This window comes from Tamandua tetradactyla, chromosome 15, assembly GCF_023851605.1.
Source record: "Tamandua tetradactyla isolate mTamTet1 chromosome 15, mTamTet1.pri, whole genome shotgun sequence".
NCBI lineage: Eukaryota > Metazoa > Chordata > Mammalia > Pilosa > Myrmecophagidae > Tamandua > Tamandua tetradactyla.
The window spans coordinates 84980880-85052968 of record NC_135341.1 but is presented as its reverse complement, the minus strand read 5'-3'; the positions used below and the strand labels follow the sequence as shown (position 1 = coordinate 85052968).

At 37.5% G+C, this 72089-nt stretch overlaps 1 protein-coding gene and 1 long non-coding RNA gene across 3 annotated transcripts; one reads left to right on the top strand and one right to left on the bottom strand.

Annotated features, from left to right (window-relative positions):
* Positions 1-12274: 12274 nt before the first annotated feature.
* On the bottom strand, positions 12275-65385 carry SLC25A36 (solute carrier family 25 member 36). The gene is made up of 7 exons (XM_077130264.1): positions 65164-65385; positions 45227-45391; positions 44143-44220; positions 38923-39023; positions 30973-31039; positions 22358-22647; positions 12275-20455 (listed from the first exon to the last, which is right to left on the bottom strand). Exons 1-7 carry the CDS (start codon positions 65202-65204, stop codon positions 20262-20264), a joined length of 936 nt encoding a protein of 311 aa, XP_076986379.1. The 5' UTR covers positions 65205-65385; the 3' UTR covers positions 12275-20261.
* LOC143657662 (uncharacterized) lies at positions 23011-45360 on the top strand. 2 transcript variants are annotated; one of them, XR_013162939.1, is made up of 3 exons: positions 23011-23185; positions 30773-30862; positions 45019-45360. It is a non-coding gene; the product is annotated as an uncharacterized LOC143657662 (long non-coding RNA). The 2 variants fall into 2 exon arrangements; XR_013162938.1 differs by having other exon boundaries at positions 23011-23218.
* Positions 65386-72089: the final 6704 nt, after the last annotated feature.

Here is a 72089-nt window from a genome sequence, read left to right as displayed (position 1 = left end):
GCACCCTGGTTCCTTTTGGTGGAAAATGGAGCTTAAAAGAATGCCAACATTTAAGAGCACTTCCCTCTGGACGTGAAGCAGACAAGCCGTGTGCACAATCACTGGGCAGACCTTTTCTGCTGCGGCCAGGGGCAGCAGATGCCGCAAAGCCACTTCACTGCACCCAGGAGTCTGGCCTCTGGCTGGCCCTGCCGGAAACGATGGTGGAAGGAAGCTCAGAAAGCCAAGCCCAGCTGTCTCTGCATCCTCCTTGCTGAGCAGCTGGCCAAGGGCACACAGGTGTGAGGCGGGGGCTGCTCTGCAGCCTGCGTCCCTTCCCCACCCAGCTGCGGTCTGAGACGCAGGGACACAGAGGTCTGGGAGGCCAGGCCTTCCTCGCAGGGACCCCGTGGGCGATTCCCAGGTGGGCAGTGTGACTTCGTGGGACGACAGGCGGCAAACGTTGCCCACGACTTTAGGAGGCTCCTTACAACCACTTCTCATTTAAACTTTACGACGACCCCAGGAGGTAGGCACTGCTTCTATCCCTGTTGCACAAATGAGGAAAACGAGGCTCCAAGAAGCTCAGCCATGGGCTGAGGCCACCACACGGGGAGCAGGTGGGCAGGCTGCGTTGCAACCAGGTCTCGCGCAGTCACAGTCTCGGCTCTTCCCTGACCGTAGGGCCCCCAGCCTGGGGCGGGAGGCACTCCCAGGGTGTGGGAGGAACTTCCAGGCCGTCAGTCCTGTAAGCAGCAGCAGCAGCAACTGAAATTGCTAAATGCCTCTCTAATACTCATTCTCTTTTTCTTATGACCAGAACTCTGATTTTTCTTGGAGATTGGTCTACTAAGCCAGAAGACCCCATGTCCGCCCCCCCCCCCCCCCGCCCCGTGCAGTTAGGGATGGCCAAGAGCTCAGGACAGAGGTGGGCAGATGGTACCCCTGGGGACACTCCCTACGGTGGACAGCGGCCTGAGGGCCCCCTTGCCATGCCCCTCCCTGGCTTTTCTTCCTTCTGTTTAGACTCCGGACCTGACGGCCAGGGTTCCAGGTCACCCTGGACAGTGGCCAGCCTTGGACACGGAAGCCCAGACCTCAGGCTTCGCTGGGCACAGGTGGCCGTGGAGCCACAGTGTCCATCGGGCTGCATTTATGGGGGACAGAGAAACAGACCTCTGCCCTGCTAAGCCACTTACAGGGCAGGTAGGGGGTTTGCTCAGAGCAGACGCACCTAATCTAAACAGAACACATAACGGCAGCAAAAGCAGAAACAGTTCAGAATTTGGGAACTTCCAGGGTCCCGCTTTTTCTCTTTGCATGGGCAGGCTCCAGGAATCGAACCCGGGTCTCAGGTATGGCAGGTGAGAACTCTGCCACTGAGCCACGTGGCCCACCCCAGCATCCGGGTTTTAGACGCTCTCAGCTTTCTGGATACAACTCCCTCTTGGATGACAAACATTTTTTAAAGTCCCCTTTATCATCCTGAAATGAAATTCACAAGTAATATACCCAAACCAGTATAATACCCTACTTTTAATGTAAAGGAGAGAGTAAAAAACAAAAAAGATAATTTATATATAATATTCATATTCTAACATGTAGATGCCCGGGCACATTTACACCAGCAGAGATTCGGGCGTGTCTCGGTGTACACATGGGTGCCGGGACACCTGTACACCAACCACTGCACGTCTGACAGCTTCAAACGCAGGCTGGCAACAACGGTGCTCGGCGGCTGAAGCAGGGGAGACGGGCTGACCCCGCTGTGAGCTTCTGAAGCGGCGAGCGACTCTCGGGGAGTTTCCGTCAAAATGAAGCAGCGCCCAGGCTGGCTTTGCTTTACCCAGTGGGCGCATCTCTGGGAGGCACCGCACGTTGAAACCGCACAAACACGCTTTGGGCTTATAAAGCACAGAGCGCCCAGGCTTAGCAAATGGAGAACACGTGGCTCACCATCTTGGATTGCGCAGGGGGCAGGACGGCCGCGGGGTCCGGGGCTGTCCCGGCCCTCCCCGTCCAGCAGCCCCTCCCCCTGGCGCCGCGGAAGGCCCCGGGGGCCCCGGTGGTGCACGCGGCTCGGCTGCAGCTTTCAGGGCCGGCGCAGAAAGGCCCGCGGGGGAAGGAGCGCTTTCCCCGTGTGCTCCCGGCTCCCCGGGGGGCTCGGGGCAGGCGCGGCGGGGGCCCCACGGTCTCCATCCGCCGGACGCCGAAGCCGGGACCTGGGACGCGGCCGGCGCGGGAGGAGCAGGGCCGAGAGCCCCTCAGCCCTCAGCGGGGGTCCGCCGTCCTGAGGATGTAACAAACAGTAAGGACGCAGAGCCGCCGGGGCGCGGGCCACTTGGACAGAGCTGCACGGTCGTCTCCTAGGACACTTACCATTGGGCGATTTGAGCCTTGGATAACGTGAAATTACAGTCCGGGTAATGCTTTGCTTGTATCATAAGAATGGACAGGAAACGCCTTCGTGGCCTGAATCACCACCTGAGCAGCTCCCCTGGGCGCACAGCTCTCCAGCAGGGCCTTGGCTAACCGACAGCTGCTAGAAGGACCTTATTACAGGAGTTCCCAGGGACAGTGACATGAGAGGACTTTGCAAAATGCACGAAAAGCCACAGTTCTACAAAAATCTGACCGTTTTCATCTCGCAGCAGTAACTGTTTTGCAGAACTTCAGTTGTGCTGAACTTCCAATGTGACTTCTCTGCTTCCCTCTGTCCGCACCAGATCAACACGCAGCTTTTGACGTAGATCCTGTCATTGTTTTCACATGCATTTTCCCTTTAAAATAAAGAAAAGTACTTTGCACAATTCTCGTTTTAAAATGCCAAGTTTTTCCTTCTGTCTTTTTTTTTTCTTCTTGAAACTGCAAAGCACTGAGGTTGGCAAACATTTCTCCGAGAATGGGTCAGAAAGCTCGGGTTTGAATGAAACTGATTGCTCTCCTCTGACCGTACAGAAGAGAGGCCACCAAGCTGCTGCGCTCACCGGCCCCCCACTGTGTACCCGGCCCCCTCGCAGTGTCTTACTGCATTTAAGCCCAAAGGATCCCCTTTGGGTCAGGTATCGGAAGTTCGCATTTTATAAAGGGAAAAAATAAGAGAACGTGACTTGATCAGGTGCCCAGAGCAGGTGGCCGGATGCAGGATTTGAACTAGGAAGTCAAGGTGATTCCATCAGGTCCCCCCTCAACTGTTTGAACAACTGCGCCCTCCTCTACCGGCCTCATGCAGGAACAGGGCGTTCTCTGCCCCATCGCCTGCTGTTCTCTGTGGGGTGCCCTGAGCTCAGCCTCCTGCCCTTGGAATCTATCTCAAGTCCCAAATCTGAAACTCCAGGAGTGCAATGGTAAGTGCCAGCCCTGCCCAGGCGCAGCTCTCTCTCCTGCCGGAACTGTCCCACCCACAAACATAACTGTGCAACCTTTCACCACATACAGCGAAGAGCTGTGGAAGGAAGTTCAAACTCCAGCAAGCTCTGCCAGAATTTCTCTGTAACTCAGCAAATATTTGCTGAATGTGATAAATGAATCAACAAGAAAGCTGATGAGTAGATTTTGTGCTTCCTGAGACTGAGAATACATTCGGAGTGAGCGAACACTAAAGAAGGGCTGGAACAGGCCCCTAGAGGCAGTCACCTCCTCTTCTCCCCACCTGCTTCAAAGTGAAACCCTCGGGAAGCACAGAGGAAATTGCACCAATAAACACAATTTTACTTTAAATCCTTGATTTCCTGCATGACATAGCAAAGTATTTACTCCAATGCCCATTCAAGTCAGCATGAAATCCCTCCAAAGAAAAGGTGGTGGGCCTAGAGGAAGATGATAGAGGGTGCTTTATCATAATTGCAATTAGATCAGAACCAAATTGTTTTAAAGATACACTGTCAATATTCCACAGAGTATTTCCTGATGAAATACTCTATGGGGTAGAAAATCTGGGAGCACCCAGCTGCTGTTTTCAACTTCATAATCTCATTCGGGCTAAATTACACCATTAAATCATAAAATTAATATGCAGCCCAAATTTAGATATACACAAGTGGACTAAATAATGTGTTAAAGGACAAGTATCAAATGGTGAATCTCTTTATTCAAATTACATTAAATTTATGCTTTATCATCATAGAAGACTATAAAACCAGTCTTTTCTTCTTTCCATGTTTTAATGTCTGTAATTTATCAGATCCTTAGGCATCTCAGAAATTCTCCTGACAATGCTAACATACTACACTTTCGGGGTGCCCCGCTGAGGATGGCACTGTCTCCAGGTCCTGGGGTGCTCAGAGCCAGCTCCTTGGCCCAGCAGGGAGGCCCACTGCAGAACCCCGATAGAACCCTGCCCCTGCCAGCCAGCAGTCACGGGACGTGCCCCAGGGTTTCTGAGGGGCCAGGATGTCTTATTTCCACATGAGTCTTAAGAAAATTCTATTCCTAAAGGAAGCCTTTTCAACCAGGAACGTGTTTAGATGGGGAGAGACACTGATGTGGATATTTTTCACCTAAATTGAAAATTGGGTTGCACCGACAATTTTTTTCTATTTGTTTCATAACCAGAACGATCATCTCTTTAAATGCCTTGCAGCATCACTTCTGTGATGTTCTTTCCAAAATTGCACCTGGAACCCAGATCCTTATATCTTTTTGCTTGGTCACATAGTGTGTGCTTGCAACTGCCTTGCCACAAATTGGCTGATCTCGAGCGTGACAACTACATTCCAGGCAGGGCAATGTGAAAAAGTAAAGGGAATAAGACATGGTCCATGTGTGGATAAACACTGGACACATCATGTCCATCCACGTGTCAAAACGGTGGAAGCCATTGTACTAACTGGTGTAATATATCACGCATTTCAAAAATACTTTAAGGACAGAATTTGGTGGCTATTGCCCTTTATTGAAGTTCCAGAGAAATGTTAATAAAAGACTGAGAGTGATTAACAGGCAATTGAAAGCCAAGTGTGAATGCCGAAATGCTACCTTATATCATCTCATCTAGTAGGAGGACAGATAATACTGAGGGCCACCACTGGGATTTAAACTTTAGAGGACTCAAGCTCCAAAGAAGATTAACCCCCCAACCTGGCAGGTCTGAGCTGTGTTTGGGAGACGGGACCCTTCACATGTGATAGAGACATCTGGATCTTTATTTCCTTCCCTAGAGCTGGTAATGAGCACAGTAACAAATAACCACCGTGGCAGAGATGGAAGTCTCCATGGCCCCAACAGCAAGGGCTCTCTTGTCAAAGCTGATCTAGCTACTGTTCCCATCGGGTATCCATCCTTCCAGCAACAGAGACCAATGCTGAGCACCATCCTTGAAGGGACCAAGCAGCCATTAAGTGGGAAGTTGAATATATTGGGATGGGCCAGCAATTTATTCTGACAACAACAGACACATATTTCAGGCATGGACTTGCCTTTCCTGCTTGCAGAACCTCAGTGGTTGCCACTATCTGAGAATTTACAAGGAGTTTGATGCACTGACACATCAGTAGAACAGAGGGTCCACTTTACGATAAAGGAGGTGTAGGAATGGGCCCATGGCCAGGGATTCACTGGCTGTATCATGTACTGCACCACTCGAAGGTGGTAGCCTATTGCAAAGGTCTGCTTAAGGCATAACTGAGCTCCAGTTCATAGTTGATACTAAGTTATGAAGGAGCACCATCCTTTAGGATGTTGTATGGTGCCGAGTCCCCGAGAGGAAGAACATATGGGGTCAAGAATCAAAGGGTGACCCCATTAACATCATCCCCACGCAGGAGGGTTTTCTTCCTGCACCTCTGAGTTATGCAAATTAGAGATACTGGTCCCCAAAGGGAGAACACGTCTACCAGCATATGTAGCCAGGGCCTCTTTGAATGATAAGCTGCAGCTGCCACCTGGGCACTTCAAGCTCTTTGTGCCCAGGGACCCACAGGCAAGAAGAGAAGTCACCATTCTGGTGAGGCGAATGGACTCTAATCTTTGGGAGAAAGGGCTGGTGTTACACAGTGAGGGGAGGGGAAATGTGAGGGGGGCCCAGCCCAGATGAGCCACTTGGTACTCCCTTGTCCAGTTTTGACGGTCACTGGACAAGTATAGCAAAACTGTCCTGCAAAGGGCACAATCACCAGAGGCTCAGATGCTTCAGAGATGAGAGGCTGAGTCACGCCACCCTGTGAGCCACTGACACAGCATGAGTGTGACCTAGAGTGAGGGAACCTAGAATGTCTCTGAGAAGAGAAACACGGAGCAGTAATTGCACTCCAAGACCAGCAGCAGGGCTGGGGGTTAGAATTCACTAACCTTCCTCTTCCAAGTTTCTCCAGGAAGAGAGGTCACTGGGGTTCTGGAGCTGCTTTCAGAACATCTGTGAAGAGGTGGGTCTGAGTGGTGCAGGGAGGAGACTGCGATGGACAGGCAACTAGAACGCAGATTCCCCTCCCAAGAAAGTATCCGTTTCATCTGGTTGGTGCATGCATTGGCATCAAGTTTTTCATAATTTGTTTATTATCCTTTCAGTATCTGTAGTATTTGAATGATGTTGCTATTTTATTTCCAATATTGCTGTTTTGTTTCTTTTTTTCTTGATCTGTCCAGCTAGAGTTTTATTAATTTTATTGATCTTTCAAAACAACCAGGTTTGGTGTTCTAGATTCTTTTTTATACTGTTTTTCATTCTCTGTTTTATTGCTTTCCAGTCTTACTTTATTTTCTTCTTTATACTTATTCAACTTTCTCCTCCTTTTCTAGCTTCTTAAGGCAGAAGCTTAGTTCATGGATTTTACACTTTTTTTTTCTATTTTAACCATTAAAGCTATTCATTTCCCTCCACAGTACATCTTTAACTTCATCCCACAAATTTTGATGTGGCATATTCATTATTATTTGGTTCAAAATATTTTCAAATTTATCTTGTAATTTATTCTTTGACCTAGAGGTTATTTAGAAGTGTGTTGTTTACATTCCAAATTATTTGAATGATACTTCACATTTCTTTCACCATTGAGTTCTATTTAATTCCATTTTAACAGAGAACATACACTGAATGATTTAAATCATTTTAAGTGCATTGAGACTTTTTTTAATGGACCAATATATGGTCTCAGTGAATGTACAGTGAACACTTAAAATTATTATTTTTTTTTGCTGTTATTGACTGGAGTATTCTATAAATGCCAATTAGGTCAAGTTTGTTGATAGTGTTGTATAAATCTTGTGTATCCTCACTAATTTTTGTCTTTGTGTTTTATAAATTATTGAGAAAGAAGTGTTGGAGTCTCCAGCAAGTCATAGATTTTTCTAATGCTACTTTCAGTTGTAATTTTTTGCCCCTGTTATCGGGAACATTCAAGTTTAAGATTGTTATGCCTTCTTGATCAAATAATCTGTTTATCACTCTGAAATTTCTTTCTCTTTCCCTACTAGTATTCCTTATTCTGAAGTTTACTTTGTGTTCTGTTTGCTGATGCTGCCAGAATGCAATATGCCAGAAATGGATTGGCTTCTATAAGGGGGATTTATTAATACAAGTTACAGTTCTAAGGCCGTGAAAATATCCAAATTAAGGCACCAACAACAGTAAACCTTTACTCAAGAAAGGCCAATCGTGCCCAGGGTTTCTCTGTCACATGGGAAGGCATGTGGCAACATCTGCTGTCCTCTCCAGGCTTCTGGTTTCAAATAGCTCTCTCAGTTTCAGGTGTCTCCTGGGGCATTGCCTTCTGCATTTCCAAACATTTGTCACTTGGTCTCCTCTCTCAGCTCTCTGTATTGGCTCTTTGATACTCTTCACACAGGGCTCCAGTAAAAAGATGAAGATCCACTTTGAATTGGGTGGGGTCACATGTCCATGTAAACAACCTAATCATAAGGTCCCACCTAACAATAGGTCTGCCCCCGCAAGAGTAGATTAAAAGAATATGTCTGGAAAGGCCACCATGGCTCAGCAGACAGAGTTCTCGCCTGTCATGCTAGAGACCTGGGTTCAATTCCCAGTGTCTGCCCAAGCAAAAGCAAACAAACAAATAAACAAAAAAACAACAAAGACTATGGCTTTTCTGGGGTACATAGTTTCAAACCAGCACACTTTGTGTGATATTAATATAGCCATTCCAACTCTCTTATGTTTAATGTTTGCATGGCATTTCTTGTTCTATCTTTTCACTTTTCAGCTATCTGTGTTTTTACATTTAAAACGGGTTTCTTAATCTAACTAAACTGAAGAGGGTGGAGAAGAAAAGAACTAACCTAAGGAACTTTGGAAAACCATATAAGACAATACATTGCACACCAATATTCTACTCTAGTTGGTAAATTTTCTTTTCATAGGGAAATGGATTAGCAATTCTGAAACTGTGTTTTGTGTATTCTGGGATTCATCATGGTTAATGAGAGCCAGATTTCTCATTTTCAGAAAAATAAGTTACAAATAAAGAAAAGGAGACTGATAGAATGAACACTGTGGTGCTGGTTTAGAATACAGGATGTTATTATGATCTCATGGAGATGGTGGATATAGATACAAATAGATATATAGGTATTCGTGTGTGTGTATTTATGTATCCTATTTCTGTTGCTGAGAGGACCTAAAAAATGATACCCCATTAACAATGTGCACACCACCCTAACAGTGTGCCCAAATATTGTTTCTAAATATCATCTACCAGTGAAAGGAACCAGGATTCCTTGGAGAAATGGCTGATTCCAGAGCTGGGATACAGAGAACACAAGATGAATGTGAAACATCTTGTGGTACCAGAAGGTAAGAAAGTCCACCAAAATGATCGAGTTATCGAGGGATATTCTACAAAACAAGTGGCCAGTGCTCTTCAAAAGCAGTAATGCCATGAGTGACAAAGAAATACATGCAAACGAGTTTCCTGGCTGCTAAAACAAATACCATGCACTGGGGTGGCTTAGGCAGTGGGAATTTATTGGTTCATGGTTTTAAGTTAGGAGAAGTCTGAAATCGAGGCACCAGCAATGTGATGCTGTCTCCCAGAAGACTGAGGCATTCTAGGGCTTCCTGCCAGCAATGCTTGGTCCTTGGATTTCCTGTCATGGCAATGCATATGGTGGTCTCTCTTGGCTTCTCTGGGTTCTGTTGACTTCTGGCTTCTTCCCGTGGCTTTTTCTCTGTGTGCCTGAATTTCATTCTGCTTATAAAGGACTCTAAAAATAGGATTAAGACCCACGTTGATTCATCTGAGCCACACCTAAACTGAAGGAACCGCATCAAAATGTCCTATATACAAAGGGTTCATGCTCACAGGAATGTATTAAGATTAAGAGTGTTTTTCTGGGGTACATAACTCCAAGAAATGTGGGATCCTAGATTGAAGACAACTGGTAAAATCTGTGTAAGTTCTATAAATTAGTAAACAGTGCTATATCAATGTTAACTTCCTAGTTTTGACAATAGTATAATTATAATAAAAGATGTTAACAAGCAGGGAAGGTGAATGTGTGAAATGAGAATTCTCTGTTCTATGTTTGCAACCTTTTTGTAAGTCTAATGTTATTCTAAAATTAAAAGGTTTTAAAAAAATAAAAACAAACAGTGCATACTTGGACTGTTTGCACTGTTACCCATTCTGACATCTGCCTTTTGAATCAATTGTTCAGACCATTTACTGTACTTATCGATGTGGTTAGGCTTAAATCTACTATCTTATTTGTTTTCTGCTTGTCTCAGTTTTTCCCCATCTTTTCCTAACTTCTTTTGGATTGAATATTCTTTAGTATTATTTCATCTCCACTACTGGCTTATTAGCTATATGTCTTGTTTTTTGTTTGTTTTTTAGCAATTGCCTTAGTGTTTACAGGGTCTAAAATATCAATAATAGTTTTACATAGAGTCTGTTTTTGGTTTTGATTTTCTATTTTATTAATTTTAATTCATCAATTTCTGCTCTCATTATCATCTTTTAAAATTTATGTAAAAGAGAGTTTATTCTACTGTCTTTTTCTAATTTACTGGATAGGATGCTGTCACAGAGCTCTTTCCAAAAATCTGTGTCCTCGTCTTCCTGGGCCAGTAGCCCAGCCTTCCTTGCAGCTAGGTGTGGTCATGTGACTGGATTCTAAAATGTGAGCAGAAGTTATATACTTCTCCATGCTCTTTCCCCTTTTCAGCTGACTTGGATAGAGATAATCCAAAGTTCAGTGACATTGAGAGTGTGATGCTCAAACCAACAGCAGCAGCACCTGGGAACCTGTTAGAAATGCCAATTCTTGGGCCACACCCTTAACTCTCAACTCTGTTTTAACAAGCTTACAGGTGACTTGGAGCCATACATGCTGACGTGTGAGATCCATAGCCCCAGTGTAACCTTTGGTTATCTTGCCATTAATTTTCAGCTTAAGTGCATTGTCTGTTTTAAATTTGTTAACGTCCACTTTGTCTGATAGTAACATAATACTATATACTTTCTTTTGGGTAGCATTTGCATGTTATATCCTTTGTCATTCTTTTACTTTGAATTATAACATGTCCTGATGTTTCTGTCTTGTTTCTCACAAGTAGCCATAGTTTATTTGCTGTTGTTGTTTTTTAAACCCTGTCTGACAATCTTTATATTTTAACTGGAACATTTGATCCATTTCCAGTTAATGTAACCACTAGAAATTTTTGATTTTTATTTTTTATTTGGATTTAAAATGATCATATTATTTTATGCTGCTTGTTTTTCCTTTCTGAGCTTTTGATTTCCTGTTTTCCCCTTTTACTAGTATGGAAGTTATACTGCAGATTTTCTTAATTATCCTAGACATTAAAATATACGTACTTAAGTTATCAAAATTTAAAAGTACTCAAAATCTTCATCCTCTTCCTGGACAATACAAGAGTCATAGGGCACTTTAACTCATATTTATCTACCTCCCTACTTTTTTTTTTGTATGCTGTATAGCAAGGTCACATTTCATTATTTTTCCATGTGAGTATCCCGTTATTGCAGCACCTTTTGTTGAATTTTGTTTGTTTGTATTTTTTTTTGGGGGGGGGGGGGGAAGTGCATGGACCGGGAATCGAACCCAGCTCGTCCACATGGTAGGCTGCCTCCTTTTTAATAAAATTGTAATATACTATGTTAAATCTTTTCCTTTTTTAAACCCCACGATTATTACTTTTATATGATTTACCCTTTGCATCTGTTTACCTAATTTCCTGCTTTTATTGTTTAAAAAATTTTTTTCCTGGCATCTTAGGTCTTCCATCTGGATTCGTATTTCTTCTGCCTAAAGTACAGTTGGTTCTTGTTACTTGCAGTAGTTATGTCACACTTTTTCTAAAATTGTTTTATTCCATTCTTCTATTCCTGAAAGACATATTTGCTGGGTGTAAAATTCTAGTTTGGCAGTTATTTCCTTTCAGTACATTGAAAGAAACTGATCCATTGCCTTCTAGCTTGTTATTCATGTTGAAGTTAGCTGTACGGCTAGTTGCCATTCTTTGAAGGTTATCTATCATAGCAAAAACTCTGGATGCTTTTAAGATTTTATCTTTGTCTTTTGGTTTTCTATGATACTGTGTCTCGGTATGAATTTCATTTTTATTCACTCTGCTTGGGATTACCTGGGGTTTTATGGAGTAGGGTTTTAGATCAGTTCTAGAAAATTCTTAGCCATATAGCTTCAAATGATCTCTATTACTCATGTGTTTCTCTGAGACACCAATATAACACAAATAGACTTCTTGTATATCTCCTATGACCTGCCCCTCTGATTTTCTTCTTTTTGCCTCTTTGCTGCATACTGCATTTCTTCTGCTCCCTCTTAGGCTAACAATTCTCTTCAGCTTTATCCAATTGTATTTTAAATTCTAATGTACTTTTCATTTCTAGACATCAAACTGGGTTTTCAAATGTGCTCTACCACGGTTTAGTTTCCTTTGCCCTAGAGATATTTTCAAGTGTGTCTTTCACTTTTTTTAATGCAGTAAATCGTATTTACTTTACAATCTGTATTTGATCATTCCAGAATTTGTGGCCTTTCCTTGGGAGGTTATCATTTCTGCTCTTTTTATTTCTGCTTCTTTGTCACCAGTGCTGCATTGTCTTCTTTTCTTGATTATTCTTGGCTATGTGCTGCTTATAGTTCTCAAAGAAGTTACTGATGTGGTTTCTCCAAGATCTAGTGTGAGGAACCTTTTTGCCCCAGAAATGAATGGGATTTGCTTCTGTGATGCACCTGGAATTTTATAGGTGTGAAACTAATTTAAATTCCTGACTAAGGGTGTTTCCCACTCCCCCCTCCCCCCCAATACACACACACACACACACACACACACACACACACACACATATTCAAGTTACACAAATTTGGACTTAATTCTGCTCAGGAGTAGATACTTGATTTGGTTACATAAGCTTCTCATCCTTTCTTCTTTTTGGTTCTGCTCAGCACCAAGTGTACTTTCTCTGCAGTCCCATAGGAGTGGGAGAAGCATCCAAATTTACTCATGTAGCCCCAACTTCATGGGGTGAGGTGGGTCTGATCATTGACGTCTGTTCTCTTCATCCTGAAAGGGTATCAAAACTATGGTTCAATTTTGCTGCTTTACCTTCTAGATCAGCAGATGCTTTCAGGCCTAAGTGGCTCGGAGGTGCTGTTAACTTTCCGGGTTAGATTCTGGCCTTGTCACTCCTCATTTTATGTAAACTCTTGGGTTTTTAAAACATTTTACCTAGCATTTTAATTGTGCTCATTAGGAAGCTTGACCCTAAAACCTCGTCCCTCATGCAGGCAGCAGAAATCAAGATTTTCACTTTGCTTTGATGATCTTTGGTTTCACAATATTTATAGGGATATTTCATCTTAGTTTATACTGCTTCATAGAACTGTGGATTCATGTTTATCAACTCTGGGGGTTTTCCAATTTCCTTTTAGGTTTTTGCTTCTTCTCCATTCCATTTACTTTGGAACTCCAATCAGAAATTATTGACATTCTTAGTCCATCCTCTGTCTCCTAACTTTTCTTTCCTACAGTCCTCATCTCCCTTTGCTGCCTTGGGTAAATTATTGACTACATCTTTAACTAAATCACTTCAGTTACTTCTAGCCTTAAAACTTATCCATTGAGCTCTTTATTTCCACCAAAATATTTTTCACTTTTGCTGTTAATTTTAAGTCTGTTTATTCCTGATAGTTTCTAGTTGTATGCTCACTTCTTAATTACAGCTATCCTGTATTTTATATCTGACAACTCTAACATCCTCAGCCTTTGAAGTGTAAGTCTATTTCCACTTTTCTCATAGTGGCTGGCCTGTTGAGTTTGCAAACAAATATCCAAGAAAACATGGTCATTTCAAGAGTGAAAACCAAATTCTTGTTTTGTATGGATACATCTGATAAAACTATTAAAAATCTTATAAAACTATAAAAGCTTAGCTAGCCTTAACAACCAATAAAACATCTACAACTTTCTATATCCACCCATTTTGTCCTATGTTCCTGTTTCTCATTCTGCAACACTCGGTTATTTTACTTTAGGGGGAAAAAGTACTTTTTCCTTAACAAAAACACTTCCTGCATATTTTACATGTTTAAAATTACTAAAAAAAACCTTGAAATCAATCTTCAAGCCAACATCTTACAAGAGATACAAGAACATCCTACATGAAATAATTCTTGTATTTTTTTTTCAGATAGTCACTTCTAAAACCTTTTATTTCTTAAAACATGGTAAGCATGCTTTGAACTGTAGTGGTAGTTTTTATCTGGTGATTTTATGGATTTCACTGTGTAGATTTTACTCATATTTCCTTTAATTTTGCATCAGATTATAACAATGTAGTTAATGAATTTTTCTTACGTACACATCTGTACGTATGTTTTGATGGTCATTCCTGTTATTGCACGTATCAACAATTCATGGCTTTGGCTTTTGTTTATCCTACAATTTATCTTCTCTTGATAAGCTTTATTTTATTAATAAAGTTACTATGAACATCTGAGTTTATCTCTTTGGAAGACACTACGTAAAAATTCTGGGTTATAAGGACATAGATTAACCTTTCTTAGAAACTGCAGTTCTCCAAAGCTGCTGTACCATTTTTCACCTAACCAGCAATGAATGAGATTCCAGTTGTTTTCACATCCGTGGCATTACTCTCTTGGCCACTGCACTTGTTTAGGATAGTACTTGGTTTTTAGTTCTAATTTGTATTTCTAATCACGTTAAACATCTTCCTTTTTTTTTTTTTTTTTGTGAAGTTCTGTTCCAGTCTTTGTCTATTTCTTTTGTAACAAATATCCCACTATATTCATGCATTTGTAAATATTTTCCTTCTCTCAGTATGTAGCTGCATTTTTACTTTTAATAGTGACATTTAAAATTTTGATTTGATCTTTTTAAATGTTTAGTGCTTTTTGTGAACTCTAATCCTTGCCTTACCTCAAGGCTGCAAAGATATTCTGCTTTTTTCTTCTCAAAGTTTTGCAGTTTTAACTTTTACGTTTAGTCTGTTATCCATCTTTTGTGTATGGTGGGGTAAAAGGTCCACTTTTGTTTATACTGATGTCCACGTGGTCTAGCACCACACTGACTGGGGGAAGGGGCAAGAAAACCAAAACCCAAAATCAGCATACAACTTGTGAAGTTATAGATCAATAACTTAAACCAAGTCACTAGGACACCTTAGGAAATTTACACAACGGAGACCAATCATATTGGAGAATGTTCAAAGTGAAGTTTTCAATTACTGAAGGAAATGGACTATTTATCCTTGACAATGGCTCAAAGAGGGATTATGAGGCATTCTAGAAGGAGCAGGAGACTGGGAAACTAGGGATCTAGTGCTAAACTTCATTAGGTTAGATATATGACCTTTGAATCAGACTTGATTTAGGATCCTAGTCTACCACTAGTCTAATTATCTCAAGCAAGTCACTTTTAAACTAAATTCTCAAGAGAGAGGAATCAAAGAAAATGGGTAGTTTTGTCTGACCTGGGCTACTAAAACCCAAGTTGATCTTTGCTTCAACAAGAAACCTTCCCATAGCAGTCTGTCAATTTCTATCCTTGTTTGAAAGATGAGTGAAAATGCTATTTTTCTCCATGCAACCTTTCCAGATCTATGAAAGAATTGATCTGTTTAGAGAACATCTTCAGGCATCACTGAGGCTCAAAGATAGTGTAATTGAGAGTACCTTTTATAGGACATACTGAACCTAATATTTGTTAAGTCTGACTCTCCATATGTCATTTAATCATGCTTTGAGGGGAAAAAATCCAATGGTTCCCAGCTGGCCTTGAGCTGTAACCTAAGCTCTATCAGTCAACTTTTAAGGCAGTTCATATTGTTCCAGTTTAGATACTCAGCTCCATTTCTCATTACTCCCTGGTAGGTTTCATTCTGAGCCAATTCCCATAGTCTTCATGTTATCCCACCTGCATGAAATGCCTTTATCCTTCTGGGCAGATGCTTTCAACCTATGGCTAAAGCATAACTCAATCCCCATCTCCATTAAGCTACTCCAAAATACTTCAATCTTTAAATGAAGAGACATTGTTTTCTAATGTTCCCAGAGTCACCCCCAGTGTTGATAAATAACCTAATGTAATAATAATAAAAACATGAGACTTAAGATTCATAATACCCAAGTTAAAAGTGCAACTGTGATTATTATCTTTCTAAAATCCATTGGTCTCTTAACCCAATTTATACAGGCTGTTGAGAAAATCACATGAAATCACTGTGTAAACATAGCCCTCTGGATACAAATTACTGAATGGACTACACATATATTAAAGTAGAGTAGCTCTCTGGTCTGTGCATTAGCTCTTGGTACACACACACACACACAAACACAGCTTCAACTTGGGGCATTCTTGAGCTATCCCCTACCAACCACAATTATTATTTTGCCAATCTCTTTATTCATAATTTCAATCTTCAGTGGAAAAAGTGCTATTAGTAGACAATTTTAGCTTTATGTTAATTTTGAAGACTGGAACACGACAAATCTGAACCTGCTTCCTTCACCTACAGGACTGGGTGATGTGTGATGTTAATTACAATTTAAGAAGACATAAAACAATAAAACAAAATAGACAAAATGTAAACTGGGTAGTCATTACCTAAGACTTTTATCTGTCACTTGTATTTCAACCTATTGCATGTGGATTCATTTGGTTATTCTAACAAGCTTCCCAGCTTTGTACTTTTAATTTTATCATTTTTAACTTTCCTAAAAGCTGAAATTAAAACAAAACAAAAACATTTTGAATCTGTTAATGTTAAACTAAAAAAACTATACAACATAAGGAGGTACTAACCAAATAACCTAAGATAAAAGCTCCAATTTCTCAAACTTGTTTTGCAAATTGGATTTTTGATAAATCAAAAGCACTGGACTTAAAGATGAATAAACCTGTGAAAAATATTATGCAAGAACAGATTTTCTTCTAAACTATCAGAGAGAGTGCTTGAACTTTTAATTCCTAGAGTTACCACCAGATGTGGCAGATGAGAATGGGCTCTAAAAAAGGTTTGCTGAGTGAATGAACACTTCACTTGCAAAGTGCAAATACACAGTTTTGTTCTACACATAATTCTGACAAAATGTGATTATATTCTCACTGTGCAAAACATTAAAATACATTAAAAAACAATTGCATAAGCACATTTTAATTTTTTGAATTTTAACAATTCAAATAAGTCAGCTAGTTAACATAAATATAGAGTAAATGCACATTATTTACAGCCATGTACATCAATGCAAGAATAGCAAACCTCTCATGAACAGTCAAAAGACATCAAAAGACATGTATTTGACTCTAGCAGTTCATATGTCATAATTTCATTGTTCACATATGCAGGGGTACACATTCAAAAAATTTATTAACACAAAAATGAAATGAAACTAGAATTTTCAATTTCTAAAATAAGTAGCATAAAAGGCAGTGTATAGATTAGTAAGAAATATATGGGCATGATGGAGAAGAGATTCGCATGGGCAGAAAGTACATTGTACTAAATGCTTTTATACATTAAAAACCCTTCCAAGTTACATCATTGAGAAATACCTATATTCTTAGGAATGTTAAAGTCATGATCAATATTGAAGAGGAACAGCCTGAACTATTTTATTTCTCAGCCCCAAAGGGTGCCCTCCCTGTCCTAACGGTCTGGGGAGAAGAGCACATGAACAGCCTAGCACTGGGCAGGAGCAAGGTGACAGAGGAAGGGACAGACTGGTTTCTTGCATGTAAACCCTTCAAAGTCAAAGCAACATTTTTAGTAATTTAAAAACAAATCTAAAAATGCTGAAATGTTTACACTCCAGTAAAAGGGTTAATATTCATTTTTTAAAAATTCATTTCTTTTTTGGGTGCATGGTCCAGGAATCAAACCTGGGTCTCCTGCATGAAAGGTGAGCATTCTACCACTGAACCACCAGTGCACCCTTAAATATTCATTATTTTTAACAACTCAAACTGCTCATCCTAATAGTGCTGCTTCATAATGTGCATTAGGTTTTGAGGAGACAGCAGGCAGAATTAAATAATCTAATGACAGTCTATGATGGTTTAGAAGTTACAAATCTATTACTTGTGGGGCCCATCTAGTAAGGTTGGGTCCACAAAGATACACACATGAGAATTAAGAAAAAGCTTTGGTGAAGCAGTTTTATTGTTGGTAATTCTCAGATTTGGACTTTGAAACTTAGGAAACTGTTCTGATGAGCCAACAGGGCCCAGGGTTCTGCCCGCTATTCTATTAGAGTAGTACAAGATGTTCTCACGGTATCGATGGCATGAATCTGAATAGATTCTACTCAATTTTCTGAGAGTATTCTATTACAGAAACAGAGAACAATATAAAGTGTGCTGACTACTTCTTTACCATAAATAAAAGTTATCCAATTGAAAACAAATGAAAAAAAAAACAGTAAAAAAAACAAAAACAAAAAAAACACCCAACACTTTGGATATGCATTTTTCTTCTTAAACATTTGAATAAAAAAAACTCCAAAGAAATACTTCAGAGGTAAATTTTATATACAACTTTTATACTGTTAAAAAAAATTATCTCTGTCATACATAAAGTAAACTATGCAGATTGTCCTTTGGGGAAAACAAAACAAACTTCATTTCTCCTCTCCAGCTGTTGCACAAAGAAACAAAATCTAAGACTGTAAGAATTTCTTTCTCTTCCAATACATACATACAACTCAATTTTAAAAGCTTAATATACTGCACTAAAGGTCGACGTAACTTTTACTTTGGGATCAGAACACATGTTCACCCTTGAAGGACACTTGTTATGGATTTGCTTTGAGTATGTAAGATGTTTCTCAGCTGCTGTTTTCATATGATTCTTATTTATTTTTGGGTTACTGAGATATTAAGATTAGGGAGAGTCTCTGTCCTACACTCAACATAACTAAAGTTTATGATCTTCACAAGGCAAATGGCACTGTGTTCTTAGGCGGTTTAAGTGGTTCCTAAAAAGGCAAACACTATATATTGAAACTTCCTCTACAGACTCAAATTAGAAACTCTTGTTTTTGCTTTTTGGAATGTTCCTCTCAAAAGCTGTCAAAGCTGAAATTCACCAGAAAAGGTATTAGTAATCCCAAAGGTAAAGAAACTGAATTTGCCTTTGGTTTCCAAAGAGGTTGGAATATTCTAAATTCCAATCAAAGAAAGCACCTCAAAAACATCCAGTTACTGTTGATTTTAAGGAAGTTAAGAAGGTGGGAGAACTTGAGGGAACTATGTTTCATTGGTGACAGCAGAAAGTTTTTAATGATATTCTGCAATCTCCAATTATGCTGAGGGCACTACAGTATACAGAGAATACATTTAAAAAAAAACAAACAAAAGACTTGAACATCCAGTTGTCTCCTATTTTCTCACCTCCTAAAAAAGGCCACAGAGTGCAATCATAAAGAGTCATTCTTAAGATAAAGCCACTGCACAAAATGTACAGTTCATGTATACTGAAATGAGTACTACACTGGAGTTTAATTGCAAAATTTTTACACACCAGTCTAGCAATATTCAGATGCAAAATCTCTTAACAGAAATAAGTGAACAACTTCTGAAAGGACTATATATATCATGAAAGGTGCAGTTGAACTCAGTAGCAAAATGTAAAAGCTATCCTGTTGGCATGTTGAAACTGAATTAACTTGAACATATGATTTACCACTCAGGAAATTAGGACAGAATAAATTTCTGTCAAAAGCAGTTTGTTCATTAACAAAACTATAGTCACTTAAAATCTGCTGAATCAGATAGCAGAGGGCCCTTCTTCTGTGATATTTATACTGTCCAAAGTATGAATATAATGCCATCTTAAAAGAAAGGAAATTTATAATCGGAAATCTAAAAATGACCATTTCTCTACAAAGTAAATGCAATCTACATAGAGCTTCTGGAAATAACTCAAAGATTTAAATTCCTAATGCAAAAGCAAGCAGGGAAAAATTCAGAAGTGGTAAATTTTTTCTCCTTTAAGTCTGATAAACAGGTGATAATTCAGGTTCACAACTAATAAATGAAAAGACAGTGCATTCTGTCAGCTGTCTTCATCCATGTACCACGAAGTTAGAAAAGATATGAGGACATACTTAAATCGCCAAGAATCAACACTTGACTGGTCTATTCTATCTCAAACTATTACCATTTAAGTTTGATGTTTTAATGAAAAATTTAAATGTCCACATTATGAACCTGTTAGAAGTGGAAACCAAAACAATCTAATGCTAAAAATACTCGAGACATTTAGACATTATTTCATTGGTTGTCAAAGAGTGAATACTAATGTCAAATAATATTGTGCCAGGTTCTGTCAGGAAAAGGCGAAAATACTGAGGACCTCACTGTAACTGTTATTATTTGCAATTATACATGTATTAAACTGAAGCCAGAAGCTAGAAATTTTTGACTGTCAATACTATCTTTGGAAGTTAAAATACAGTATATCGTTTAGGGATGGCTTTGTTCAGCAGACTGGGAAAGTGCACAAGGCATAAACAACACTATACTCTGACTGCCATAAACCAACAAAATTCAACTGTGTCAGGCAGACATGGGAGAAAAAAAAATGGCAATTTTGAGAAAGGAGTGCATTTAAAGGCATTTCCTTGGAGGCAGCCGAGGTTTTTCACATTTCTGAAAAGAAGTAATGTGGGTGATCATATCAATTCCTACAACCAAACGTCCACTTAGGCATAGTTACATGTTCCCAGGCTGGTTTCCTTCTGTCCACCTGCTGGCTTTGATAGGTCATGGTCCACTGTCATCGTTTGGTCTTCCCTCTTCACAGGGCTGCAGGCAGGGGTTGCTATCCATTGAGTAGGTAGACGACCAGCTCATAGGTGGCCATCATTATGGCTGTATTTGGAATCTGTCTCACCAGATGAGTTGTTAGACCACGATAGAGAGACCCATAACCTTCTTCTTGAACAACCAAAGACAGTGTCTGAAAAAAAGATCTGTATTTTGTTCCTTCTTCACGTAGTCTTGTTCTTACAACTTCTGTTTAGGGGGGGAAAAATCATGTTATTGAAACATTAGTGATATCTTTATACCTTCTCCCAATTATACTGAGCACATCTTATCTATCAATCTCTAAACATAGGCTCAGAACAGTGAATTTTAATGTACAGCTTATTGAAATTGGTCACATTATAATAACACCAAGCTTCTAATACCTACCACTAAAATCATGTATGTTAATTACAAAATTTCATGTCTCTGAAATTAAAAGGAATGAAAGAAAAAAGAAGTATCAATTGTATAATGGATAAATAGATACAAGGGAGAAGAGAGAAAAAGGTTAAGCAGCAGAAAAAGATATGGTGGGAGTGGTATTAAAGATGAATACAGAAAGGGACAATGAGAAAGAAGCAGAAATAATGAAAATGGGGACAACACAAAGAGAAAAGAGAATTCTTAATCTATCCACTAGGGCCCCCATACACCAACATGAAATACTGCATGGGCAAAGAGTCTAAAATGTTTAAAATCCTAGCTGTCAGCTATGAAGTCCAGTTTGGGAAGCAACTAAGCAAAAATCATCAACTCTTAGAGCTGAAAGGGACCTTAAAGATTACAGTTAGTCTAATTTTTCTTCATTTTAAGAGGTCAGAAAACTGAGCTTACAGGTTTTAGTCAACTGGGGACAGAGGATGGGACAAGAATTCAGAGGTTCTAAGGGCTGAACTGTTTTATCCACATCTATTATTTTTCAAAATTTTCCAATGAAGTACCCCTCATGGGTACTTTGGGGAAACAGCCCAACGCAGCTCACTGCAAATATAAGTATTTATTTTAAATCTCCTTTCTTCTCTTAAAATTTCAAATTTTATACATTCCACTCCAAAATAAATCCATATTTATAGACTGTATGTCTTCTTGGACACTTAAAACTCCAAACTCTATCCTCACCTCAGCAGGCCTGTGTTCTACTTCACCCAGGACACTCAAACCTAAACAGTGCTGCTGATACTGTCCTCTTTGGATTTCTCTTACAGGGTAAGGTCACAGTCCAACTTGATTAAAAAGACTTTTTTTCATAATTTACATTCTATGTAAACTTCATAATTTACGTTCTATGTTTAAACATAGAACATTAGTTTTACAAGGTGGATGTAAATTATAAATAGCCTTATGAAAGTGAAGCACCTAGATTAAAAAAAACAAAAAACCTCAGACAGACTAAAAATGAAAGGCTATACTTGGAAAATACCAACAACAAAAAAGAAAACGCCAACAAAAACAGGTACAATGAAAATCTCAGCATGTTGGAAATTCCTAAGTGATTTCTTTAGCTATCAGTGGAACAGGCCTAATATTGTAAAATTCAAGCATAGGAATAAGAGATTATTCATACATATTTATTTGTCACGTGAAATTCCATGAGATGGTTTGGTTTTTGGTATTACAGACTTTGGTTCAAATTTGGGCTTCACCAAAGTAGCCACATGACCTTGGGTAAATTACTTATCTTAATGTATCTTTTCATTTTCATTTTGAAAATGAGAGAAATCCTGGTGTTATGCTCTAGCATATCTAGACAAACACAGAGAAGATAAGTATTTTACAGAATATTTAAGGAGATGAGCAATAATGTATGTAAGGAAACTAGCATAGCACCTACATACATACATTTGAACAAAACAGAAACTTGCCCAAAGGTCACCGAGCTGGCAGGTGGCACGGCTGGAATCTGACTGACTCCAGAACTCATGATGCTCACTATCATGCTATTTTCTTGCATTTACTGACCCATTAATGGCCCTGTGATACTTACACAGATCTATTCTTAGTATGAGGAACTCTGAAACATTATAAATTCTCTTATAATGAGCTGTTGGCTGAGATGGGAAAACACTTATGATGTAACAGAATATTACCATATAACTTGACTCTTCTTACCATGTGGATACGCTATAGTTGTGGCACAAGTTTTTGAGGTGGCAGCAGCCAACATCATTCCCACAAAATCTGATGCTTCTTTCACAGTCTCTTCATCATCTTCCATCATAGAAGCAGTCTTACACTCCAGTAGTTTTTGCTTAATACTTTCATAAATAACAAAATGAATAACAGTCTCTGATATACCAGCATATGAAGCAGACATGCCCCTATAAAATCCTCTAAGTCCATCTGTCTGATATACTTTACGAACACATTCAAAAGCACCCATTCGTTTTTCCCCACGGTTCCTGAAAAGCAAAAAAGAACAATCATATGAACATAACTAAAATAGTACGGGTTTTAAAATAAAGTAAATAAAAATAGTAGAAACAGGCCACTCTATAAAGAATGTTCCTCTCTAAATTATTAAGTGAAACAAAAAACATATTTTTGATTTCCTATTGTCATGAATCTGCCGTATCAGCTGGGTAATATGTGAATAGTGTATTTTACAAAATGCAAAATACACTGCATTGAATCCTCACTTTTACACCTTCAATGGAGTGTTGTAGGGGTAAGTCATGAGGTCCTTTAGGAAATATCCTCTCACCACAGCTCAAGATAAAAACAAAACAAAACCTCTATTATACTGAACCCAGCTTTAACTTTGCATTAAATGATATATATAAAGAGTGACTGAGGCACCAATGATGATACTATGTCATAAAGCAAGGACTATGATTAATCTAGTTTCTATGTACATGAAACACTCTTTCAACTCCTCCCACCTCCCCACAACAAGTGACTAGGTGAATTTGAACAAAATTTCCTGTGATCCCTTTGAAGGTAATGGCCACATCATTCCTCTCAGCATTCCTGGTGGGTAATGAGTACAAAAACCTCAACAGTTAAAGAATTTGAGTATTGTACCCAAGAAAATTTCTTCATTTAATGCTACCTAAGGGTATAGAATCTATTATTACAGAAGTACGTATTTTTATTAGTGAAAATACTTTTTGTCTTATGCTCATTTCCTTGTAGACCTGTATCTATAAGAAATAGGCTTAAATGCTACTCTAGGGAAAGACATATAATAGTTACCTATTTCAACATTTTATCTAACCTGCTTCTAATATAACAAAATAGAACACCCCACCTGATAACCTATAGGTCCCTCCAGTTTTATGAACTAATGATTGTCTTCAGATACTGAATAAATTTGGCTGAATGATCCAGACAACCAAATGTAGTTAGTTCCTGTCACCAGAGATCCTTCAACAAAAGAGGGTTATAACAGAAGTCAAAAAGGATGAAATACAAACCCAGTAGAGCCCTTTTTTTCAATCGTGAAAAATGATATATATACAAAAAAGCAATACATTTTGATGCATACCACAACTATTAGTTATAGAACAGATTTCAGAGTTTGGTATGGGTTACAGTTCCACAAATGTAGGTTTGTCCTTCTACCTTCTAGCTGCTTCCTTTTTTGGAGACTAAAAAAACATATCAATATAAGGATCAGCAGTCATATTTGGTTGTCAAATCCTATCTTCTCTATTATAACTCCACCATTCCCTTTGATTTTTCTCCCAATCTTTAGGGGTATTTGGGTTATGTCCATCCCAACTTTTTTCTGTTGGAAAGGGCTGCTGATAATATGGGATGGGGGGATAGAACTAGTTAAGACTGACCCCTCTGGTTTTCAGGACTTATCTGGCTTAGGAACCCATCCAGAAATTGTAGGTTTCTGAAAGAAATCGTAGTACATGGAACCTTTGTAGAATCTCAGATAGAGCCTTAGGTGTTCTTTAGGGTTGGCTGAAATGGTTTTGGGCGGGGTTTGGTAAACTATGACAAACAGCAAAATCTAGCTGAAGCTTGCATAAGAGTAGCCTCCAGGGTAGCCTCTTGACTCTCAGCCACTGATACTTCATCTGTTATAAATCTTTTCTCCTTTTTGGTCAGGAAAGCCTTGTTAATCCCATGGTGTCAGGACCAGGCTCATCCCTGGAAATCATATCCCATGTTGCCAGGGAAACTTTTACCCTGGATGTCATGTCCCACGTAGCGGGGAGGGTAATGATTTTACTTGCACAGTTGGGCTTAGAGAAAGGCCACACCTGAGCAACACAAAAGGTCCTCTGGATGAAACTCTTAGGCATAACCATAGGTAGTCTTAACTTCTCTGGCACATAAATAAGCTTCACAACAGCAAGCCTCATGATCAAGGGCTTGGCCTATTTGGTAGTCCCTAATGTTTGAGACAGTATCAGGGGTTTTCCCAGTGGTAGTATTTAGAAGTTTGATATTTTTTCTCCCATACCTCAAGGGACTTTGTCAACTGTTTAATTATCTAGTAGCCGAGTTCCATCTCCGCATGATAAATTAGCCGCCTCAGATCAACCTTTCACTTACATGTATTACCCCATCCCCATTCCTCTGCCTCTAAGCTAAGAAATTGTGCTGGCTTTTGTTATAAGTGAAAAAATAATATAAAAAAACGTTTTATGACCCCCAGGAAGATGGCCAAATAGAATAGGTTCAGTTCTCCCCTGCTCCACAGAAAAAATAAAGATGGGGTGGGAGAGTGACTGTGACAGTGATTCAGGAGTGCAACTGACCTGGGAGAGCTTTCTGCACCACACAGAGTAGCCCTGGTTGCAGAGGCCAAGGAAGTGAGAAACAGAAAGCTGGAGCCTGGCATGGAAGCAGGAGTGCATGGAAGGGAGTCGGGGACTAGAAAGTAAGCCAGTCTACCTTCCTTGAACGTGCTATCCTCACCTGTGACCCATGACTCACCCCATACCCCACACCCCCGAATCTCGTCGCCCACTCCCGATCACTGCACTCCAAGTGCCTCTGCCCCACCAGCCCCCAGTGCACGTACCTGCCCCACATCCAGACCCAAGTGCAGCCCAACCCACCTCTCCTGCACCCCTCCAGAGCACTACACCCCCCTCCCTGTTCCCTGCAGGCTGCTGCCAGTGCATAAAGGCTATGGGTACTAACCTCCATATACAGGCTACCCATACTTTCTGCCGATAGTGTCGCACAGCCTCATTCCACTGCCCTCTGAGCTCTGTGCATCAGTTTACAGCACTTCTAGATGCACGTATGCACATGGGTCCCCAATCAGGTCCTTCAGCTCTGGGAAATTCAGTTTACAGCACTCCTAAACCTGCGCATGTGCATGGGTGCCCAATCATGTCCTTCAGCTCTAGGAACTTCAGTTTACGGCAGTCCTAGAACAGCGCATGCACACGGCCCTCAGTCATCCTTCCCAGCTCTGAGAAAGTGTTGACCTGTGCTGCTGGATCACATCTGTCTCCAACCCACGAAGGCATAACACCAACCTGCTGCCACAGCTCTATGCACGTGCACAAAGGGCCCCACACCCTAGACCAGTGTACACCAGGGTTACCAGACTGGTGTACCTGCACAGCTACATCCTTCCTGGCTCCTGGACACCAACGTTCACAAGCACCACAGTAACATCACCAACCTGTGCCTATACCTGCCCTGAAACAAATCACTACACTGTTGTGCCCTGCCCTGTACCCTGCTCCCTGCTGCACTTCCATGCGGCTAACACAAGGCCTTAGGCTACTGAAAGAAATTAAGTCCCAAAGTAAATCAAGCAAGATATTTACATGCGATGAAAACAAAAGAAGATCACTAAACATTTACAATGCAGACAGATACAGCCCTGCCTGATGACTAAATTAAAACACCAGAGGAGAGGCCCAGAGGAGAGGCAGATGTTAGAACAACTAATCAAAGATGTTCATATAATTCTACTTAATAAAATAAGTGGGATGGCAAATGACATAAAGGAGATCAAGAAGACAGTGGAAGAACATAAAGAAGAATTTGAAAGAATAAACAAAAATGGCGGATATCACAGAGATCAAAGACTCTGTTGACCAAATAAAAAACATACTAGAGGCATGCAACACCAGATTTGAAGAGAAAGAAGAAAGAATAAGCAATAAAGAGGACAGGATAACTGACTTCAAAGACCCCAAACAGCAAATAGCAAAAAAGATGGGAAAATGTGAATTGGATCTCAGGCAAATGACAGACAAAACAAAGCGCACAAATATAAGAATCACTGGTGTCCCAGCAGGAAAAGAGGAATAAAGGGCTAGCAAGAATGTTGAGGATATAATGGGGGAAAACTTCCCAACCCTTAAAAAGGATATAAATTTACAAGTCAAAGAAGCCCAACGAACTCCAAACAGAATAAATCCAAATAGGCCTTCCCCAAGACATATACTAATCACTCTGTCAAATGCTAAAGAGAAGGAGAAAATTCTGAAAGCAGTAAGAGAAAAACAATCTACTACATACAAAGGAAATCACATAAGACTGCGTTCAGACTACTCAACTAGCACCACGGAGGCAAAAAGGCAGTGGCATGATATATTTAAGACACTGAAAGAGAAGGGCTTCCAGCCAAGAATTCTGTACCCAGCCAAATTGTCCTTCAAAACTAAGGGAGAGATTAAAGTTTTCAAACAAGTCCTGAAAGACTTGTCAACAAGAGACCAGCCCTACAAGAAATACTAAAAGGTGTTCTGCCAACTGAAAGAAAAGGCAGGAGAGGGAGGTCTGGAGGAGGGCACAGAATTGAAGAGTAAAGACAATTTAAAGGATAAAAAGAGAAAGAGGGAAAAAAATATATAGATCTGACAAATAAAATTAAAAAGATAAGATGGTGGAATCAAGAAACGCCTTTTCAGTAATAACTTTGAATGTTAATGGGCTAAGCTTACCAATTAAAAGATACAGATCAGCAGAATGGATTAAGATATTTAATTTAGCTATATGCTACTTACAAGAGGCTCATCTTAGACACAAGACACAAATAGACTGAAAGTGAAAGGATGGAAAAAGATTTTCCACACAAGTTATAACCAAAAGAAAGCAGGAGTACATATACTAATATCGGACAAAATAGACTTCAAATGTAAAGACATCATAAGAGACAAAGAAGGGCACTATATACTAATTAAAGGGTCAATTCACCAAGAAGATATTACAATCATAAATGTTTATGCTCCCAATCAAGGAGCCCCAAAGTACATGAGACAAACACTGGCAAAACTGAAGGGAGTGAAGATGTTTCAACAATAATAGTAGGAGACTTCAATATATCACTCTCCTCTATAGGCAGAACAACCAGACAGAAGTTCAAAAAGGAAATGGAGAAGTTAAATAATGAGATAAATGAATCAGACCTAAAGGACAGGTCACTGCACCCCAAAACACCAGGATGTACATTCTTCTCTAGTGCTCATGGAACATTCTCCAGGATAGATCATAGGCTGGGACATAAAACAGGTCTATATAAATTTAAAAACACTGAACTTATTCAAAGCACTTTTTCTGATCACAATGGGATTGGGATGAAGCTGGATCTCAATAACCACCAAAGAACAAGAATATTCACAAATATATGGAGATTAAATAACACACTTTTAAACAACCAGTGGGTCAAAGAAGAAATTGCTACAGAAATCAGCAGCTATCTGGAGATGAATGAAAATGAGAATACAACTTATCAGAATTTATGGGATGCAGCAAAGGCTGTGCTGAGAGGGAAATTTATTGCCCTAAATGCCTATATTAAAAAAGAAAAAAGAGCAAAAATTGAGGACTTAACTACTTACCCGGAGGAACTTCAGAAAGAACAGCAAACTAACCCCAAGGCAAATAGAAGAAGAGAAATAACAAGGATTAAAGCAGAAATAAATGAATGGGAGAACAAAAGAACAATAGAAAGAATCAATAAAACCAAAAGTTGGTTCTTCGAAGGGTATGCCTTCTCGAGAAAGGGGGAAGAGGGGAATGAGACAACGTGTCAATGGCTCAGAGATTCCAAACAGAGTTGAGAGGTTATCCTGGAGGTTACTCTTATGCATCAAGTAGATATCATCTTGTTATTCAAGATGTAGTGGAGAGGCTGGAGGGAACTGCCTGAAAATGTAGAGCTGTGTCCCAGTAGCCATGTTTCTTGAGGATGATGTCACAATGTGACTGTGTGATTGTGAAAACCTTGTGTCTGATGCTCCTTTTATCTACCTTGTCAACAAAGGAGTAGAACATATGGAATAAAAATAAATAATAGGGGTAACAAATGCTAAAATAAATTTAGTTTGAAATGCTAGTGATCAATGAAAGCAAGGGGTAAGGGGTATGGTAGGTATAATCTTTTTTTTTTCTTTCTTGTGTTCGTTTTATTTCTTTTTCTATTGTCTTTTTATTTCTTTTTCTGAATTAACGCAAATGTTCTAAGAAATGATGAATATGCAACTAAGTGATGATATTGTGAATTACTGATTATGTATGTTGTTTAATTTTGTTTTTTTATTCTTTAATTAATAATAAAAAAAAATTGAAGGGTTATGTAACCACAGACCTTGAAGAATGAAAAGAAATCATAAGAGGATACTATGAACAACTATATGCCAACAAACTAGAGAACTTAGATGAAATGGACAAATTCCTGGAAACACACAAACAAGGTACACTGACTGAGGAAGAAATAGAAGATCTCAACAAACCAATCACAAGTAAAGAGATTCAATCAGTCATCAAAAATCTTCCTACAAAGAAAAGCCCAGGGCCAGATGGCTTAACAAGGGAATTTTATCAAACATTCCAAAAAGAACTAACACTAATCCTGCTCAAACTTTTCCAAAAAATTGAGGAAAAAGGGACTCTACCTAACTCATTTTATCATTTAAATACCAAAACCGGGTAAAGATGCTATAAGAAAGGAAAACTATAAGCCAATCTCCCTAATGAACACAGACGCCAAAATTCTCAGCAAAATATTAACAAATCAAATCCAAAAAAAAGTTAAAAAAACTATACACCACGACCAAACTGGGTTTATATTTTGGTGAATGGAATCAAATTGAGAGTGCAGAAATAGACCACCAAATCTATGGTCAACTGATTTTTGACAAGGCCCCCAAATCCTCTGAACTGGGACAAAGTAGTAGAACTGAATATCAATAGCCAAAAGAATGAGAGGACCCCTATCTTACACCACACACAAAAATTAACTCAAAGTGGATGAAACACCTAAATATAAGAACTAGCACCATAAAGCTTCTAGAAGAAAATGTAGGGAAACATCTTCAAGACCTAGTAATAGGAGGCAGCTTCCTAAACTTTATACCCAAAGCACAAGCAACTTAAGAAAAAAGATAAATGGGAACTCCTCAAAATCAAATGCTTCTATACCTCAAAAGACTTTGTCAAAAAGGTGAAGAGGTAGCCAACTCAATGTAAGAAAATATTTGGAAATCACATATCAGACAAAGATTTGATTTCCTGCATATACAAAGAAATCATACAACTCAAGAACAAAAGAACAAACCCAATTATAAAATGGGCTGAAGATATGAATAGGCAATTTTCTGAAGAGCAAATACAGATGGCTCAAAAGCACATGAAAAGATGCTCATTTTCATTAGCTATAGGGGAAACGCAGATCAAGACTGCAATGAGATACCACCTCACACCTATAAGAATGGCTGCTATTAAACAAATAGGAAACTATAAATGTTGGAGAGGATGTGGAGAAACTGGGACACTTATGCACTGTGGTAGGAATGTATAACGGTGCAATCACTATGGAAGACTGCTTGGTGGTTCCTTAGGAAACTAAATATCGGTTGCCCTATGACCCAGCAATAGCACTACTTGGTATATACCCAGAAGAGTTGAAAGCAATGACACAGACATTTTCGCGCCAATGCTCATAGCAGCATTATTCACAATTGCCGAAAGATGGAAACAAACCAAATGCCCGTGAACAAACAAGTGTATCAACAAAATGTGGTATCAATCATCATTTTTCATTATCTTTGGCTTTAAACATTTTACACCACATAAGATATCAGTAAAAGGGTTATTCCAGCTGAAAAAGGAGTTAGACATTTATTTTCAAGACTCCAAATAGTACACAATTTGACATAAGATATTTAAGCAGGCATAATTTTTAATGATTTGCTAGATCAGTTTTATTTATGGTCTACAGGATATAACACTACTTCTCAAACCCCCAAATATAAAGGTGGTCCCCCCAGTTCGCTGGCATCTCTCTGGAACCTAGCAGTATCTGGCATACAGTTGGTTCTCAATGTAGATTTGTTGAATGAATAAATCTTGCTACTGGAAAGTAGTAGTGGTAACAGATGAAGAGTCTACTAATTAATTATGAGTTAAATCCCAGCCCAGGACTCGTTGTATATAAGGCTATTGAATTTGAGCAATCATTTCCAAAGACTCAGTCTAGACTAGCTGACTAGGTGGCTTATGAACTGCTGGGAGGCCAATTAATTAGCACTCATATAGTCAAAATCTAACTTCTCAGCCTAGGTTAATATACTTCCCTTATTTTTACTTTTAAAACAGAGTACTTCTTTCATATGAAAAGTCACTTCAGCCTGTGATGGTAGAGCGAAGTTTCAAAAAAATGAAAAAATAAAAATACAGCAGCAAAAGGTAAGGAGAAGAAAATGTAGTTAAATACCTGGCGCTGAAATCTCATTCATATAAAACTATAGATAAAATCAGTTAAAACCAACTTTAACTAATTTTAATAATCAACATACCTTGCATCAAGCTGTAGCCGAGTCTTTATAAGCCAAATGGGGTTGGTCGCTGTAATTGCAGTAAAACCTAAATAAACAGGTTTAAAATGAACTCTGGTAAAAATGAAGAGCCCACTATTACATTTAAGGTTTTATAAATTATATATATATCTATATTATATATATTAAAGAAAACACAAATTTTAAACTATTAATTGATGTATGCCTTATATTTTTATATTACAAATCCATACACCATGAACATCTTTGCTTTATTTTTAATCTATGTGAATAAAATTCTCCAATTCTGACCTTAACTAAAAGACCTTTTTAATATCATAAGTTGATTATATGTAAATTCCTCTCCCAACCTACAGAAGATCTCCTCAGGGGCACCTTCTATTAGCTAAGCTGATTTGGAAAGCCATTTATAAAGACAAAAGTACAGAAATTTTATGTATTCTAGGGCTAAAAAGCATGCAAATTCTGTAACAGCTACTTGGGATCTGATTAACAGCACAAAGTACTATGTTCAAAATGGTTTCTACATAAATGTCTCAGCATTTATTAATATTTTGATCTTAAATTGATTATGTAACAGAAAGGATTGTTTGGCCCTATGAATACTTATATAACATACACTTACTAATAGTGTTAAAAAATAATGGCATCATAGAGATGTGTTTTCTTGACGTTAATAGGACAGAGCTATTTTTAACCCACACATACAAAAACTGAAAAGTTCAGAAAAAGTTACAAATTGAAACTACACCTTCTCTTTTATAGATATTGAAGAGAAACTCAGGGTAGAAAATAGTTACGGTTTATTTTAAAACTAAAGTACTGTGCACTAACTATTAGTGCAAAAGGGTGGTCATCTAGGTGGTTCACTGCAGGTAGTGAATTAAGATCTCTGGAACAGTATGTTTCTAGGTGGTACCTATCTTTATTACTCGTCATTTTCCTAAATGCTACAGAAAAACAGTAGCATATGAATGCAATCTTGATGATAGTAACTTATAAGATTGCTTCAACTACACAAAATAGGGTTTTCAAAATATTGCCTGTAAACATTTAAGATCAGCTATACAAACTTCACAGAACTACTTACATCAAGCTACATTTTAGTTGGCATTTAAATTCAATGAAAACTTGCATGAAGAAATTCCAAGGATCTTAACTGTTTTAATATTTTCTATAACAGATATTAACAGGTCGAGCACATTTTTAGAAAGGTGGGATATAATTAACACATTAAGTATGAGTAAAGTACTTTCAGGAACAAAAAATGCTGTGATGAATTTAGGAATCACTTGTTTTTTAAATGGACATATAGTACAGAATCAACCATTAACCGATTTTGGCTTTCAGGGTTAGTATGGGTATATTTACAGGTGCAAAATAATTACTAAATTGTTTACAAAGCTGAATTTAGTCTCACAGCTTCTTTTCCATTATGTGATGTCAGATCATTAGGTAAAAAAGTTTTATGCCCTTAACCCACTGTTTTAACACTGTAGTAGAAACAGCCAGACATCCAATGAATGCTCCAATTAAACCTATTTAGCAAGCAAGATAAATGTATTTAATAAATAAAAGAAACAAAAGTTTCATTTAATAATTCCTTTAACAATTTTGTGAGGCCTATAATCTTTGTTTTTCTTAGTATGTTTAAACTACAATGATAAATATAAAACTGGAATGGGACTAACAATTTTGGAACCATCTGCCAGTAATGAAAAAACAACAACAACAAAAAAAAAAACTTAAGGTGTTGGAAAGGATGTTACAAACATCTTTTGTAAATAAGAGGTAAAAAAGAAAAAAAAACAGTAAACTATCAGACCAGGTTTTTTTGGAATGGATTTTGTGGCGTGGCCTGGCTTAATTAAGAACAAAGTTACTATTTTTTTCTTCTTTTGAGCCTTATTTTTCTAGGTGAAAAAGTCAAACTAAAGATATTCAAAATTATATTTGATACATCAGAATCAATATTCTGGTTATGCCCAAGTTTAATGATTTTTACACTGTAAACTTTAACATTTTTATTAATTAAATGTCTGTACAGCAAGATTGAGGATTTATTAATGAAAAGCTAGCAGCTAAGCAGTAAACAACAAAACATCCTCCTCATTATTCACAGTGGTTTTTAGTAATCATTCTGTACAAATTTTAAATTAAGAAAAAATGTTTGCTTTTTATTAAATTCTAAAAGTCTAAAACTGGGAATTTTTACATCAAACTCACAAAAAATAGCCTAAATAGTTAAAAATTTTCAATTAAATTTTATTTGAAAAGAAAATGGACCCTGTTAATTCTCAGAAGCACAAATTTTTTAAAAAGTAAAAATTCTATTTCTAAAAATAAAAACTTAGTACCCAAGTTTCTGCCCATAATACTCTTCCAAGTTACAAAATTCCTCAATTAGAGCCTGAAAAAAAAAAAACCAACCCCACACATATAAATATATAATTTAAAAATATTATAGCAAACATTTACGAGTTACTGGGAATAAACTTTTTAAAACACCTATAAACTATAATTTAAATTATTCTCTGTACATATTAATGAATAAAGATAGAAAGCAGACAACAGGTATTTCTCACTTAACTAAAACTCATTTCCAGCACTATGGATAGACACATTAAGAGAGGGTAAGTGAGAGAACGTTGTCACCTTAGCCACATAACTGCTCTTATTATTGGACCACCCAGCTGTGCTTTCTTTGGTTGCTTTAGCTCAATTCTCCCAATACAGAGAGTTACCTCTTAATAAAGATACTAGCCTAACTATCCATGAGCTATGAGGTTAAAGAATCTCATCATAATCCACGGGATTTTAGCAATTGGTCCTTTACCAGTCGGAATTCTAGTCCTTGGGTTTTAACCTATCACTTTTTCTTAACCAAGGACACTTTAATAAACTATGGAGACACTAGGTTAATTAAACCTGGAAAATACAATTTTATTAATTCAAGAAATGAAACAAATGGGAAGAAACAAAAAGAAAAAGAAAACCCATTAACTTAATTATATATGGCGAGGCAATCTGAGGTTGATAAACAGCTTATTCAAAATGCCAAAGGGAAACATATCTCCCTACTTCTAGGACACAAAGATATTGAGAACGGTGGCCCTGAAATTTAAAAATTGCCTGTTATTTTGATTTGGGGATTTTAATTTTGTGGCATTTTGATAATATACTAGTTTATATTAATATTCTTAGCACTCATTGAAACATTAAAACTGACTTAGAGGTAATATGAATGATCCATTTGTAGAGTTAGCAAACTTAACAGTCAGTTAAAGGAAAGTGCCAATATATTGATCATAGCAGTTAGCAGTGTGGTTAGTATTTTATTCAAAAGCTTTTACACACTTTTCAAAGGCAATTTAAAAAATTTTGTTTCATTTAAGACTCCATGTAAAAATTTAAACCAATTAAAAACCAGATTAACAGAAATTCTGCTTATAATAAACTTACTGAAAATGGCTATTTCATTAAGTGAGTGATACCTGTAGTATTGCATTTTCAGTACTTTTTATTTCAATTAACTCATGTAAACACAACAAATCCCACCTAACCTCCTAAAAGAAAAGTATTAAAACCCATTTTAAAAAAAAGCTAATTCACACTAAAACAGCTAAGATCCCAGATATTCTTATCCTGCATTTATTTCGAAAGTATGGTATTAAGATCAATATTTTTGCAAGAAAGTAAAAAGTCAAGTATCAACAGACAAGAGAACTGAAGGCATTGTATTAGACTCTTAAATATGTTATGCTAAGTAAAAAACTACTAATTTTTCTAAAAGTTGTAGGATGGTATGATACCATTTACAACTATGTATATCTTAAATATTGTTAGCAAATTCCTGGGAGGTCAAGCCTGTTATGGCTAAACTGAAGACCCCACTTTTATTACGTGATGACTGATTACAATTCCTTTTAGAGTGATTATAAAGGGATCAGAATTTAATTATTATAAAATACTCTGATAACACACACACAAATTCAGGAAATAAAAGTTCATTTCCCGCCTTCTATTAATTCCAAAGTATTATTAAAAACCCAGGGTGTGTTTCTTATTATACTAGAGGCTGCAAGAGATGCTCAGTTCAGTACTCACGAGGTTTAAGTTAGTCCATATTTCTACAGGAAGTGACCTGCGGATGGGGAGCATGAGATGACACGATCTCACTCTTTTCTCGGGAGAAATGTACAGTAAATGCCTAAAATAGACACAGGCTTTTCTGTATCATAACAACAAGCAGTGACCTCATCAGAAACATGTGTACAAACTGAATCTCACTGGACGGATTTGAGAAATATTTTACTGTGAGATCTACTTTTGAAAATTTTAACTTAAAAAAAGAAAAAAGAAAAGGAAAGGAAAATATTAGAACGGGCCACAAATTAAAAAAAAAAATGCACTGAGTACTGAAAATTCCGCCATCTGCAGCAGTTTGAGTCCAAATACTTACCTAAAAGAAGCCCAATTATGTCTTAAAGAAAAAATGCTAACCTTGTCAAAGGGGAATCTAAGAAAATATTTGGTTCAGAGGTAATTACCATATCCCATTTTCCCACCATTATTATCTACCATTGGCAAAGAGTTGAAAATTCAATTTTTCATTCTTTAACAACCCACCTACTTGGTAAATTTGTTTAAAGAAAACAAAACTAAAAAAACCAGAATAGTCAAGGAACTTCATTTTGTGACTATTTATAACAGTATTACAAAACAAATAAAGTATATGTTTCTACAATAGCACATTCACCTTTTGCACTATGGCCAATAATATTGTACATCCATATTTATGGAATCTTTTGGATTATTTTGTATTTAATTTCTTGTGTTCTACAAAACAAAAAGCAGAAGAATGTTTACACACAAACACACAAAACATCTGTTCAAACATCCATCTGGCTGAATGAACTGCTGTGGCCAAATAAGCTATTTAAATATATATATATATATGCAAGATTAAAATTTTATTTACTGAGTAAAAACTTAACCTTTAATAATAAACTTTAAATCAAATAGCAAATTTGTCTTGAAAAATTAACAGAGTATGCTGTAAGCAAATAAAATCCACAAGGTATGAAAAAACATTATGGGTATTGAAAAAATTGAGCAATAACTTTGAATATATAATTCCAATAAAAATCAAAACTCATTTCCTTTAAATCTACAATGTATACAAAATTATATACATGCCAGGCAAAAACTTTCAAAAACTGGGAAACAGTATAAAGAAAAAAATCTAATACTACTTTCTGTATAAATATCTGTGTTCCAGGTGTATACAGAGGAATATACAATTTTATTTAAAGAAAAACACATAAGCATAAAAAAAATACCCTGAACAGTTAAGGTATAACTTAGTCTCGTAAAGGTCACGTGTAGGAAAATAAGGCAGGTAAAACACTGGAAGAATCAATATTAGTTAATTTCATTAAATATCCTCACAATTAGAAAAACATTTTAATATATGAAAATTTATAATTCAATTTTAAAGGCTCACAAATTTTTATAGTATTCACTTGAAAGGGTAAAATAAATGAAAATAGGACACTTTAAATAAAGTTTCCTCTTAATAAAAAAAGTCTAATATCTAAATTAAACATTTAGGTTCATCTGACGGATAAAATGCAAAATGAAAATTACTTGAGATTACATGGAATAAAAATAAGGTGCCTTAACTTTAATGCTCGTGCTATCTGGTGTGGCAAAACCTTCAAGGCAATATTGTTAATGGTTCATTTTATGCCTGTTTTGACACTAAAGTGACAAGGTTAGCATTTTTTTTTTAATAGCCAGTTTAAATTGATTTTTTACACTTTACCACATCACTCATATTTATAAGACCTCTAAAAACGATCCTGAAGAAAACCCAGAGCAATCTAGTCTGGATTATTCCAAGGATGAAGGGGACAGAAGACTACCTTGACAGCTGTGTGAGACCATTCAATTTCATCAACCACGTAGGTGTTAAATCTCAACTGCGAAGCTAAATGTTAATGCTCATGAATAGTGCAAGGAAACATAAGTTTACAGTTCAATAGTTTCTGAATAAGTAAAAGACTATCAATATAAACAAAATTCAAGATATTCAAGTTCAGAAAATAGTTTACAGTAGTTAAAAGTACAATCCACGAGTAAGCATTTGTACACTTTAAGAAAAAATTACAAAATGACAATTCTATTGAAATTCTTTGCAGTATGATACAAATATGGCAATAAATTCTGATGAGATAGTACAATGAAAAAAGATGTTCCAATGAGAATTAAGATATTCTGAACCTCTAAAGTTGCAATACTGAATATATAACAACTACCATTAACTGAAACTGATTACACATCAACTTTCTAAATTTCAATTCTTTCAAAAAAAGATTAAACTCTCTTTATAATTTTCCAGAGGTAAAAAAAACCCACAAAATATAAACACTGGTAACCCAGAAATATATCCTTAAATTATCTAATACAGTGGTTACCTAGTTTGTCACTGGCCACCAACTTTTACCTCCTACCCACTCAATTTCATAAGGTAGAAATCACATTTACTCATAGTCAGTATCTGTAAAAAAGTACATTAAAAATAATTCCAGTTATAACTGAATAATCTCTATGGTATTAAACTAAAGAACTAATTTTCAAAGTCCCTTTCTGTATGGAACAATCTACTTATTTCATGGATAAAGCAACAGAGATTCACATAAATTATATAATCTGCCCAAGATCTCTTCATAGGTAAATGGAATATTTTACTACCTTGATCTTTAAGGTTGTCCCTTCCAGCTTCAAATAAATATAAAAATCCTTGAAAACAATTTGTAAGGTAAATACTACATTTATTATATGGTAAGGGCTATCAACCTTTCAGAAATCAGTATTTCAAACTTACACTTAATTTATTAATATGTGGTTCAAATTGATCCACTTTAATTCCAAACAGAAAACAATTAATGGTTTAAGTACTTATTTTTAAGCACAAGATTGACACTCAATTTGATGATTAATAAAGACAACTGATGTAAACAGCTAGTTTGCTTTATAAAGTAAAAGCATAATTTGGGAATATAAGAGAGGTTAAACAATGCAACAAATCTCAGCGAACTGGAGAGAACTGCCTATTGAGGACTGAAGTTCATGGCTTTGTCTAACATGCATGGCTGCAAATGATTCCAGAACCAGACTGGTCAAACCAATATCCCAAAGCTTATCTTTAAGTGCAATCACAGAGACCCCAGTCTCTGTGTACCAGTTGTTTTAATTCCGTATCATATAGAGTCATCAATTATGATAGAAGTTCCTGGAAACATTCCAATAGCTAGCATGCACACATAGCCAGTGCCTAAATTTCAAGTGCTATCTAATGTGTTTTACATAAAATGTTTTTAGGTGTCACAAATACAGCCCACAAATATATTTTTTAAAAATATATTAAGGTAATTCTGTCTCAAGTCATCAAAGATAAACCACTCACAAAATTTTAGTATTTGAGCACAGGACAAAATGAATACTTTACCAAGAACTGCCGGCACATTTCAGACAGAAGCCAAAACATGCAGCAAAAAGGGAAAAGGCACTAACAGAAATTGAGGAGAGAAGAGTAAATTACAGCTTGGTAACTTCTTTATTAAATGGTGTAATTATAGTTGGATTTTTAAAATTTTTTGAAGTGATCATTAAATATTTAGAGGACTACAAAAGGCAATATAAATATTATATTACCTGTATCCCATCACTTGAACTCCTAATTACAAACATGCCAGTTGACATCAGAGTATGTCAACTTATCTAAACTTGAAAAATTCGTTTTATAATAAATGTAAAGTTTTTGCAGATGCTAATCCATGAAAAACGTATAACCATCTTAACTTTTCAATATAAAGTCATCATAATTCAATATTAAGTCTCTAGGTTTCAGAAAGTTATTATTTTTTTAATGTTATACATTCATACCTGCCATTGCAGCTGAAATCATGTGTACCTGGGTAGAATCAGGATCAAATACACGGTTCAAGTTTTCCTTGCAATTTGAATAAGCAGCAAAGTAGATTGCTCTAAAATAAAGATTTAAATTTTATCAACAAGTTGCTTAATTTGTAAGATTTCACTGACATGTAAAGTGATCTTTGTAATTTAAAAATGGAGATAAAATATGTCCAGTACAGCACAACAGTCTCAGCCACATTCTCATGTAATATAAGGCTAATTCACGTTTTTTCCATGAAGACCCCGAAAGTACAGTCTGTGTTGACTCTTAAAAGAAAAAAAAACAAAAACTCAAATGTAAATTTCTCAGCATCCTCAAAATAACAGTTCCTCCTCCAAAGATACTGTAACAGTTATTTAGCAGTTGATTAACTGAAACAAGAAGTAATTTTATAAAAGATTTTGATGATTGGAAAATGTATGAATGCGTTCAGTATGCAAGGCAAAGATTAAATTAAATATATTTAATGGAGTTAAGTAAATACAGAATGAGCACTTCAAAAATGTGGGGGGTAGAGGGGCAATACATAGAGGTGACCAAATTAATCAAAGTAAAAATAATTAGCAACTGAAAAAAAAAATTCCAACAGTTCTTATTTTGAAAATCTGTCCTCTTACTACACAGTAGATAGAAAGGAAAGAAGGTAGAAAGAAATGAATTTGAGATACTGCAGTATATTCTAATCTATACTAAAATTCATAGTCGCTCACAGACAAAACTATTCCAACACTAGAAATCAGCTCCTACAGGTCAAGATATGTTCTCTAACGTCTATAAACATTCTATTCAGTTTGTTTCCTCAGTTAATTTATTGACTGTGACTTTATACATCCTTACTGTCTTCATATTGTTTAGCTTTCCCAGCAAATTATTTCCTTGCTGTATGAAATATCCCATATTTTCCAATATTAATCTTGATGATTTGTCCAATAAGGTATAGAGTAGGTCCACAAGTACACAGAGTAAATTCTACTGTTGTTTCCTTTTAAATGTACTTAAGAAAAAAGGGAAGCTGCAATAATTTAAAACGAATCGCTCTACTTTATGAGAAAGAAAAAAACAGGATACATGTAATGATGTCAAATTATGAAGAGGAATAAACAATGTGTTCCTAGAAATCATAAAAAAAAGACAGACACTCGAATGAGAAAATGCAAGGAATACAAACACACACACACACGCATACATATACAGGCAATTCACATACAAGGTACACACACACAAAAATGCCCAATAATTACAAGGGGCGTAACTGCAGCAAAAATTAAACAAATGTACATTAAAATGGTGAAAACTCATTTTAAGTTCATTTGGCAAAATATTAAAAGGATGGTTAATAACCAACATTGGTAAGGATGTGGATAAAGGGCAATTAATTCATTATTTGTGAATAAAAATATACTAAAGCTTTTTGGAAGGCAATTGAGCAATATTCCTTAATTTTAAATGTGTTTAGAGACCCCTTTATCCAGAAATGCTACTTTTAGTTAATCATTCTAAATAAATATACTTATTTAAGAATTCACAAAACCATTTTCTTTAGCACATAATCTAACTCAACCTGTCTAGACAGATCACTTAAAGTAAACCACCCAAACACATGAAGCCCAGAATAGGAATGAGGGCTTGTAATTCTGCATAGCTTAATGTAATGCCCAACTACATTACAGAATATGCTGAGCAGATAATTAAGAAGTATTGGCAAAGGCCTTCGAGGGATAGGAGAAAAAATACGGAACTATTAAACTTTACCACTGGGGAAACCTTTGATACTGTTGCAAACATTAGGGACTCCCAAGTCAACAGGCCAAGGCCTCAATCTTGAGGCTTGCTTTTGTGAAGCTTATTTATGTAGTGGAAAAGCTAAGCCTACCTATAGTTATACCTAAGAGTTACTTCTAAAGGACCTCTTTCTTTGCTCAGATGTGGCCTCTCTCTCTCTAAGCCCAACTATGCAAGTGAAACTGCTAGCCTCCCCGCTACGTGGGACATGACATCAGAGGTGAATGTTTCCCAGGCAATGTGGGACATGACTCCCAGGGATGAGCCTGGCCCCGCCATGGTGGGAAAAACAATGTCTTCTTGACCAAAAGGGAGAAAATAAGTGTAACAAATAATGTATATCTGTGGCTGAGAGAGCTCAAATAGAGTTGAGATGCTAATCTGGAGGCTACTCTTTTGCAAGCTTCAGCTAGAGATTGCTATTTACAACGGTTTACCAAACCCCAACCAAAATCATTTCTGCCAACCTTAATAAACACCCCGGGCTCTATCTGAGATTCTACAAAAGTTCTATGCACTATGATTACTTTCTAGAAACCTACAACTTTCAGATGGGTTCCTAGACCAAATAAGTCCTGAAACTCAGGGGGCAAGTCGCTCTAGAACATCAACTAGTTCCACCCCCCATCCCATATTACTGATAGCCCTTTCCAAAAGGAAAAAGTTAGGATGGGCATAACCTAAATGCCTCTAAAGATTGGGAGAAACATCAAAGGTGAAGATGGAGTTAAAACAGAGAAGACAGGATTTAACAAATGAGCACGACTGCTGAATCATTATATTGATATTTCTTTTAGTCTCCAGTGTTTTAGAGCAGCTAGAAGGAAAATTCTAAAATTTGTGGACCTGTAACCCACACCAATCAATGTCTGAAATCTGTTCTACAATTAATTGTTGCAGTGTATTTTGAAATTTATTGCTTTCTTGTATATGTTATCTTTCACACTTAAAAATACAAAAAAAGAATTTACAGAATCAGTTTTTAACAATCTGAAAATAATCTAAATGTAAATGGATAAGGCAATACTTATTAATGCCAGAATATTTATACTATGTAATTTTTAAAAGCCCTACAAATTGTCATAGAAGGAGCTTCAAGGTCAATTAGGTGAAATATTTAGTATGATTCAAACAACCCAGAAAAATGACTCGAAGAATATATACCAAACTGCTTACCAACAGTAGTTAACTATGAAGAGAAGAGCGAGTGTGTGTGGCAAGGTGGATACAGTAAGTAGGAGGTAATGTATTTAGGGTGGAATGTCAAGTTTTATGCTGTACTTTTTTTTTTTTTTTTTAGTTTTTACAATGAGGATGTAATTTTGAATAATTTTTACAGAGAGCCTATAAAAAAAGTTGAAACACAATAAATAGAGACATGGATCTGGTACATGGCTTGAATACAGAAAACTGGATATGAGGTTTCATTCTAAAGGTGAATTATGGATAGTGTTCTATCATGAAAGAAGACAATCTAAAATAAAATAGTGTCAGAGAAAAATCACAAATTAATGCATGAAATGAAAAAATCACAAATGTTTGTCTTCTTTAAGAGGAAATGGAACCATTGTATGTGGCTAACCTGTCCCCTAAGCCAAACAGGCTTAATCTGAAGAGATGCAGGTCATTCCCTTTCTTACTGCTAGTTCCTTTAGTATATCCTTGCCCTTTTGAGCAGTGCAAAAACTGCTCCACAATGAGGTCCTTTGCATCTCCACATGACTACAACTTTCCCATCTTTTTAGATGATTACTGGTATCTTTGTTCTTTGCATCCTTACCACCTTGATTCTATTCAGCATCTCCGTTTATAAGATTTTCTATACTGTGATAGGTACTTGCATGACTCTTATTGCTCTTACATGCTGCAAGATTTCAGGCTTCTTGTCCCTTTCTTCAAGTTTGGTCTAAGCCCTGAGTCCCCACCTAGCTTTTGGTTCTATTTTTCCATCCTGTTTCTTTGAAGCTTAATTGCTACACTGTAAGCTAGGGAATATTGACTTAAGATAGGGCAATGAACAGGATAGCTATGAGGAGCAAAACATTTTAGAAATAAATTCTAAATATAGGCCTTTGGACTCAAGAGAAACATTTGTATAAAAGAATGTTTATTTTCTTTATAGAGAAAAAACTGTCAAGATACAAGGGCTGGTTTAGCTAAATTCACAAAAACTACCAAGCACCTATCTCTAAATGTCAGAAATACAGTCTATGGGCATAGACCTAGGCAAATTTTCTATTTATTTTTCCCACAAAAATTCTCCTAACTTCTAAGGCCAAAAAAAGAGTATAAGCATTTCCTCTCCAGAAGATCTGAGTACACAGCTCCTAGCTATAAGGGAATTTCCAGACTTATCGTGCAAATATTACTAGTTTTATAACTCCTACTCTATGCAATAAAAAGAGATAAATGTTATCTTCGCCATTTTCAAGTCTGAATACAACACACAAACACCTCACTTCATCCATGGACTTTTATGTTGCTGTTGTTCGGTACATGGGCTGGGAATCGAGGCCAGCTCTCCCACAGGGCAGGGAGGCATTCTAGTACTGAACCACCTGTGCACCCCGAATCCATGGACTCTTTGTTGTTGTTGTTCATAAACAAGGGATTTTATTGGCTTACAAAACTTTAAAGTCCAGAGGTAGGGCAGCTGGATCTGGGGCCTCCAGAAAAATAACATCAGGACTTAGTTCTCTTTTCATTTCTGCTAGCCTCCGAGTTTCTTCTCAGACATACCCTCTCCACTTAGTACAAACTCAGGTTTACATGGCCCTTGATTCCTAGGATTTCAGGACAGTCTTCTTTTCAGTAGTGCTAGCAGAGGTTCTGCTGAAGTCTCTCATTAGCCTGGCTGAGTTAAACGCCCATTCTTTAATTGCCATGGCTAGGGAGATGGAGGACTCAAAATGGCCAGGACTGGTTGTGTGCTCACCCTATAATCCATGGACTTGTAAGTACAGGATTGCTTAAAGCTTTTATCAATGAAATATAGAAATACAGCATTTTTGAACCTCAAGCTATAATACACCATGCTTCTTTTTTTCTTCCAGTATAAGACTATCAATAATTTCATTTTAATGCAAGTATTATACCTTCTCCCTTGAACATTATGGAACGTACTCTTTGTATTCATATTACTATTGCTAATTCCTAACAGTATTGAAATATTCTTAGTTTTCAAAATACCAAGTACTGTTCTATACCAACAAGACTTACTTTATTATAAATTTTCTCTGGTAAGCATGTAAAATCCCTAAAAAGAAAATCAAATATTTTAATTTCCCATAAACATTTAACACTGCATTTATAAATTTAACTATACTTATAAACTTAATAAATTCAGATACCTTGAAACAAGAAGAGTACTATAATTTTGATTATTTTAAAAGTTTTTAGCTTACCTGGAAGGGGCCACCCCCACTAAATTGGGCCCTAATCCTCTAAATAAGGAACGAGGCCCTTCTTTTTCCAAGATCACCCTGAAAGAGAAAAAAATATTTAGAAAAGGGTGTCCTTCAAAGTTTGATACTTTATACTATAAACTTAGGGTCTAAATCCCATATATTTGCATTATAATACTTGTTAACATAACTATGCTTGTATTATATGTTATGCTGCTCTGGTTAGTTTCCTTTAAAAACTTGTTTTTTATTGACAAAGCACAAACTATCATTTATTCTATTTATTCTATCAATTCATGTACTTAGGAAACTAAGTTAAAAGAAAAAAAGGAAAAGACTGATGAAATCTTTTGGTAGTGAAGATAAACACACAAGATGAGTTTATTTACTACTACAAAACAAACACTACTGAACTAAGTTCAAATAGATTAAGTCCCAAGTGAGCTGATAAGGTAGACACACAAAGCATTCAGTTACATAAGTCTAACCATGTAAAATCTGATAATAGTTTTGAAACTTCAAACCCAATTTGCAACATAACAAAACATATAAATGGATCTTTTTCAAACCATCAAGAAATGGTGAACAAACAGTAAATAACATTTTAAATCTCAATTACAATTAGGTTCTATAAAAGCCTGACTGTCATTAATTGCATGCACATATTTATGAGTACTTTTAAAATTACAAATACGTACACAGAGAGTTACCATTAATGCTACCACAGTTCAACCTGTAAAAGTTTTAGGAAAAAAATCCATGGGATAAACATAGAAAATCATTCCTAAAATGCATAATTTGGGAATAATATTCTATTTTACACCAGCCATCGAATTCCTTCGTTCCATTAAAAATAATCTTTTTTTTCATGGGCAGGCACCAGGAATCGAACCCAGGTCTCCGGCATGGCAGGAAAGAACTCTGTCTGCTAAGCCACTGTGGCCTGCCCAAGATTGATCATTTTTAAAGAATATAATTCCAAGCAGCTTCTGTCAAAATCTCTTCAAGTGTGGCAGAATGCAGACAGATGTGGGAATCACTAAGGTAAACCAACCAAAGAAAATTAACGAATCTGTGCTCTCACTTTAGGCAATGGAGGGGTCCAGGAGAGACCACTCGGTTGACACTGGCTCCAGCCATGGTGTTCAGCTGAACTTCAGAGATATATAATGTCACAGATGATGACTGCAGCCGTGTTTTGACAACTTCCAGTGGACATGTCAGAATAGCTCCCACTGTCCCACCACATCTGAAAAAAAGAAAAAAAAGAACAAAACTTATTTACTTAATTCATAAAATCGTAACAATACCCAAAGGTGTAGAGTGGGCGATGGGGCTTTGACAAGGTACTAAAATTTAAATTTTTAAACGACTTTAGAAGAATGCAAATAATAAAAAAAAAAAAGTTTCATTTGTTTGACTACAAACAGCTTCAGTTGCTAAAAAATAACTGGGCTTAACATCTACCAAGCAATAAGTTAGCTAAAATAAGAAGCCTCCCAATGGTTGGCACTTTCACTAAAATTTACTATTAAGCTGCATCATACATTAAAATGCTGTTCTATAGGTTTATTTAGTGCTCCTTATCCAGGTATTACTTGTGGGCTGTTGAGAACTGGAACATTATTTGAGGTATAGACTATCTTTCAAGTTCCTATCGTATCTTCCAAATCTCAAGAAATGGTCTTCTGAGCAAATCAGAAATAAACCACTGATGGATTCACATACATATTTCTCCTATTTTAAATATTCAAATACTCAGAAGTGTTTCACTTACAAAACATCCTGTACTTAAGTCTTACAATCATTTTCTGTTAGGCTGGAATGTGGAAATTTGTGCAAGGAAGGCAGGATTAGCTAGAAGAATCCAATTTAAATATAAAGGCTGATTTAGGTGCATTTAAAAGACAAATAAAAGCTCTTTAAGTGACATTTAAACGCTTTAAAAGGTATGAAAGAGATATTCAGGGGCAGTGACAATTCTTTTTAAATCAAACAGTGGGAAATAATTTTCTCTAAAAGCATTAAGAGCTACCCAGTAAAAAGTCAAGAGAACTGCCTAAATAAAGAGGAAAACCACCCAGAAGAGCCCCTATTGCAGTGAAAGAGAGAAGACTGAATTAAAGGTTGCTTGGACCTTCAAAATGGGCAATAAAGGAAGAAAAAGAAAAGCAGCCCACCATAGAAAGAAATATGATTGCACAATTCTACCTCTAGGATTAAAAAAATAATAATGGCACGGCATTAAGACATTAACATCATACCAAATAACATTTAAGGTAAGAAATCATTAAATAAGGTCAAGAATATTTCATGATGATGAACTATTACAAGCCACCAAGAAAATGAAATAGAAACAACTTTTATGCCACTAAAATAAGTGAAAAAAATTAAAACTTTAAAAATAGAGTACATCTATATCTAAAATAAAACTCAACCTTTAACTTATACCATATTTAAAAATGAACTCAAAATGGATCATAGACCTAAATGCAAAACAAAACAAAACATAAAACTATAAAACTTCTAGAAGAAAACATTTGGTAAAAAATCTTTGGAACCTTGGGTTAAGCAGATTTTTTAGATGACCAAAAAAATAGCATCAACCATAAAAAAACTGATAAATTGACTTCACTAAAATAAAACTTCCATTCTTTGAAAGAAAATGTTAAGAAAATGAATACAAGCCACATAGTTGATACTTGCAAAACACGTATCTGATAAAGGGTTCATATCCAGCAACTCTTACAACTCAGTAAAAAGTAAACAAATAATTTTTTTAAAAATCTCTGTAAAATAGATTTGGACATTTCACCACTAGCACATAAACATATGGAAAGATATTCAAAATTACTTTCCATCAGGGAAATGCAAATTAAAATCACAATGAGCTAATCGTGAACAACTTATTAATGGCTAAAATTTAAAATACTGACAATAAGTGCTGGTGAGGATGAAGAACAACTGGAAATCTTCATGCTAGTGGGAACGCAAAACGCTACTGTCATTAAAGAAAATGACTTTGACTGTTTCCTATAAAATTAAAGTACAATCACACAAAGACCTATAAATGAATGTTTATAGCAGTTTTACTCATAAACTAGAAACAATCCAAATGTCCATCAACTGGTAAAGGATAAGCAAATAGTGGTACAGCCATACAATGGAATATTATTCTGTGGTAAAAAGCAAAGACACAGAGGAAGCTCAAAAGCATTATACTAACTGAAAAAAATCCAGACACAAAAGACTACTGTATGCTTTCATTTTTATGACATTCTAGACAAGGCAAAAATAAAGGGAGAGAATTGAGAAATGAGATCAGTGGTTGGGGACAGAGGAAACTGACTACAAAGGGCATGGGGGGATTCCTGGGTTGAAAGAAAAGTTCTACATCTTGATTATAGCAGTGATTATATGACCTTATATACATTAGCCAAAGCTCACTGAACTGTACACTTAACAAGGGTGAATTTTATTACATGTAAATTATACTTCAATAAATAAAACTAAAAAAAAAACCAAATATATGTCTTGGGGCTCGTCCCTATGAAATTTATTCCTGCAAAGGAGACGCTAAGCCTACTTATAATTATGCCTAAGAGTCATTCCCAGAGAACTTCTTTCATTACTCAAATGTGGACACCACCTCTAAGCCAATTCGGCAGGTGAACTCACTACGTGGGACGTGCCTCTTGGGATGAACCACAACCTGGCACCATGGGACTGAGAAAGCCTTCTTGACCAAAAGAGGGAAGAGAGAAATGAGACAAAATAGTTTCAGTGGCAGAGAAATTTCAGAGCTGAGAGGTTATTCTTATGTAATATATAGATATCCCTCTTTAGTTTTTAGTGTATTAGAATTGCTAGAAGGAAATACCTGAAACCACTGAACCGTATTTCAGCAGCCCTGATTCTTGAAGAAGACTGTATACTACATAGATTTTACAATGTGACTGTGTGATTGTGAAAACCTTGTGGCTGATGTTTCCTTTATCCAGAGTATGGACAGATGAGTAAAAAAATAAGGACAAAAAAAATAAATACATAATGGGGGGTGGGGTGGAGATAAGGGATAAAATTAGGTAGATTGCAATACTAGTGGTCAATAAAAGGGAGGTTGCTAAGGGGTAGGGGACATATGGGGTTTTTCTTTTTATTTCTTTTTCTCGAATGATGCAACTGTTTTAAAAATGATCAAAGGAATGAATACACAACTATGTGATCATACCGTGAGCCACTAACTGTATGTTTTGGATGGACTGTATGGTACATGAAAATATCTCAATAAAAATATTTTTAAAAATGTGAAAATGAGTTCACATTTTGCTAGAATATGAATTCACAAATGGGGCAGAATACAAGTATTTTATGTGAAACATTTCATCATTATAAACTTGGTATTTTAAAAATTTCCACTTACAGCTTTAAACAGGAAATAAAAAACTTTAATGCAAAATAAGAGAAAATGTCAAAACCATGATTATACCGTTGAAGTCAATACATCAATTAGAGGAACATAACAGGGTTACAGAAGATTTGAAACAAAATTAAGATCTAAGACAGACTGCTATATTCAATAAGCAAAGAGTAGATAACAGTTTTAAACAACCATGAAACAGTCTTAAAACCTGGTTAGATATTAGGCCACAAGGAAAATCTTATCAGAAATGACAGAAGTGACTATGTTAACTGTTGGGGTCAAGTAGTAAGAGAAGCGAGCTATCACAGTTGTATGCTGTAGTGTCCACAATGTAGAAATCCAAAGATTCTGGACAGCTGTCTATACCATATTCACATTACAAGCAATGATTTATTTACAGCAAGTCACATTTGTTTTTAATTTGAATTCGTCTAATTTTTTTTTTAGTGGTTTTATGTCATCACTTTCAAATTTGAACATAAACCCAAACAAGTTCAAAACTTGTTCAAAACTACACATATACATTTGTTTTGTATCCTGTAAAATCTAAAAAAATGTATTTTTTTGTTTTCTCAAGGGACATGAATCACTTCTATAATTAAAATTAAAAAAAAAAAAAAAAGAAAGAGGCTGTCACCATCTTAAGCATCAACCTGTCTGCGACAGCCTTGCAATAAAGCTCCCTTGATTGAGTTTTGGTCTGTACTCCTCCATCCCAGTCAAAAACCTATCATTTTGGTGCTGAAACCCAGAACAGGGAATGGAAATGAAACCTCCATAGGAGAGGACGGAACCCACTGGCCTGACTTCAGCACCAACACCGGTGAATCATCTCAGGGTAAGGAAAAACACTCTCTTCTTTCCCGTCCGGCACTCTCTTTCTCTGCTATCTGGGACATGTTTGAAAATCCTAGTGCTACTACAAGACAGCTGCCTCTGCTGGGTCTGGGGCCCTATGAGCGAGTGAAACAGAGGGACACCTCCATCCATTCCTCCACATACTCACTAGGGCTTAAAACTCTCAAGAACGGACACCTTCTTGGTAGTTTCTAAGTTGTCTAAGGGCGTGATTTTCTCAGTACCCTACCCACTATCATGGAACTGCTAATTTTAAGACCTAGAGATTAATTTTACCTCCTGCCAGAGTACAAATTAAAAAACAGGTGAGTTTGGCCAGAAAACGTAACCCTTGACCCACAAATTCTTTCAGACCTTGACAATTACTGTCAGCATCTCAGCAAGCGGAATGAAGTACCATATAACCAGACTCCTTTGGCTTGCGCAGGCACCCCTCCCTCTCTCTGCCAAACTTGTCCCACTCATCAAATCCTTCTTCTCCATTCCCCCCTTCAAAAACAATCTAGTTCTGAACCCAGTGCTCTCTCCACCACCCAACCCTTCCTTTGGTTCTGTTGAAGACCTTCTCCTTAGCTCTGCCCCGCACCATGCAGCCCCTCTCAGCCAAGCTGCAGCTGCTGTGGCACAGCCAGAAAAACAACCCTTCCCATCTTCAGATTCCACTGCAGAATCTCAGCACTCCTCTGACTCTGACCCTTCCCCTCCTCCTTTTCCTCCTCCTCCCTACATAATCCCTCCTAGCTGAGCCTAAACCACTGCCATGTTTCCTTTTCCCTTTCCAATCTATCTCAAGTTGAACAGCATCTAGGTTCATTCCTAACTGATCCTACCTGATTCATTAAAGAATTCCAGTACCTTACTGTGTCCTAAGACCTCTCCAAGCAAAAGCTAAGCGTTTAATGCCTGTTAGTTGGTGTGTTCGGTCTAGTTATTACTTGATGTGTTATTTAAATACTAAGTGTTAAATGTCTATTTGAGTTAATACGTTCCTGCACCTGTATTGGGCAAATGTTCCTAAATGGTTACTGATTACAGAAATTCTTTAAAAAGGGAACCTTTAGGCTGTATTGAAAATCAGAAAGATTTTAGTTATGAGTCTAGATAGAACAAAGGATTTATTTCTGTAACATAATCTGGCTTGCTTCAAAATGACTTAAAATGAAAATACTACGATTAGTTAAAATTAAAGATATTAACAATTGAAATTGTTCTTCAAAAAGGTAGAATCGGGATGAGATAATATATTCAATCCTATATTTGTCCCTCTCAGAAGTATTTCTGTGTTTCTGTTTCTTGTTTAAGTTTCTATTTGTGTCTGTCTATCTGTCCAATGTATATTCTCATTCCTTTGGATGGTAATACAGAGTTAATTAAACAAATCTTAAAAAGCTCTATTTAAACTGCTTATAAATAATTAGATGTTTTATATAAATAAATAAATTAGTACTTCTAAAAAAAGAAAAACACAACTTCTGAAAGGCAAGATTCAGAAACCTTAATTTTGTAATTACTGTAAACAAACCTGGACTTAGAAAAACTACCCCTGGAATTTCCCTAAGGTAGGAGAAAAGGGCTGCCTCTGGAAAAAGCTAAGACCTTTTCCAATGGTCCTTGGCCATAGTAAAATAAATCTAATAATTGGAAATAATTAAGGAAGGGCTTAAGAACTCCCAAAATTCCATGGCCTTCATCTAAAACTTTCAAATCAAAGCTCAAGGAGCCTTATCTCTTTCTGTCCAACCTATCCCTGACCCAAGGCCTAACCACCTAAAGCAGTTAGGGGAAGAGGGTGGGCTAGGTCCAGAAAAATACGGTGAGGTATGGTTTAGAGTATCTTTTTAACTGCGTCTGGAGATTAGAAATAAGCATAAAAAGTGCTACAGAATAAGCTATGCTTGCTCATTGTTTTCCAAAAAAAAGCTTTGCAATGCTAACTATAATAATTAGATCATTGTATTCTCCAGAACTTAGTCAATGTACTTTTTAAATTGTTTGCAATTATATTATGAAAAAAACATTTTTTCAACCTATGATAAATTTATGGTAAATTTTGAATTAAACAAATGTGATTTTATTCTGCTTGCATGTGTTCTCCCTAAATTTATACAAGCTTACTTATAAACTAAGCTAGCCTAAGGCAATACTGAATTGGACCGAGATTTTAGGCATATTATAATGTAATCATTTATGTGTTTTGAATATAAAGCACATAATGCAAGGCTGTGTGCCTAACAGAAGCATAAATTTCTTCCTTCTTCTATATTTCGTAGTATATCTGTCTCTTTTCCTCTTCATGAATACTGTTATTGGAAGGAAGTATGCAGGTTCAAAAGCTTTGTGAATTTAGTATCAATTTTATTTCTAATTATGTGCAGTCTGGATAAATAAAAATTATAGGTGATATGGATGGTGATGGAAAGTTTATCAAAATGGATTTCGTTTGTTATAGTCATTACTGACTATAAGCTCTAAATGAATGTAAGAGTTGTAAAAAAAGGAATTTATGAAAATGAATTCTGTCATAGTGATGACCAAAATTTTAAGTCTGTTTATTATATATTTCAAAAAAGAAGCTTTTGTGTCAAGCTGGGTATTCATATAAAACTAAAATTTAGTCTCTCTCCTTGTTAAAATAACATGGATTGTTAGCCTGTACTTAAAGTTTTTAAAAAGTTTTTTCTTAATCATCTGAGTACTCGGATTTTAGAAACAAAGATTTTACATCAGAATCCTATCCATGTTAATATCTTTAGCCTTCTCATCCTTTATTTCCGAAGACAAGTCTTCTCACTATTCAGGAAAAAACTGTTACAAATAATTTGTTCTTTTATAAGTAAGATGCTAAAATAATTTAACCTATTGCATAGGAAATGTTTGGGAAGCATTACAGTGGTTAAAAATATTTTCAATCCTGTTGCTGCTGGTAAATTTATACAGGTTAAAATAATATTATTCATATATTTGGAAATTGTATAAAATTCCTAAAAATTTGAGTCTTCTCACTATCCATGTTATATCCTAATACTGATCTGTATGATGTTCAGCAACGGTATGGTGTTTAGTCATAGTTTTAATTATTCATAAAAAGCTACAGAGATCACAGAAACAGCCAAATTAGCAGTTGTACTGCTTTGCTCTAATAATTCCCTAAAAAGATATGTAGTCAGCTGTAAGTCAGAGCTCCATCTGTAACAAAAAAAACTTTAAAAAGAAAGGCAGGACAAATATATATATCTCATTTTATCTAGTAATTAACATAACTGCAAATGTGTAAAAGTGAAACAGAACAAAAGCTCTGCTATGGTTTGTTAATATAAAAGCTGTCTAATTTTTTGTTTCTTTAAAAGTAGCTTCATTTAGAAGTGCTCATAAAAATTAAAGCTTAGATTGTAAGCTTTAACTGTTATCTTTAAATTTTAAAATTCTTTATTCTGTGTATGAAACTGACCTGGTTAAAACTAAGGTATAAATCAATATATAAGGTGAAGAATAATACTGTCTGTATTTTAGAGCTTTAACTTTTGTGTGAGATAAAAAGAAAAATATTTTCTCCAAAATCTAAGTTTCCTATAGCACACTGTCGAATTTAATGTCTAGTCAGTTAATTTAAGCAACCTAATTCAGCTTTAGTGATATATAACCTAATTTAAACAACCTAATTTGGCTTTATCGTTACACAACCTGGAATAAAAAATAAAATCTTAATATTCTGTACAATTTCATGTTTATGCAGTGATGCATTTCAGAGTATTTTGGGCAGAAAATGAAAAAGCATTTGCAAAGTCCCTTGAGGAACTGGAAAAAATAGAACTACTAAACTTCCCCATCTGGGAAATTCCTGACATTTTCTTATGCAAGAGGGACTCCCAATTTAATAAGTCAACACCTCAATTTTTAGGCTTGCCCTTATGAAACCTATTTCTGTAATAACAAACTGAATCTACTTATAATTAGAGCCTAAGAGTCATCTCCAGAAAACCTCTGCTGTTGCTCAAATGTGTTCTCTCTAAGCCAATCTCTGAGCTTCCCCAACATGGGATATGATCTCCAGGGGTGTAAGCCTGGAACTGGCATTGTGGGATATAACTGGCCTGGCATTGTGGATTAACTGACCAAAACGGGGAAAAGAAATAGAGTTTAAATCGCTAAGAGATTTCAAATTGTGTCAAGAGGTCATCCTGGAGGTTACTCTTATGCAAGTTTCAGCCAGATATTGCAAACTGCCACAATATGGCAAACCCCAACCAAAAGTATTCCTGGGAACCCTGAAAGATATCACGTGCTCTATAAAATTTTACTTATTAGGTTTTTCAGAGACTCAAAACCTCCAGATTGTTCTAATGCCAAAAAGCTCTGAAACCCAGATGTGCCGGACTCTCCAAGAATAACAACTGGTTTCATTGTTTCATCCCTTTGCCCCTTAATAACACCCTTTTTCAACCTGGAAGCATAGTTATTGCCCAGATATCCCTCCTCATTTTTGGGCCCTCTCTCTTTCACAGAACTGTACAAATGATGACAAATCAGTTTGCAGGCAACATGCTATTAAAAACATCAGTACCAGCTACTGCCCTGTGATGAAATGTAGGGACAGCTCTATGGCCCCCCACCAGCCAGAAACAGATACAAATAACAGACCTTTGCCCTTCAGCCTCAAGAAAACTAAAAGGAAAAGGCTGGAATGTTATGCAGAATCCTTTCCTGCATGACATGACCAACACCTAACAAATATTCCAAGAAGCTTCCCTCACCCATGATTTCCAGTTAACCCTCCGAGCCCACCCCAGCCAACACCCTCTCGCCCTACAGCAGCTGTAATCTTGTGACAAGCTCCCCTTACCCAATATTCGTCCTACAGCAGTTGCATCCCTGCATGACTATGGTGTTTAAATTTTAAATCTCGGACGGGCCACAGGAGGACCCGGGTTCGATTTCCGGTGCCTGCCCATGTAAAAAAATAAAAAACATAAAAAGATTAAAAAAAAAAAATTTTAAACCTCACCAATGAAAAGCTGCCAACTCCCAACTTAGTTCCCTGCTTCCAAAACTAATCAGTGGAAACCTGTCAACTTCCTATTCCCAAGCTAGACAATGAAAATCCACCACGTCCCTTTCCATCCTATATAAACTGAATCCCTCCTCTGCTCAGTGTTGCCACCACCTTAGGTATCACCTGTCCGCGCACAGCCTCGCAATGAAGTTCCTTTGACAAATAAAAAGCAGAGTTAGCATACAAGGCCATGATTCCTATCCAGACATCCCTAGTCACTCATGTTACTTTTACCTTAAGTAAATTTAAAGTAATTATTATGCACACATTGACGAGGTAAAACTATTGCTGTTGAGAAATATTTAAAATCTCTACTTATTAAGTTAGTGTGCTGGTTTGAAAGGATATATGCCCCCTAAGAAAAGCCATGTTTTAATATAAATCCCATTTCATAAAGGTAGAATAATCCCTATTCAATACTGTATATTTGAAACTGTAATGAGATCATCTCCCTGGTTGATGTGATTTAGTCAAGAATGGTTGTTTAACTGGATTAGGGGATGACATGTCTCCACCCATTTGAGTGGGTCTTGATTGGTTTACTGGAGTCCTATAAAAGAGGAAACATTTTGGAGAGAGAGACTCAGAGAGAGCAGAGAATGCTGCAGCACCACGAAGTGGAGAGTCCATTGGAGATGAAAAGGAAAATGCCTCCCGGGGAGCTTCATGAAACCAGAAGCCAGGAGAGTAAGCTAGCAGATGATGCCATATTTGCCATGTGCCCTTCCAGCTGAGAGAGAAGCCCTGACTGTGTTTGCCATGTGCCTTTCCAGATGAGAGAGAAACCCTGAACTTCATCGGCCTTCTTGAACCAAGGTATCTTTCCCTAGATGCCTTTGATTGGACTTTTCTATAGACTTGTTTTAATTCTCGGCCTTAGAACTGTAAACTAGCAACTCATTAAATTCCCCTTGTTAAAAGCCATTCTGTTTCTGGTATATTGCATTCCGGCAGCTAGCAAACTAGAACAGTTAGGATCAACTACATTAGATTTATCTCCTCTCCGTGTAAAAAACCTCACTAAGTAATAGTTTCATACCCTTTCACCGACACTGACAAATGTACTATACCAATACTATGGGTCAACAATGGGGGGATAAGGGAGTATGGGAGGATTTGGATTTTATTTTTTTACTCTCATTTCTGTTCTGGAGTAATGAAATGTTCTAAAATCAATTATGGGGATATATGCACAACATTGTAATGATACTGTGAGCCAGTGATTGTATACCCCAGATGGCTTGTGGTATGTGAATATACTTCAATAAAATTGGAAAAAAAAATCAACTGTCATATGAAAAATCAAGTACTATACATGTAAAGTATAATCTATACTAAGGTTAATATACTTTTCTTAATTTTTGTACTTTTAAGTCCCAAAAGTTCCTGTTTCTGAATATAAGCACAGGAATTTATCATGAATAATTTAAAATAAATTGCTAACATTAAAAAAAAAATCTCACTGTTTAAAGGAAAATGCTACAAGATCAGAGAGAACAAGAAAAGAAGTCATAAGACACACAATTTCAACCAATAAAGTAAAGGGAAGGGGTGACCAAACTGATAAATGAGGAAGAAAGGTTTGCAAAGGGAAATACTAAAGAAAAGCAAACTGTTTTGCCATGAAGAATTCCTCAGAGGTAAGACAAAGGATTGAAAACAGAAGGACCCACATTCTGTACAAGAAAGGTAGGATGCCCAAGGTATAGACTAAAAATTTGGCCATATGAAAATAAATATTCAAAAGTAAAGTACTCCTTAACTTCAGGAGAAAAATAAGTTATTCAAGACAAAAAAGTCAACATAATTTGCAACTTAGCTCAGCCATGACCAGTATATACATGAAGTTCTTAGTAGGAATTAGAAGTGGGGGAAGGGAGCTGAGGAATACTGATTTTGTTGACTTTTCGCATTTTTATTTTTTCACCATATATTTTTTGAATTTCAAAATAATTTTCACCAATATCACAGCAATAAGTACTTTAATAAAAGGCAGGATTTCTGAATTCTGAGGGTATATTGTTCATATTTGCAGGATCCAATGGAACCCCACGAAATTGTATGAAAAAACTAAGCTGCGATGTGCGTGGACCAAGCCACCATTAAAATATCTTGCCTAGGTCATTCTGCAATAACCTCCAAATCTGTATCCCTGCTCTAATCTATTTTCAATACAGAAGCCAGAGCTATTCTGTTAAATCATAAATTACATCAAGTCACTCCTCTGCTCAAAACTTTCCAAGGACTTCCTATGTTACTCAGGATAAAAGCCAAAGTCCTAACCATGGCCTACAAGACCTACACAACCTGCTCTCCTCTGACCCCTCTGACTTCACCTCCTACAATTCACCTTTTGACTCATTCTCCTCCAGCCACTCGAATGAGTGATCAGTCTAATACACTGGGCTGGTCTGAATCTGTTGTGTACCCTAGAAAAGCCAAGTTCTTTAATCCTCATTCAATATTGCTGGCTGGGCTCTTTTGATTAGATGGTTTCCATGGAGATGTGTTTCCACCCACTCAAGGTGGGGTTACTTTAAGAGGAAACCATTTTCGAAAAAGCTTTAGAGCCAACAGAATCCACTGAGTATACAGAGCAGACAGAGCCCATAGACCCAGACCTGTGGTGATGCATAAAGAAGACGCCCCCAGGGAAGCTGCTGAAGAGGCCTGGAGAGAAAGCTAGCAGACACCATGTGCCTTTCCAGCTGACAGAGGAAACGTGAACGTCACTGACTATTTTTTTTTCAGTGTTTCAGTTGCACAGTGAAACCATTTTAGAGAAAATCAAATATTTTATTTTCATTAAAAAAAAAAAAAAAACCTGGAAGAAACGGGAATCATTTTATACATATGTAGTTGCTATTTAAAAGTCTGTATCTCAAGACATACCAAAAGCACCTAAGGGTTACCACAACATTTTGCCCAAGTTCTAAGGAAAGTTCTGAAACTTAGTGGTATTGGTTCCATTCTTAGCCAGCCCCAGATGCTCTGGGTTGCTCATTCCAAGGCAGAAGCTTGACAATGTCCTTATGGTTTGCAATATAAAACTGGAGAGAAGAGACCATGGTCACTGGCCTTCTTAAGCCAAGGAATCTTTTCCTGGATGCCTTAGTTTGGGCATTTTTATAGCCTTGCCTTAATTCAGACATTTTCAGAGCCTTAGAACTATAAATTTTCAACTTAATAAATTCCCCCTTTTAGAAAGCCATTCCATTTCTGGCATGTTGCATTCCAGCAGCTTTTACAAACTAAAACACCTTCTAGCAGGTCCTGTTTTTCTTTGTGGCCAATGAGTTAAGATCAGATATAAAGTGTAGCCAATGTAATTTGCTAATAAATTCCTAAGTTGGATGCTACATGGGGAGTAAATGCTTAACTGGTACAACAGAGCTTCTGTTCAGGGTGATGGAAACGTTTTGTAATATATGGCGATGATGGTAGTGAATATAATTAGCACCACTGAAATGTACACTTATAAGTGGTTAAAATAAAAATTTTGCTATGTACATGTTACCAGAATAAAAAAAATTTTTTTAAGTTATGATTTGAAAATTATTTCTATAAAAAAGTCACTTATTCATTTGTCCTATATGCTTTTTTTGGCTGGCGAAGAATTCTGAGAAAATCACCACATTTTCTAGCAGAAGAACCCACAAGTTCATTTCTCTCTAACATCAAACACCCAGAAAGGACAGTTTTAGGTCCTGAATCTAATAAAATTGTTAACTATCACCATGCCCTTGGTATGTACACGTTAGAGCAGCTCAACTATTACGGCTGTTTTGTTTTTTTGGGGTGTTTTTTGCTGTATGGCAGGGTCACATTTCATTATTTTTCCATGTGAGTATCCTATTATTGCAGCACCATTTGTTGAATCTTTGTTTGGTTGGTTTTTGTTTGTTTTGCTTGTTTGTTTTTTAGGAAATGGATGGACCAGGAAACAAACCTGGTTCTCTCACATGGCAGATGAGAATTCTACTACTGAACTACCTACCCTTGCACCCCCCTCAACTATTATGTTTTTAGTGAAACTATCTGGATCAGTGCTTATTTTAAAATTGTATGGCAAATGTCACACACTTTAAAGATATGACAAAGACAAGGGTGGCTGATAAGAGTCAAATAATCATATGCATTGATTTTACAGAATAATAAAGAATTGTTTAAGATGATTACCACTAAACAACTTTAATAGTCATTGAAAACTATTCTATTTTCATGATACTTGCCAAACTGTACAATAACTAAGTCAAGTCATTTTAGGTAATTACTGAAATATAGACATATTTTCAATTTTTAGCCTCTTGTAATACTGCAGATACTAGCAAAACCCAAACAGTTGTAAGTGTAACTGTCTAAGAACTTTTCAGTTGCTTCTCCTTATTTCTTATTGTACATGATAAGGCTAAGAATTCTGCCATGCCAGGAGTTCCAGCTACTTAAGGGCCTTATGAACCCTCAGTAGCTTTACTAAAAACTACATAGAATAGGATTTTTTTAAAGCAAGGCAGTGTAACCAAAAGAATGGTTAAAAAAAAAAAGCACAAAAAAACCTTTGCACAAACAGGTCTTATAAGAAAGACTAGGGCCTCTGCTGGGGGCCTTAAAGTATTCTCTCACCTAAATTATAATGTAACAGAAATCAGAAGTTGGGCATGGGGGTGTGGGAAAGGGGAGAGGGAAATTGTTCACTGAAGTAAATATGAGCAGCAACCAGATCAATTGCAGCCATGATGCAAAGAGTCACAAATCCCTAGGTCAAATGTACAGACATAAATTTCCCATCAGCTTGATAACTCTAAGCAGCTGAGCCGCTAGATACAGTTCCCCTCCTAGCCAGACCCAAGTGAATGCAAGGCATCCCAGGATCCTGCTAGGGAAAGAGTTGGTCATGGAAAAGAAAGGGCACCAGGATTCCAAGACAGAACACTGTGATTGTTAAATATATGCCCTTGATTTTAACCTTCTGGGCATGTATGACCCAGGAAATTTGTTTATAACAGGCAAGGCAATTTAGAAGTGGACAGTATCTTTTCTGATTGGGTCCCCAATATTGGGTGTGTGTACATACATACACACACTCACACATATAAAATAAACACCTTAGAAATATATTTTGTTAACTTTAACATAAAACTATTTTGTCAAATAACCGCAGCATTTAGCTTTGTAAAGCAAAATGAGTAGGTTGAAATACTTTGTCTTATGCCTGAAGGTAATGAACTGACCACCGCATTAGTCAAATGAAGAAGTAACACTAAAGAGATTTCATTAAAAGTTAACCAAATTCAATGATTTTTTTTCAATCTTAAAACATGTAAGCCTGTTTCTGAAATTCTATAAAATAATTTAGGAAGTCTTATAAAAAACTGTATATTTAAATAAGTATTTCCTCTGAAGATTTAGTTTTTGGACAAGAAACTATAAAAGTTCTTGAAATGGTATTACTAGATACACTTTACATTAATTTATGAAGTGTCAGAGAGATATTAAAGAGATGTTAAAAATCATAGTTTTTTTAAGGTATGAATAATGTTTCTGATGCAAAAAACATTAACAAGCTATTCTTATTCTGAATGGTAAAGCAAATACAAAAGACTACTAACACTGAATAAAAACAGAAAATATTAGCAAATAACTTAGGTAACCATTCTTTAATTCTTCAGATTTATAAATATCACAGAAGGAGTATTACAGATCGATAAATAGTACGCCCCAAGATGCAGCTATACTCTTTGCTTTAATTTTATTAGAAAAGGAAAAACAGCAAGGTGGTTGGAGGACTTAAAATCACTTTAGAAATAAAAGACGCTGTGAGTATATGGTTAGTTTAGAAAAGGCAATTTCCCCCATAAACTACTACTATGTTTCTTTGCTCTCCTCAGCAGCAAATCTCAAATCTATACTTGCTGTCTCTAATTTCTCTCCCACTCCACTCAGGGTTACTTCTCCCCTCTACCAGACCCCCATCCCATGGAAACTGCTAAACAAATCCACTTCCAATTGTTAAATTCAATAATTAACAGCTGGTAAGACCGTATCTAATTGTTTAATTCAAAGTATCATTTGACAGCTAATTACTCCTTCCTAGACACTTGATTTGGCTTCCAGAACATCACACTCTTCCTGATTCATGCTTTCGCATTCTCAGTGCAAATCTCAACACAATTTAAAAGACAAATACTGTCTTAAAATTTTTATGAAAACAGTTTAAATCTCTCAGACTCCTGAAAGAGTCTCAGAAACTCCCAGGGATCCCTGACCCACATTACTATTCTACAATATTCTACATCAGAATAAGCAGCTTTCCTTAAACTTGCAATCTATTTGTGAGATTGAAAGAACACATTTGTAGAAGGAAAGGAAAAAAGGAGGAAAAGGAGAGAGAAGTGGTGAAAATTCAGGAAATGAAAACATACAGATATCACAAAGTGAAAGTAAACCACATTATTTACATTTTAAGTATTCTACTTCTGCCAAGATCTTACAAAGAAACAAACAAAATAATTTAACAAAAATCATTATTACAACACTTCTGTAGAATCAACATATCTGGTACCAAGGGGGAGTTTCTCACTGAATAAAAAAAATGATAGAATTCTAGGATACCAAAATAACTTAAACAATTCCTTAGATAACCTGTGATATTACTCTCATTATCATAGGAGCAAAATAGAAACATTTCATTCACTTTAAAAAGTCTGGAGGTTTATTCCTCTCATTTTAGAAAATCTCTCTTTCAAATAGGAAGAAGTGAACTGCTTCTTGGTGGACATATGAAGAAGGTATAATTAGACTTCTGTTCAAGTATTTAAAAATGCATTTCATATCGCTTATCTCTTCATATACAGACCAAAAATGTTTAGAGGCATAGCTGAAATTAGGTCAAATTTACAAACTTTTTTCAAGCTACTGTGACCCAATTAACCTAACCAATTATCTTACAAACTCTAAATATTAACTCTGGCAAAAGCATAATGAGACCAAAGGGTGTGCTGGAGAAAGCAAGAGTTATGGATGTGCATGTATCTCCCAGACCCAAGGTCCAACGACACTCTGTTTCAAATGTCCCTGTTTTAATAATATAGTTATATAGTTATTAAGCGATGAGAAATCTTTCTGAGATCCTGACACATACTTGAATGTATACCGTGATAAACATCGTGAAGAAAATGTTTACAACCCAAAGACTCCATATTCAGACAATCTTTGCCCATATTAAATGCCACTGTGAAAGATTACACTTGGTTATTTTAAAATACATTAAGAGCTTTCAAACTCAATTCAAATAATCTGTGTATGCCTAGGCACAAAAAGATCTTGCTCCTTTCCCCATGTAGTTATTATAACCTTTACTAGCTCACATAATTCAATCAGGAAAAACAATCAAAATCTCATTTTCTCTGAAGAACATTCTAAAAACAACTGTCTAAATAAACAACTTGGAAGTATAAAGAATTAAGACATCTTCAATTAATATAGAACAACATTAACACAATCTACATTTTCTCCATAATGCTTAGCATATTGTAGGTTTCAGAATATTCTACATATTTATATGATACAGAACTCAAAGATTCTTTAGAGACTACTTATGCCTCATTTTACATGTATGAAAAGCTGTTTGACCTTTTGCACCTCAGTATTTTTCCTTATTTTGAAGGGACTAAACTAGAACTCTACTCTCCTTCCTATTTCTAAAATTTCTCTAAAAAATGAAAGGTGGCTTTGTTAGACCATGGACTACAGTTAATAGTACAATTATAGAATGATGAGAACGCGGGAAAACTCAACTTTCCCAAATTGAATTCTTGATATTCTCACAAGCAGTGTGGGCAACCAAAGCTATAGGCTGAGCCCCCAGTCTTGGGGTTTGTTCATATGAAACTTAATCTCACAGGGGATAGGTCAAGCCTACTTAAAATTAGGCCTAAGAGTCACCCCCAAGAGAACCTCTTTTGTTGCTCAGATGTGGCCTCTCTCTCCAGCCAACACAACAAGCAAACTCACTGCCCTCCCCCTGTCTACGTGGGACGTGACTTCCAGGGGTGTGGATCTTCCTGGCAACGTGGGACAGAAATCCCAGAATGAGCTGAAATTCAGCATCAAGGGATTGAGAAAAACTCTAGAATGAGCTGAGACCTAGCATCAAGGGATTGAGAAATCCTTCTGGACCAAAAGGGAGAAGAGTGAAATGAGACAAAGTATCAATGGCTGAGAGATTCCAAACGAGTCCAGAGGTTACCTGGAGGTTATTCTTAACGCATTAAGTAGATATCACCTTGTTAACCAAGATGTAATGGAGAGGCTGGAGGGAACTGCCTGAGAATGTAGAGCTGTGTTCCAGTAGCCATGTTTCTTGATGATGATTGTATAATGATATAGCTTTCACAATGTGACTGCGTGATCGTGAAAAAAAAAATAGTACAATTATAAAATGTGCTTTCAATTGTAACAAATGTTTCACACCAATGTAAGGTGTTAATGAGGTGGTAATGGGAATCCTATATTCTATGCATGATCGTTCTGTAAACCACAAGTTCTTTAAAATATGCTTAAGTAAAAAAAAAAAATAAGTCTGATTTTGTCACATTGGATTTTAACCCATACCCGGGTTTCTTTCTCACTCCGTGAAAAAGCTAGTCTTCATCTTCAACACATACCAGAAGGCCTTCCCCCCACAAAAAGTGTAAACTATGATATTTAATGAAACATTTGTTAATTGAAAAAAAAAAGTAAACAACTTAAATGTCCCTGAATAGTTAAGAAATTCTGATGTAACCATACTACAGAACAGTGAGAAAGGGTGAAATAAAGCAAATGTAGCAAAATAATAACAATGGGTTAATCTAGGCAAAGGGCATATGAAAGCTGTAATAGCCAAACGTAAATATATTTTCAAGTTTAGTTAAGAAACACAAAAAGAAAAAACCAGGCAGAACTGTATATACTGAAATGGAAATATTCAATACACCTTTTGTTATAAAAACTAAAAATCATGCAAAATTACTTTAGCAATTTTAAAAGTCAATAAAAACGTTCACAGAAAAATAAAGGCAGGTGTTAGTGAAATGACTAAGGCAACTACATATAGATGTAGACTCAAGACAAGATGCAAAGGAAGGGAATTTACAAGGCTGAGCACCTATTTTGTGTACTTCATTTACACACTGGTATAAAGGTACTATACTAGTACCTCATTTAATACCTTAACTTTGCACATGCTAGGTTTTTGTTTTGTTTTTTTTTTTGTCTCTAATGCTGTAAAAACCCTCCATTACTGTTCTTAAGATGTTAACCAGAACGGTCTTACCATGTATTAATAATAACAAAGTCACTGATGTTCCTAATTCAAAATGGTAAATTTGTGCAATCAAGTTAATATTTATTTCAAAGGTAAGTGTACCTTGTTCTAACAAAACTTGACACATGAATTTTGAACGCAGAGAAACAGAACGTTAGGAGTCAGAGAAGGGTGTTAGATGAAGCAATTAAAACCAAAGGGTTCTGCCCATTTCTCATTCAAATTAAAATAGTGGCCCAAAATAACAAAAACGAAAACAAAATGGCAAGAAAACAAGGGGGAAAAAAAAAAAGAAAATAGTGGCCAGAGCTAGATCTGTGGTCTCCTAATTCTCAGGTCTTTCCATGTGATCTACCAATGCGAGGTAATCCAATTATTTGCATGACATCTTTGCTTTATAAAAGTCTTTACCATAAACCCATCTACATAATCTGGTTTAAAAAAAAACATTTAATCTGCCAAAATCACTGACAAACATCTCAGAAATACGGAAAGCAAACCGCCTAAACTGAGTCTCACGGATTAAAAGGAAAATATTTTTACGCCAGAACCTCGGTTGGCCCCTAAATGGCATTAATACATGCACACTAAACGTTGAATGAACGTGCCTGATTAAAGCAGGAAAAGAGCCTCAGCGTAATAATTCACCGTAGCCATTTTTGATGAAACTCTTTGTAATCCTACAGACAAGAAGGAACCCTTCAACTTAAAAGAGCTACGACCTCCAATGTAATGTGGAAGGAACAAATCTAAAGGGCAGACTGCCGGGCTCAGCAACACAGCTGCAGCACTCAGACAGCTGTGGCAGTTCCGAGAGGGAAAGGCTGAGGCTGTCCCGGCCGCGCACGCACAGGAACTCCCTTCCAACACTCTGGCCCCACGTCCTCCTTCAAGCAGGCGGGCGCCGCGGACGGACGGAGAAGAACCCGAGCCCACGGTCCCCGCGGCTCCGCACCGCGTCCCGCGACCCGGAGGCCGGCGCAGGGGAGCGCCTCGGGCCTCGCGCGGCCGCCTCAGCCCTCGGGACACCGGGCCGGGCCCAGGCTCGGGGCTCAGCCGCCCGGGCGCGAGGAGGACGGTGAGCGCACCGGGGAGGCCGCACGACGCCCCGGCGCCCATTTTGTCTGCGGCCTCCGCCCCTCCCTCCCGCCCGCTCCCGGGCGAGGCCGCCTACGCGAGGCCCGGGGCTGTGCCCCTCGCTGAGGCCGTGCCCCTCGCTGAGGCCCCACAGGCCGGGCCCAGACGCCCGCCCCGCCTCCGCCCTGGCTCCTCAGGCCCGCGGCCCGCACCCGTCCCCTCTTCAGCCCCCGAACCCCGGGCTCGGGCCTTGTCCAGACGGGCCCCCGCCCTCCCCTCAGCCCCGGCCCGCCCCGCGCAGCGTACCCCCCGGCGAACAGATGCACCAGCGTGTCCCCCTGGCTCATTCTCTCTCGCGCATGTCCGCCCGCCGCGGCCCGCAGCCTGGTCCGGGACTGGAGACGCACAGCAGCCCTGCACGGAGAGGAGGGCGAGGAGGGCGAGGAGGGCGAGCAGAGCAGCGGCCGCACGAAGCAGCGCGCCAGCTCCTCCCCGCGCCTCCAGCCGGGCGCTCGGCCCCAGAGCCCGGGGGCGGTGCGGCGCGGCGGGGGCGGGACGCTGGGGGTACGTGCCCGGTGGATGACGCCCCCTCACATAAACAGAGGCTCCCATTGGTCTGCAGTGCGGTGACGTCATGCGACCGACATGCCCTTTTCACGTGATCGCTAGGGCTTTCTCAATGAAAGGGGTCGTGGGGCGGGGCCACAGCGCGTGCCCCGAGGGTAGTAAGTCGGGGTTTCCCGGCACCACCGCGCGCCCTCCGGCCCGGGACCGTGTTCCGGGTTCGCAGGCGGCGCTGGCGCGAAGAGCTCGCGTAGTCTCTGATTCACCTTTGTAAAATTGGATGTATGACCCCGATTTCTTTTTCCTAGTGTCTGCTTCTCAGTAACACTCTCACTATGTATGGAAAGGCTTGTGCCAGGGTGCTCCCGGCACCAAAGCTTGGTCTAGTGGAAAATTGGGACCAGTAGGGGAAAGGAAAAAATCATGGAACACTCCTGCTAGAGAATATTATGTAGTCGTGGCAAGGCGAGGTATATGAGTGTGGAGACTGCGTCTCCAAGACGCAGTCAATAAAAGAGGCAAATTGGATTAAAGCACTGTTTTAAAAGGAATAGGATTTATTTACAGTGCCAGTTTGAAATTGTTGTGCAGCTCAGAAAAGCCATATTCTTTAATCCTGACTCAATATTGTTGGGTGGGATCTTCTTGATTGAGTTGTTTCCATGGAGATGGGGCTCTGCCCATTCAAATTGGGTCTTAAAGTCCTTTTAGAGGGAGCCATTTTGGAAAAAGATCCAGAGCCAACAGGAGACCCAGACATTTGGAATCGCAAAAAAAAAAAAAAAAAACACGGTCTGGGAGAAGCTATTTGAAAGAGAAGCCGAATGATCAGCTCACACCAGTCACCTGCCTTCCCAGATGATAGAGCTATTCCGGACCCATAGGCATTCTTGAATCAAAGTATCTTTCTCTGGATGCCTTAGCTTGGACATTTTTAAAGCCTTAGAACTGTAAACTTGCAACTTAATAAATTCCCTTTTTTAAGTCATTTCATTTCTGCTATATTGCATTCTGGCACCTTTAGCAAACCAATACACTGACTCATTATTGTGACCAGCAAATGTTTCTTGCATGTATGCGCAAGAATGTGAAAGACAAGGAAAAGAAAATCACCAGGACATGATGAGTAAATAATTTTGACTAGTATTTCTAAGGTGCAGCAAAGCACAGAAAATATTTCAGATGGAACAAATGTTATTTCCCAACACTTTGCAGTCATGACTGCCCTTCTACCTGCAAAATGCTCACCATTCTTACCCAGCCATGTGGAATTATATAGGGCCCATCTTCCTTTTCTTCTAGGACCACTTCCTCTATGAAATCTTTCCTGAGTGCTTCAGCTTCTGTGCTCTTTACCTTCTCCTGAATTCCTCTAAAGTATACAGACTGCATCCCACTGACAAGTGTTCATCAACTCCATGGTAAATACTCAGCATAAAATGAAGATAAGGGTACTGTATTCTGTTTCTCTAGGGAAACAGAACCAACAGGAGATATCTGTAAATGTTATGAGATTTTATAAAAGCGTCTCCAGCAATTGTGGGGATGTACGAGTCCAAATTCCATAGGGCAGACTGTAAACTGCTAACCCCGATGAAGGTTTTGGGTGAATTCCCCACGAGAAGTGGACTGGCTGCATTCAAGGTGAAAATTCTCTCTTCTGACTGCTGAAGTCATCAGTTCTCCTTTTAAAGCCTTCAACTGAGTGGCTTAAACATCTCTCATTGCTGAAGACCCAGTCTTCATTGATTGTAGGTGTGATCCGCTGTGGATGCATTCAACTAACTGGTGATTTAAGTGCACTGAATGTCCTTTCACTAACAGGCAGTGCTTCTTGACCAAACAACTGGGCACCTTTACCTGACCAAATTGACACTTGAACTATCACAAGCACCCACCTCACAAGGTACTTGTGAGGACTAAATGTGTTAAAATATATAAAGCATCTAGGGCAGTGCTATGTAAGTGTTAGCTATAATCATTATTAGTATTATTTTTACACTTTGTATTTTTATTAAAAATTTTACAGTGGTAACATATATGAAATGACCTTACATTTTTAACGAGAAAAATGGCTTCTGGTATTTCTTTGGCACTTACTAATGTGCCAGGCTGTGAGCTAAGTGCTTTACAGCATTGTCTTACTAAGAGCTCACAACTGCCCACTGAGGTAAACAATATTATCTCAATTAACGCATGAGGATACTGAGGTTTAGAATAAAATAATTTACCCAAGATTACCCAGTTTAACCAGAGGAGCTTGGATGTGAATAGAGCAGAGTCTGTCTGACTCCAGAGCTTCTGTTTACGAAGTAATAGCTGCCTATTGGGTGGGGTGGGGTGGGGGGTGGGGTGGGGGTGGGGTGTTGGAAAAAAACAGAAAAGTAGAAATGAACTTTGTGCACCCTGGCCATACTTTTCCCACACCATTGCATTAACATTTTGGGATATTCTTTTTTTTTTTTTAATAGCAGCTTTATTGAGATATAATCATATACTGTAAAAACTCACCCCTTTAAAGTGTACAATTCAGTGGTTTTTATTATATTTGCAGAGTTGTGCAACCATCACCACCGTCTAATTTTAGAATGTTTCTTCACCCCAAAAAAGAAATCTCATACCCCTTAACAGCCACTCCACATTCTCCCTCACGCCACACCCTGGCAACCACTAATTTACTTTCTATCTCTATGGATTTGTCTATTTCAGATACTTTATATAAATGGAATCATACAACATGTTTCCATTTGTGTCTGGCTTCTTTCAGGGTTCACCCATGCTATAGCAATTTTCAGCACTTCACTCTTTTTTTTTTTTGGCTGAGTAAGGTTCCATTGCATACAAAGTTCACATTTTGTTTACCCATTCATAGACGTTGATGGACATTTGGGTGGCTTCCGTGTTTTTGCTATTGTGAATAATGTTGCCATGAATATTTCTGCCCAAGTCTTTGTCTGGATATATGTTTTCATTTCTCCTGGGCATATATCTTAGAATTGCTGAATAATAGAGCTCTAAATTTAACCCTTGGAGTAATTGCCAAACTGTTTCCCGAATGGCATCAGTATTTTAGATTTTTAGACAGCCCTAACTAACTCTGTAGCTATGACACAGTGGATCCCAGAATAACTTCATTCAGTGGGATGTCTGAAACTGGGTAACAGAGAGCCAGAGTTCTTGTAAGAGTTATTCCCACAGGAGCAATATTAATTCAGAATGTTTCCTTGTGGACCGAGACTGCCCCGCACGCTTGGGTGCTGGGTCCGGGGGCTCCGGCCGCGGGTACCCGGGGCTCTCCTGACCCGGGCTGAGCCTCCCGCCGCCCGCCCGGTTCCCCGGCGCTAGCCTCGGGTGCCTCGGGCGAGCCCCTGCGCTGCACCCACAGCCTCCGGCGCTTTTTGTGCAGAAGGACCTTCGAGCGCCGGGCATGGGGCGCAGACCCCGCGCTGGCATCAGGTCATCCGTCACCTCCCGGCCCCCCTGCTCCTACCCGGGACTCTGCTCGGACGTGTGCTGTCTTACTGGATCCAGAAAGAGAAGCTGAGGGCCAAGGGGGCGAGGACACCCGATGCCTGCCTCAGAATAAACAATAAACTCACCGTCAAGTGCGGGGATTTCCTGATTGATTTCATTATCTGACTGGGGATTTCCTGATTGGTACTGGCCTGGAGTTTCTTAATTTCTGCTGGACTGAATAAAACTAGTAGCAGCTATTTTGGGAGAAGTAGAACACAGAGGGACTAACGTTTTCAATTTCTTTCTTTTTTTGTTCTCCTCTTAGCTTCTGTTGGTCTTATAGGGTTTCAAGAATCTGGAGTGACAGTTGATAGCACAAAGTTTTAAATATTTGATAGTGTGTGTGTGTTTTTCTTTAATCTTCCCAACTTCTTACCTAATTTAGTGGGAGGTTAGGAGAGATTGTTTCATATTCTTTTAGCCAGATGCCATTTTATTGAATTTTTTCTTTGCTTTTTTAAAAAGCAGTTTTATTGAGATATATTTGTACACCATACAAACTATCCAAAATATATGCATTCATCACCACAATCAACTTTAGAAAATTTTCATTACTCCAAGAAAAAGAAAACAAACAAACTTTCCTTACCCTTTATCCCCATCCCCAACCCCCATTATTGAGCCTCAGCATTGATGTGGTACGTATGTTACTGTTAATGAAAGAATATTAAGAAAGTACGGTTAGCTACAGTTCATAGTTTGCAATTTGGAGCATTTTCCCCTGTGTACCCCTCCATTATTAACTCTTTGTAATAGCATTGTACATTTGTTTTAGTTCATGAAAAAACATTTTACATTTGTACTATCAGTCATAGTCATTGTCCACAAAGGGTCCACTGTGTTACATGTTTTATCCTCTAGCTTTCCTTCTAATGACATATATGACCCTAAACTTCCCTTTAGCATTTCTTGTAGGACTGGTCTAGTGGTAACGAAGGTTTTGTTTATCTGTGAATGTATTAATCACTCTTTTTTTTTTTTTTTGATGCTTTATGGCTGGGGTCACTTTCATTCTTTTGCCATGTGAATATCCTGTTATTGCAGCATCATTTGTTGAATTTTTATTTGTTTTTCTTCCTTTCGTTTGCTTGGTTTTGGGAGGTGCATGGGCCGGGAATCGAACCTGGGTCTCTCACATGGCAGGCGAGAAGTCTACCACTGTTGAACCACCCTTTTTTAGAAAGAGTTTTGCAAGCCTTTAAATTTCCCAGACCTACATGACACTAAGAACTTTTTGTTACTTAAAGTTTCACTATGTGCCCTAATTACTCCTTCAGTGTCATTGTTCAAGATGTCAATGAAATCATCTGTACTCACTTGTCTGGCTACAGCTAAACATTTTGTTCTTTTTACTTTCGTTGATTGGGAAAAAATTAAAATTATTTTCAAAGCCATTCCATGATTCTGACTGAGAATCACTTTCACTTTCAAATGAGATAGAATAGCAGGTATTGGAAACAGCAATAAAACCAGAAAAATATATGAAACTGTGGCTTTCAAGATACTGGACATCAGACATTGAAACGCAGAGATCCCTGGGAGATGGGAAACTAAAACAGTGATCTACATACTTATTACCTACAGAGAGTTTGCAGGCCATGGCACCAGAAAAGGGACCCCAGGTGGGCCTGACAGACTCCCGGGGACGAAGAAATGCAGCTGAGAGTCTCGGCAGACTGAGGGAGCTAGGGTTAGTGGGACAGAGTACCTGAGAGGAGAGACCTGGCCAGAGAACCTGCGAAATCTGCAGAGTGGACTTCTTGAATTTTCAGCTGAGTACTGGTCAATACATGCTTTTAAGAAAACTCCCTGAGGGAGGTTAAGAACCTCCTCAAAGGATTAGCAGGAACAATTCTTGGCATTCACACAGGCCCAGGGTTCCCATTAGCTAGAATGGGAAAAATCTCATAAATCATGGGGCATTGGGTGTGGTATTCAGGGGTGGGGGTGGGGGTATCTCACCTCACTAGTAGGAAAAAATTAGCCGTAGATAAACACTGTTCCAGACCTGCCTAACAAATCTCAAGCAGGATCTGAAAGAATCAAATTGTTTCTAATTAGCCACATCACTGACACAGAAATCTATTTTCAGGAATACACAAATATCCTGCACCTGACAAGGTAAAATTTACAATGCTTGGCATCCAATCAACAATCACTAGAGATTCAGGAGGGAGGAAAATACAACCCATAATAAACTATTGTTTGGTCCTTATACTAAATGTCAAGAATATAGTGTCACTTGAAGGCAGACTGTGAGAAGTTAAAGATGTATTCTATAAACCCTAAAGTTTATAAAGTACCAAACTTTATAGGCACTATGAGTACTCTAAAGTACTCATAAAATAATGAAACAGAGTTATATCTAATCAATGATCTGAGGCGATAAAATGAAATCACACCAAAAAAGAAAACACATTTGAAAAGAAAGCAGAAAGAGGTGGAAAAAGGCACAAAGAATACATGGGACAAACAGGAAATACCAAGATGATAGACTTAAGCTTAACTATATCAATGACTACATTAAGAGTAAAAGGCCTAAAATCCCCAATTAAAAGGAGAAGATTGTCAGATTGGACAAAAAAGCAAGACCCAACTACATGCTGCCTATAAGAACTTTAAGTATAAAGACACACAGAATGTCCCCGTTTAGAAGACACTTTCAGATTATATCCTTTGATATAATATGTGTGTGTTTTGTTCAATGTTACTGGGCGAATCATGGATAAATTTACATCCTTACTTGAAAGCTAGGTGCTTAGGTTTATACAACATATGTTAAAAGTAGAGCGTAAAGCAATACTTCAAATATTTTTCTGTTACACGGAATGGCATCATTAAACTAGATGTCTTGGAGCAATACATTGAGGGGGTAAGGGTGAGGGTCACATTTCATTCTCTTTCCATGTGAATAGCTTATCACAGCATCATTTGTTGATTTTTTTTGGGTAGGGGAAGGTGGGTTAGTGCCTGGGCTGGAATTCGAACCCGGATCTCCTGTATGGCGGGTGACAATTCTACCACTGACCTACCCATGCATGCCTCATATTTCCATTGACCTACCCATGCACATCTCATGTTTCCATTTTGCTGTGACCGTTGTATGTGCACATCTCTTAGCTGTACCATAGGAAAATGTGGTTAAATAACTC

Coding starts and splice junctions, on each gene's coding strand:
- SLC25A36 (XM_077130264.1), bottom strand. CDS start 65,204: ATGAGCCAGGGGGACACGCTGGTGCATCTGTTCGCCGGGGG. Junction 45,392..65,163: donor GTGCATCTGTTCGCCGGGGG/GTACGCTGCGCG, acceptor TCTTTTTTTCAG/ATGTGGTGGGACAGTGGGAG. Junction 20,456..22,357: donor AACTATAGCGTATCCACATG/GTAAGAAGAGTC, acceptor CCCCCTAAACAG/AAGTTGTAAGAACAAGACTA.